This window comes from Enhydra lutris, unplaced genomic scaffold (genome assembly GCF_002288905.1).
Source record: "Enhydra lutris kenyoni isolate GAN:26980312 unplaced genomic scaffold, ASM228890v2 scaffoldscaffold5, whole genome shotgun sequence".
NCBI lineage: Eukaryota > Metazoa > Chordata > Mammalia > Carnivora > Mustelidae > Enhydra > Enhydra lutris.
The window spans coordinates 14,401,333-14,471,395 of NW_019154089.1; the positions used below are offsets into that span (position 1 = coordinate 14,401,333).

The following is a 70,063-nucleotide window of genomic DNA, read 5'->3' on the forward strand; positions in this document are numbered from 1 at the left end:
TGGCTCCAGAGCTCATGGAAATCACCTACTCATGTCCCCACACTTTCCCCGTTAGTGTCTGTCTTCTCTACTAGATGCTGGAAGAGCGGAGACAGAGACAGTTTTGTTCCCAATAGTTTGCCCAGCACCTCCATGGTGCCCGGCACCTGGTGGGTACTCACCGAGTATTTAAGTGTTGGCCTGAGTGAAGCCGGGTGGCGGGGGAACTCCATGGGCAAAGGCACAGAGGTTTGGTGATGGAGGGTTGAGAGGTGGGGCAGGGGGGCAAAGAGACTGGAGGCTGGAAAGTTATATGGGGGCTGGGACTCTGGAAGGCCTTGAATGCCATGCCAAGGAGTTTGGTTTTATCTAGTCAGAAACGGGACATTGTTGGAAGGTAAAGGGCATGCAAATAATACAAGTGAGAAAGTGATATGCTAGATTCTTCTAGTTGAAAGGTATAAATTCTGGAGTTCTTATGATGGCCTGCAAGGCCCCCATCATCTGCTCTCTCAACTGTACCCCTTTCCTTTGTCACCTTCCTCTCACCCCAGCCACACTGGCCTTACTGTTTCTTTCTTTTTTTTTTTTTTAAAGATTTTATTTATTTTTTTGACAGAGAGAAATCACAAGTAGGCAGAGAGGCAAGCAGAGAGAGAGAGAGGAGGAAGCAGGCTCCCTGCAGAGCAGAGAGCCCGACGCGGGGCTCGATCCCAGGACCCTGGGATCATGACCTGAGCTGAAGGCAGAGGCTTAACCCACTGAGCCACCCAGGTGCCCCGGCCTTACTGTTTCTTGAACACCAAAGGACTGCTCCAGCCCCAGGGCCACTGCACTTGCTATTTCCTTTGTCTGGAAAGTTTCCCCTCGGAATCATGATTTACCTCCTTACTTTGTTTAAATCTCAGCCTCCAATGCCTCCTTACCAGAGAGACCTTCCATGATACCGTAGGCAAAAGAGCCTCATTCCCCAGTGTCCTTATCCTGCTTTATTTTCTTCTGTAATGCTTGTTTCTGCTTGCCTACTGTCTATTTCCTCCACGGTGACGTCAGCTGCAGAAAGGCAGGGTATTACCTCTTCCGTTCACTGCTGTGTCTTTTAAGCCTGGAACTTGTATCTTTAGGCTTTAGGAATGTTGAGTGAATGAATGAATGAATGACTATTTAATGTTAAGCCAAGCCATGCATGTCCCAGAATGCCCACATGCGCCCACACTTTCCTGTTCCCAAAGCCCTCACACAGCCATTAGTTCCTTTGATCTGCACATCAGCCATGTGGGAGGCACAGGACAGGCATTAATATCTGCCTTAAAAGTGATCACCTGCGGCAGTAGAACATCATGATCACATGGACAGAAATCAGTTAAATGCCTGCAGGCTCAAGACTTTAATAAATTAATTTTTAAATTCGATGTGCAGGAGTTGTAGCAGAGAGGAAAGCGTCTGCATTCTGAGGCAGGTCTTCCTTGCCTTCAATTCCCAGCCTGGTTGTTTACTTCCTCTGTGACCTGGGACAAAGCCAGCCCCTTCTCTGAGGCTTGGCCGCCCCTTCCGCAAACTGGAGATAAGAATCCGTCAAGGAGGTATGGTGCAGAGGCATTTTGACACAGGCATACCCTGGGCCATGTGTGCATCCTTTTCGGAGGCTGTGTGGTATCCCGCAGGCTTGACCAGCTGACTGTTGCTGGACGTGGTGATAGTATCTACCATTATTGAGGGTTTGGTCCTGCTGGGTGCCAGGCCAAGCAGCCCATCTTCATTAGCTCATTCAGTCCTTACTGCTACTCAGGTAGAAGTGTGTTCACTCTCAGGACCCCTGGATGGCTCAGTTGTTAAGCGTCTGCCTTTGGCTCAGGTCATGATCCCCAGGTCCTGGGATCGGGTCCCGCATTGGGCCTCTTGCTCAGTGGGGAGCCTGCTTCTCCCTCTGCCTTCCAGTTCCCCTGCTTGTGCTCTCTCTCTGTCAAGAGCTCTGTACCAATTAATCAGCAGACATCCAAGGCTCCAGCTGGGACCAAGTGGGTTGGACTCATTAGTGCAGAATGACATTAATATCCAAAAAGTTTTGAGGCAAATGCAATGATTCAGGGCAGGCGCCTGTGTAGGGATGGCTCAGAAGTTACTGTGGGCAAGGGAACCGTGCTAAGAGGAAGAGAGGGAACAGTGCCGATGTGGGGGGAGGAGAGCTAGGCCAGGTCCCCAAGATCCCTTGTGGGAAGGAAGGAGCAAAGCAACTCTAACTTGGGCAGGGTCTGTCCTCTTGTGCTGTCTGACTCCTCTTGCCCTGGACTGTCCAACAAAGAATTCAGTGGGACTATAATGCCTCTTCCCCGATGGGCCATTGTAACCTTAACAGGCCAGTTGGAGAGGCAGTGCTGTGTGGTGGCTGGGCCCCAGCTGTGTCTCTCACCTCTCATGGTGTGGCCTTCTGTAAATCGCTCCATCTCTTTGGGCCTGTCTCCTCTTCTGAACCAGGAGGTAGTAAGAGCAATCCTTCAGGGCTGGTGAGAGGCTCGTGGATGTGCTTTGTGGACTGTGAACCAGAGGGAAGGGATGCCATATTCATCATCTCCTTTTGCTTCTCTTTAAAGATTGTTCGTTAGCGATGCTAAACAGCAATGCCCTGTGCCTTTGGGGACTATGAGAGTCAAACCAGCCTCCACTGGGAGCCTTAGAAATAGAACTGTTTTCTAAGTTGTTCATTTCTTCACTCAAATATTCACTCCATTCATTCATTCACTCATACATTTACCCAGCGTTTCTCCTGGTCTGCTGTTGACTCGGTGCTGGGAATAAAATGGTGAATGGGACATGATTCCCACCTTGGCGGGACCCCCAGTTGAATGGGGGTGCCAGTAAAGGGAGAGACCTTGGCCATGAACTTGGGTAAGGAGGGCTGTTGATTTCAGGGATCCTGCAGCCTGGATTTTGTCCAGACATTCTGATTTCAAACCTCCTGTCTTATAGTCCTCCTTAACACATTGCTAATCTCCATCACTGTGTTATTGTTGTTTTTAAGATTTTATTTATTTATATGACAGACAGAGATCACAGGTAGGCAGAGCAGCAGGCAGAGAGAGAGGAGGAAGCAGGCTTCACACTGAGCAGAGGGCCCGATGCAGGGCTCGATCTCAGGACCCTGAGTCCACCACCTGAGCCGAAGGCAGAGGCTTTAACCCACTGAGCCACCCAGGCGCCCTTGTTGTTTTTGTATTAAAAACGTTCTTTTTTTCTTTTTATTTAGGAAATGTGGCCACACACCTACAGTTCTCTGGTGCTGTGGGGGTGGTATCAGCCGGGACAGGCTAGGTTATACTGTGGCCACGGGCAGCCCAACCCCTGGGAGTCTGGTGAGGGACGACATCCTCTGCCTGGGGGCACATGTGTGTCATCAAGGAGAGCCTTTCAGAGGAGGGGATGTGGAGCTGTCCCTGTAGTTAGAGATGTTGCCACGTAGCCTGGGGGTGGGACAGCGGGGACATCATTAATGAAAAACATTTTATTGACAGCTACTACATGCCAGGCAGTGTTCTAAGTGTGGGGATACAGTTGTGAACAAAGAGATACACCTCTGCCTTCAAGGGAATGACTTTCTGGTGGAGGGTGACAGTGCTGGGGGTAAAGGCAAAGCAGAGCAGGGACAGTTCTTGCTGTTTGGTATCCAGTGCTCAGGCTAGGGATTGGTGACGGGTGTCACTTGAGTAGAAGCCTGGAGGAGGCAAGGGAGTGAGCAGATGGAGGTTTGGGGGAAACTGTAGGCAGAGGGAACACGGCGCACAGTCCCCGAGGTGGAAGAACCTTGCCGGGCCCTGCGAGAAGCCAGGAGACCAGAACTGCAGGGAGGGGGGTGGGCGTGCAGGTGGGGGGGAGGAGGGGCGGGCCTGTGCATTTGGCTGCTGGACAAATACAGAACGCCCAGTTAAATTTGAATTTCACATCAACAAATAATTTTTTTAGTAGAAATATGAACCATGCAAAACTGCATTTCTCTGAAATTCATGTTTAACTGGGTGTCCTGTATTTTCATTTGCTAAATTTAGCCACCCCAATGTTGGTCTCTCTCTGTAAGACTTTGGCTTGACTTTGAGATAGAAGGCGCTGGAGGATTTGGAGCAGAGCAGGGACAGGATGTGACCAGTTTTAAAGGGATCCTTTGGGTGCTGTGCTGTGATGCAGTAGGCAGGGTCAGAAGCTGGGGGGCTCATGGGAGGTGAGAGATGGGAGCCAGTATGGAAGGCTGAGGGGGCACCAGACATGTTTGGAAGATGGAGGGGACCCCATTTGCTAGTAAGTTGACTGCAGGGTAGCAGAGAAAGAGAGGAGTCAAAGAAGACTCATTGGCTTTTGACCTGAACAACTGGAAATACTGAGACTGTGGCAGGAGATGTGTACATGTGCGTGAGTGTGCACGTTTATGTCTGGACATGTTAAGATACCAACTCTGCAACCAGGAGGAGTCATCCAGTATGTGGTTGGACACATGGTCCTGGGCTTCTGGGAGAAGACCCTTGTTTGTCACCAATATTGATGTCATGGAAAGGGGTATGCCTGGCTGAGAGTGCCAAGGTGAAGTGTAGTGGGAGCAGCCCTAATCTAGCCACCTGCAAAGGCCCGAGGCTTGAGATTTTGGGGTGTGCTCAGGATGCCAGGACGGTTGAGTGCCAATGGCAAGGCCAAATTGGTGTGGAAAATGAGGTTGGCCCAGCCTTGAGAACCAGAGGCCAAGGAGGGTTCTAAGCAGGGGAGTTCTGTGCCAGGTCTGTGAGTTAAATCTGGAGCAGGGCAGAGCTGGGAGGGCAGTGAGGACACTGGGGTGCCAGTCTTGCCAAGAAGTAGTCCTGATGGCAGTCGGGGGCTGGAGCCGGGGCCCCAGAAGAGAGGGGGACTGATGGGACTGGGTGCCAGGCCGGATATGGGGAGTCAGAAGATGCTTGTCCAGAGCCTTCGGGCTCCCACGGGGCTGTGGGGGCAGGGAAAGGAGAGCAGAGCTTGCGCCCCCCACCCCCCAGCACCCCACCGCCGCTGCGCTTGTTAGCAAGGAACACTCCTTAGAGGGAACATATGTGCTGTTATTTTTAGGTGATTAGCCACATGTCGTGGAGCGTTTGTTTGCCAGTCGTGGATAAACAAAAGCCATTTGTCAAAATGAGATGTTCCAGCCTCATCCTCCCCTCACAGGCCAGTTGCCGGCTGTGAATTCCTGTTGCATCAGCAGCGAGGCTAATTAGCTCCGCCGCTCCTGAATACTAATGTCCGTGTTCCCGCAGAGGTGTCTGCGCACCAGGAGCCTTGCAGAGGTGCACGCTGTGAAGCTACGCGGCAGGTAGACAGACCCCTGTCATCTAGCACTGGTGTACTGGCACAGGTGCATCCTTATTGGTCCCATTTCAGAGCTGGGGAAACTGAGGCTAAATATCCCCATCCCAGGAGTGGGGACCGGGCAATGCTACCAGTCCCTCTGGAACACCTTAGGTAATAGGACCAGAGCAGGGAATTCCATCAGGAGGCTTGCTCTGTGTCTCCCCTTCTGGGGCTGACTTTCGGGACCTCTCGGTAAAGGGGCCAATGAAGCTGTAGAGGAAGGAGCATGGCTGGCCTTTGGATGAGGACAGCAGTGGGTTCTCAGCTTGTCTTTGCCACTCAAGGGCAATGTATGGTCTGGGGCTGGTCTCTGCGACACAATATTTAGGGGGTTACTAGGAAAAGATCTTGAGATGAATATCTTTGATACTGGGGACAGATACAGGATTGGGCAGAGGAGATAGCTGACCTCTGATGCTGTCTTCACAGAAGCTCGGCTGGCCCTGCACGGAGTTCTGAGGATAGGATGGCCCTTTGGGGCTGTTTTGAGTTGAGGCAAAATGGATGGACCTCTGCACCCCCTGTTGATCTGTCATTGTATGTAGGCCACTCGGGAATGGAGCATGAGGGGCTGGTGACCATCTGCCAGCAGCACACCCAGCAGCAGGGGGAGTAAGTCCTTTGTGCCTGCAGAGGCACCTGGGTGGAGCCTCAAGGAGCCCACCACAGGCTACTCCTTGGTCTTCTCCTGGGAGAGGCTGCTCTTGGAGGGAACTTGAGAAGGAAGGCTAGTGAATGAACTACAGCACCCCTTCCCCTTCCCACTGCAGCTTTTGCAGTATCAGGGTGGTGACCAACGTCCTTTAGCTTCCTCCTCCATTAGCCATGAGAGATCCCTGTCACTCTCAGATGACATCTCTGTGGGGACTGAGTCCCTGGTCACCTTGCCCATTTCAGGCCCAGTGGCTGCATTTGTCAATTTATCATCAAAATGAGCAAGGGAGCACCAAGAGGCACCCAAGGGGATCACCTACGTGTCACCATATTCTTCCCTGTCCGACCCAAGTGTTACTTCCTCCTGATGATCATCAGGTTCAATTGCTCTGACCAAGATGGCGACTCTCCTTGTTTGCCAGTTCCCTGACACAAGGAGCCCGAAGTGCCAAGGAGGCACCTGTACCCTAGAGTTTAAGGGACTTTTCCTGTGTCCACTGGCAAAAGTACCCTCCCTTTGGGAACAAGGCACCCACAGAACTCAGAGTTGAGGGATGGAGAGACTACATGGGTAACTGGGAATGACAGTAAGGTAGGCTCCTTCGGCTTCCTCCCCTTGTTTCTTAGGCCTGTGTTTACCACCCACTGGGGACACAGTGACATAGAATGTATTTGATTTAAAGTGATACTACATCTTGGAGGATGATACCCAAACCTCATGATGTATTGTTTCTGAGGTGGCTTTTCAGCTTGTCTCAGCAGGCTGTTACACTGCTCCATCCAGCCAGCAGCTTCTAGGTAATGGGGTGCGCGATGGCAGCCCACTCTCCTACCTCCTGGGTTATTCCCATAAGATGGGTGGTTTGGTCTGACGTGATGTTATACAGAATCAAGTGACTGTGGATCCAACTGTTCATATGCCCTCGAGTTGGAAGCTGTGGGCACGGAAGGGCAAGCTCCGTCTGGAACATGTCTCTATTCCTGGTATTTCCAGGGTGGAAAGCTCCAGCGTAGTCCTCTGCCACATAATGGCCCAAACCAATTTAGGGTTTTGTCCCCCTCTGCAGCTAATGGCCCAGGCTCCCTGGTGGGGCCATTTATGTGAGCTGGGGAGGCCAGGTCAGCAATGGTGGATGACACAGGTCTTTCTCCCTGCTTTACAGCTTGTTGGTGAACCCAAGTCCTGCTCGTGTTCAACTCAGGACGTACCCACTTTCTGACTTCGTGGGTCTGCCAGACCCCACTCATGATATGGGCAGTTCTGGCACATGATCCCCCGGTGTCTCCTGACTGGGCACTCTGTCTCAGCCAGAGCCAGGAGCATGCTACAACCTGTTTTCAACAGGTTGGCTGCCCATCTGTGTTGCTCCTAGGGATGCCATGTTCTAGTAACTCCATGACCCTCCACAGGTCAGACTCTCCTGACTGTCCCTCCACCTGACTGCTCATCATGAAGTTAGATCTTCCTGCCTTCAGGTGGCTCCCATGTTTTCAAGGCCCTATCCTCCCCACTGCTACGAGTGAGCGGGTGTGTGATGGCATCTTCTACTGCCAGCCCCAGGCTAGAGAGAAGAGCCATCCTTGAACCCCCAAGTGATGTTGGGACCATTCACCAGTTGCCCCCCTGACAGCCTGGTAAGCGGTATGTCCTCTGGGCCCCTATGTGCAACACAGGCCTCTGGAGGGAGCTCTGGCCTTACATAGTATAGGGCATCTCCTCTGTAGGGAGAGGCCTGTGCAGTCCCAGGTGAGGAGGGAGTGCCGGCTCCCTTGGCAGGGCAGACCTGTCTTGCCTGGAGTTGAGCCTAGGATGAGTTTTCACGTTTTCTGCCCTTCCGTGACAGGAGATGACAACCTCTCTAAACTCCAGCAGAAGGGCCTTCCCATTAAACTTTTTTTTTTTTTTTAAGATTTATTTATTTATTTGACAGAGATCACAAGTAGGCAGAGAGGCAGGCACAGAGAGAGGGGGAAGCAGGCTCCCTGCTGAGCAGAGAGCCCGATGTGGGGCTTGATCCCAGGACCCTGGGATCATGACCCGAGCCGAAGGCAGAGGCTTTAACCCACTGAGCCACCAGGCGCCCCTCCCATTAAACTTGAAATTGCTGATTAATCACACTCGGCTTTTGGTTATATTTTTCTGGTTCAATGAGGTTTAGCGTTAGCTCCGCAGTTCGATTGTCCTCATAGTTACCGATTCCTCCATGTTTCTTAAATATATCACACCAGTTAATGGATCCCCGGTCACCAGTCTTCCCTCCTAGTTCATCACTCAGCCAGCTGGGCGGCAGGTGATTCAGCTCCACACGCCCATCCTGGTGTCTGCTTTCCTGAGCTACTTTTGGTACCAACTGTATATAACAGGTTGGGTTCTCAGAAAGCAGACACTGTGACAGAACTCAGCACGTGGGGGGTATTTATTAAGAATTATTCTTAGAATCAACACTTGTGGAGGGGAAGAGACAGAAACAGGATTGAGCAGAGAGAGAGAAGTCAGGTTGCCACATCCGCTGTTTGAGGCCTCAGCTTCCGCCCTACAGCGAGTCCTGAAGGTGAGTATGATCTTTTAGAGTTGTTCTGGGTTGGGGCAGAAGGCCCTGGAAGCCCTGGAGACAGGGGGTCACCTTGGGTGAGGTGGTGGTCTGCTGCTGAGGCAGTCGCTGAAGGTACTGATGGCTGAGGGCTGGCTGGCTAATGCTGTGCTTTCTGCCATGGGGGTGATAGGGCCTTTATTCCTATCACAGTGTCTATCCCAAAACCTGTGAGTCCACTTGTCTGGAAGACAGGGATAAAAAAAAGTCCTAGCTACTGCCTGGTTGATTAATAAGGACTCCATAAATGGTAGCTCTTGCATACTTTACAGGTAGTTATTTGAGGATACTTATAAGTGATAAAACTTCGACTTAAGATAATTCAAGTAATGACAGGAATTTACATGTTCACATAATCGGCAACATGCACTTGACTTCAGGAGTGGCTGGATGCAGGGATTCAAAGAATTTCATCAGGATGGGTCTCAGTCTCTTTACACACACACACACACACACACACACACACACACACACACACACCTGTCTTTCCATCTCTAAGTCCTGAATTTCTCTGTGTTGCCTTCATTCTCAGGCAGTCTGTCCTTGTGGAGGTAAGATCATCCCCAACAGCTCCGGGCCCACATCCTGCTAGCTCAGGAACACAGGCAGAAAGAGGGGGCCACCCTCACCGCTCCCCCCTCCTCCACAGTGATGACTAGTTAGAGTAAATCCCAGGGCTGACACTTACTGACCAGGCCTGGATTGTGTGGCCATCTCGAGAACTGGGAGGATGAGGTCTGCTCCTCTTGATGGGAAGTTGGGGATAGGAGGTGTCTCAAAGGAAAACTGAGATGCTGTGAGCAAAAGACAAAGTAGTAGATACTGGCCAAAAAAAAAAAAAAAAAAAAAAAGAGAGAGAGAGAGAGATATCCACACCCTGTCTACCTTGGAAGACCTCTTTTATTCCATCTAGAGGATGGAAGGGCATCATCCCCCACAGGTGTGGGGGCAGGTGCTAAGCTCAAGAATATGTCTCACATGTCTACATGTGGCTGCATGGAAACGCTGTATGGCCCACTAGCCATGATTTTCAGGTGCATCTGCTGGGTCCAGGGACTGAGACTGAGTCCAGGTGGATTGAGAGGCAAATTCTAACTCCTAGATCATTCTAGATTATTCCATGTGCATCCATTGCATCCATCTTGCATCCATTCAATACCCTGTTATTAGCATCTACTTTGCTGTCCCCAGCACTGGGGTAATGTCTGACAGCCTCTCCTGAGTGAGGTCCCAGGGTGGCTGAGGACCTGGCCACATTGTGTGCTATGGGACACGGCAGCAGGAAGCTAGATGGCCAAGGGGGGCCAGGCCCAGCAGCCCCGAAACCTATCAGGTTCTCAACTATGTTCTTTTTGGCTGAAAAATGTTTAAAAACATTTATTTATGTTACCATTACTGTATTATCTCATCATCTCTGAGACTTATTGCAGAGTATGCCTCCATTTTAGGTACCATTAAGGGGAAAACATTGACAAACTCTGATATGCCAGCGATTGTAAGATGAACCCCCAAAACTTTAATGATGTTAACATACGAAAAAATGTGCTGCTGAGTAATGATGAAATACGGTAATTGCCAACATTTAAAAATGGGACTGTTTCACATTAGACTTCTGTAGTCTGGTTTCTTCTGAATAATTACAAATTCCTGCAACCCAGGGCCTGCACATTTGCATGGTGACAGTCAGCTGGAGATGAGTGGGACTTACCCTTTTTGTGATTTAATTTTTTATCTGTTTTAAATAGACTATAATACATTCTTAGGGTTCAAAATAAAACAATACGAGACAGTATAGAATGAAAAGTCTGACTCCCACACCTGTTGTCATCCACTCTGTTCTCAGCCCCTCACCACAGATAAAGCCCTGCATTAGATTCTCCTGTATCCTTGCATTAAAAAAAAAAATACAGATACAAACAAATATGAAAGGTATACCCTCAACTCTCTTTCATTTATAATAGGTTCTGCCTTTGTTTAGATCACTTAATGATGTGTCTAGCAGATATTTCCACATCTGCAGAGAGATGCTGGTGCTCCAGAGGGGACAGGTTCCCCATCAACTGAAGTCTCCCTATACCTGCTTTCTTCCTTGCATGCGCAGTGGGCCCCTGGAGGCATTAGACTTCAGTCTTCCTTGTCTATCCTGCAGACACTCAGCAAATGTCAAGGCCTAAGACGGGGGGCAAGCAGATTGGGGGTAAGAGGGGGCAAGATGAATAGGAGGTAGTACTTGTGGGCTCGGTTTCCAGCATGTGCATGGATGCTTTGGTCTGTCTTAAAAGCTCTCAGGTGAATAGATAGGGATGCGGGGATGAACAAGGTCCAAGACTTCAGAGTCTTGTTGGTGGCAGCAAGAGAGCAAAATGAAGCAAATGGATAATTCTAAGACCAGAGTGGAGGGTATGATCTTTGTTTTTGGGCAGATTAATTAATCTCTTCGGGTTTCTGATATCTCATATGCAAGAACAGGGCTATTTTAGTTTCTGTCTTTTAGGACTATTGTGCAGGTTAAATGCAACAGCACGATGCCTGGCATATAGTAAACACCCAATATGTGTTATCTCTGTGGAGGCACAGTGGAAGGAATAAGGTTGCTTGGAGGCGACTGTGAGAGGGGCTTTGAAGACTAAGTAGGAGTTCCCAGGATAGAAAGTGGGAGTAGCACATTTTAACACAGGAAATAGTGTGGGGTCTCCCAGCTTGCCTTCAGGTGTGCACTCCATTTCAAAGAGAATGTAACCGAATCTCATACAGAAGATGTGGCCTGCCCAAAACCAAGCATGCAGGAATACAGAGCTCCATAACCAGTTCTGTCTGACTTTGAGCCCAGTGGTTAACGCTCACCTCAGAATATGAGTGCTAGAACACTCCAGACCCATTTGTGTTGCAGCTTAGGGCTGATGAGCTGGGTTGCTGTGGCGTGTGGGGCAGCACTGGCATCTGAAGGAAGAAAAACTGCCTGGTGTTCAGGGGCACAAACCAGGGTACCATCACTCAGCTCTATTTTCCTCTGTGAGCTCCCCTCCCAGGTGGGTTTTCCCCATGACGTGGCAAGATAACTCCTAGCAGTTCCATGTCCTCGCTGGGCCAGGAGAGCCATTGCAAAGGAGAGAGAGAGTATCTCTTTCCCAGTGGTTCCAGCTAAAGTCCTAGGGAGGGTTCTCACTGGTCAGGCTTGGGTCACGAGGCCATCACCAGGCCAGACAGTGGTTAGGAGAATGTGGTCTTCTCAATCATCACACCTAGGTTATGTGACCATCCCTGAACCAGTCAAGTAGCTAAGCAGATGTGACCCTCTTTTTGGTCACACCTGGGTCATGTGACTATCCCTGAACCAATCCAGTGTCTAGGAGGATGTGGCTCTCTCCTTGGTCACACCTGGGACCATCCACTAACAATCCCGTGGCTGGGGGAATGTGGTCCTCTCACTGATCAGGCGTCTCACATGACCACACCTGCAGCCAGGGGAGCTGAGCTACAGGGGCCTAGAGTGGAGGAAGGGTGGTCCCTCAAAGTGATATTGGGTCCTGTACCCAGAGAAAGGGGAGATGGCTGGCCGGCGGACTCCGTGGGTGTTCCTCACAGAGCCTGAGAGGATCCCCACAACCTGGGGTGTGGAGACAGACCCGCCCCTTGTTCTCTTATGAATTGGGGTTGAGGGAAGCCTGGGGCACCTAAGCTGAGGGTCAGGAAAGCCTTTCTGGAGGCGTCAGGGAAAGGCATCTGGCCCCAGGCAGCAGCACACATGGCAGTACTATAGTCTCTGACAGTGGAGGAGCTATGCCAGTGAACTGGTTTGGTCACGGTCAACTCCTTGGGTGGGGTGGGCAGCGTCCTGTGCCCTCCTCACACTGTGCTGATTGCTCTTTGGAGTAAGGAGTTGTGATGGAAGCATCTGAGCCTCCATGCTTCATGGGGTAGCCATCAACTCCACCTCACGGGGCCCTCCAGGGATTCTCAGGGTTAAGCAAGAGGAGGAAACGAGTTTTACAAATTAGTACCAACCAACACCTGGAGGGATAGAACCAGTCCAGAGAAACCTAGAGAGGGGAATCCAGTTCCCACAATGGCCACTAACCCTTTGTACAGAGAAACCTCAGCTTCCTGGGGCAAACACCACATCCTGATTGGACACCTCACCTTGCCAAGGAGGGCAACTTGAAACATTCTGGCATATAATTTATTGCAAGCATTCTGTGGCCCAGGCCCTGTGTCAAGGGCTTTACGTATATGATTTCATTTCTTCTTCCCTGTGAGAGGCAGTATCATTGTTCCCATTTTACAGACAAAGGAACCAAGGCGCCAGGAAGTTAGGAAACATGTCCCAAGGTCACATACTAGGAGGGAATGATGCCCATTTGGCGTCCAAGTCCTGGTTCTTCTGAGCCGGGCTCCTTTGATGCTGGGGGCCAGAGACCCAGTTGCAGCCTGACACCCCCAGAAACATGGCAGGTGGGCTGAGCTGCTTGTCTCCCACAGCCATGCAGCAGATGTTCAGAGGATACTCAAAAATTAGGCACAGAAAGGGGCTTCTCTTTCTGGCCCCAGGGTCTCCTGCCCTAGATAGTTCCCTTGCAGCCTCTCCCAGAGCCCAGAGCTCCCTTTCTCGTCTAAAGCCTGGCCATTTGGGGCCCAGATGGAGACCCTTAGGTCTGAGCGCTTCAGTGGGGAGGATGGGAGGCTTCAGAGAAGGACACGAGGGGTGGGAGTAGGTGGGGAGGGGTGGGGCTCAGAGCCAAGGCCTCAGAGGAGGCGGGAGGCAGGGAGGCAGCTTCATTAGTCTGTCCCCAGGGGACTTGGCAGCCAGTTATTAGGGGCTCCCTAGGATGGTGAGCTTGGTGAGCAAGGGAAGAAAACAACCGTGGGAGTCGTGGGGGGTGGGCTGGGGTTGGTTCTGCCTCTTCTGGACCAGAGGGCCCCTTCCTTTCATCATATGAGAGGAGGGCTGAGGTTGGGGGTTCTCCAGGGCCTAAACCTGTCACCGGGGTGTAAGCTCCTCTTTGGCAGCAGGGATAGTGTCATGGGCACCTTTGGGTATAGACCAGGAGCTGGATTGACTCTAGGGCCCCTCCAAGCCCCCAACCTTCTTCAAGTAGCTTCTTGGCTACTATGGTGGCTGGGCTGGGACTGTGGTGTCTATTGGACCCTCACCTCTGTCCTGTTTCTGAGAAGGCCACCAGTTCATCCTCAGACTTGTAGTCTTGAGGACGCATACTGTTGTTCCCACACTATAGACCCATCTCCCATATCATTTTCCCTTTTCTCATGCAGAGAGTAATGTGTTAAGTTCCCCTGAGACTTCTCTTCTCCTTTCCCACCAGCCCCTTGGGCCATCAGCTTGTAGAGCCTTGAAGGTCAGCAGGGAGGACCCAAGCCCTCCCTCCGTCTCAGACTCCCTGCTGTGCAGCTGCCTCCTGGACATCTCCCGGAGCAGGGCAGTTTGGGGGGGACTCCCAGGCTCCACAGACTCCACCTTTTCTCATCTCCCTACCCTGCTCTGCCACTGTGGCACCCCAGAGAAGGGCTCTGCTACCTGCCTGCTGGTGCAGACCAGAGCACAGAGTCATTCCCAACCCCATTCCTCCCTGACTTGGCACAGGCAAGCCAAACCTTCCCTAGACTTCCATGGTTTCCTTCCACTCCCTTCTCATGTCTGTGCTCTGGCTCACACAGCTTTCCTTTTTTCCTGGAGTCTCCTCTTTTCCTCTGAGCCCTTGGTTGATCCTCCATGCTGCCTGTCCATATCTCTTTCAGCTTAAAATTCTCAGCACCCCCCGGCACCCATGCATGAAATCTGTATTCCTTGTCTTGGCATTCTGGGCTCCACGTGGCCTGGCCCCTACTGCAGCCTCTGCTTCCACACCCCCCTCCAACCCTTTGCATGCTCCAGTTCCCACAATGTGTCATGTTCCCTCCCACTCTGAGCCTTTGCTCATGCTGTTCCCTCTCCCAGGAATGCCTCGCCCCACTTTTGGTTGTTAGCTCAGCTTTTGACTCCTTCAGGAGATGCTCCCTGAACACCGGCCCACCTTCAGCAGGTCTATGTATCTCTACTGTGGGCTCTCATAGCATCCCACACACTTAGCACTCTTCATCAGAGTTGACTGCAGATCTGTTTCCTGGCCTCAGCTAACTGTGGGAGCTTGGAGGGCCAGGGATGGGTGTCTTATTGGTCTTGCTCTTTCTAACATCCAGCCCAGAGTCGGGCATATGGTAAATGCTTAAGCAGGGCTTCAGAAGAAATGAAATGTCAACCATACTCTCAAGCCAACATCAGGGTCTTTTGATGTGTCACATCTTTTGATGTGTGTATTAGTTTCCTATCAGTGCTGTAACAAATCGCTACAAACTCAGTAACAATGGAAATTTAGTTTCCTACAATTCTAAAGATCAGAAATCTGATGGGGCTCAATGTCACTGTGCCATTATCAAACTGTGGGTGGGTCTGCATTCCTTCTGAAGGCTCTAGGGGAGAATCTATTTCGTTGCCTTTTCCAGTTCCTGGGGCCTTTTCTATTTTCTTTGGTTTCTGGGCTCTTTCTCCATCTTTGAAGCCAGCAGTGTTGGGCTGAGTCCTTCTCATGCTACCATCTCTGGGGTTCTCTCTTCTGCCTCCCTCTTGCACTTTTAAGGACCCTGGTGATTACATTGAGCCCACCTGGAAAATCCAGAATAATCTCCCTATTTTAAGGTCAGCTAAATTAGCAACCTTAATTTTATTTGCAGTCTTAATTCCTCTCTGCTCTGTTAGGTAACAACACATTCATGAGTTCCAGGGTAGGGCATGGACATCTTTGGGTGTCTACCGTCCTGCCCATCACATTAAGGAAGGAGCTGGAGAAGCCAGTGCCACATGAGGAGAGGTACCCATTTGTAAGAGTCTAAGAATGGAGGAGGACCAAGGGCAAAAGTACAGTCAGGGTCAGAGGATGATTTGATGCAGGTACGAGAGTTTTAGGGAGAGCCAGAAAGGGATTCCTGTCTGTAAGGGTCAGTCCTGCAAGTGACAGAAACCCAACAAAACTGGCTTTGAGGGGCGCCTGGGTGGCTCAGTGGGTTAAAGCCTCTGCCTTCGGCTCAGGTCATGATCCCAGAGTCCTGGGATCGAGCCCCGCATCGGGCTCTCTGCTCAGCAGGGAGCCTGCCTCCCCCCAACCCCACCTGCCTCTCTGCCTACTTGTGATCTCTGTCTGTCAAATAAATAAATAAAATCTTTAAAAATATATATATATATTTATTAAAAAAAAAAAACTGGCTTTGAGCACATGATTTACTGACCCATGAGACTAAAATGTCACAGGTGAGAATTCCTCCAGGTATGTCTGGGTTGAGGGTCAGAGGATGTGCCACACCTCCATTATCCTCTACCTCTCAAGGCTCCCCTCCATCCTGGCATCTTCAGCCCACAGGAGATGGCAACATGACAGCAGTCATGGCCACTCCTGGTCCTCCAGGTGTAAGTTAACCAGAGCTGCTGTCACATCTCAGCAGGCCTCCCTGCCCCTCCTTGCTTTGCCTGGGTCTTGTGTCTAGCCTCCAACCAATCGTGGGGCCAGGGGATCGGATTTCACCCAAATCCTGGGTAAAGAACAGAGGAAGAGTGGGTTCCTAGAGGAAATTCTGGGGGCTGTTTTCCCAGCTGGGTGATGCTCCCTATGTTCTCTGAGGGAGGAGGGATGGGGTAGCAGAAAGAGCACTGAATTAAGAAGAGACCTGGGTCCCAATTCTAGTTCCACTGCTAACTTGCTGCTGTGTGACTTAGAGGCGAGTTACTTATTAACCTCTCTGGGCCTGGCTGTAGAATGAGGGGGTGAAGTGGGATGCCCTTCAAGGGTCCTTAGCACTCAGAGGCCTTTCCCATCTGTTTAGCCCATCTGTTTTCTTGGGCGTCTCGATTCTAGTAGTAAAGATCCTTAGAAAACCGGTGGTTTTTCTGTAGGGGAAATTGCGCAGAGTAAAGTCAAGTTTGGGATCTGAGGCAGGGCCAGGGAGGTGGGTGAGAGCACATGAAGTGCTGTCTTCATGGGAGAATTGGGGGCCTGAGCAAATGGCCAAGGACTATTGAGATTTAAGGCTTGTCTGTCACTGGGGTCAAACCTCACTCTGCTTGCGTTGGGCTTAGCGTGTGTCCATGGTTGGGGTGATTGTGTGAGCTGGCTGTGGTCCAGGCTGGGGATCAGAAGCTGGTCAGCAATAGACGGGGCAGATGCCATCAGCTGGTGAACGGGGGACTGGCCACACGTGACTTCTCAATTATTCTCGTCTAACATATTATGTAGTAAACTTATTCTTTTGTTTCTTGTCTGCTTCCTTGGACTAGGATGTCAATTCCATGAGGACAGCCACTTTCTCTTTGTTACCTTGAGCTCCTAGAATAGTGCTCGGCACATCGTAGGTGCTCAATAAACAATCATCTGATTGATGCAGAGATAGGTGCATGCAGGTGAGGCCAGTGCTATGTGCATTGCATTACCAGTTCACCCATCTTGATGCCCATTCAATCCCCCTGGAGAGCTTGTAAGAACCCCAATCCCCAGGGTACAGCCCTTACCGATTGAGTCAGAATGTCTGGGGGCCCAAGCCAGGCATTGGCATTCCTAAAAAATCCCCAGAATGTCCCACTTGCTGCAAAGTTTGAGAGGCACTCACTGTATTAGACCGCGTGAAGCATGGGGCGCGGGGGGCATGCTGCCACGTGAGAACACACACAGCGGTTCTGGGTGGTAGGATGGAGACTTTTTGTCCTAGATCTCTATCACATTCTCCGGACACCCGCCACGGAGGTGATTACTTTGCTCTCAAAATGGATTTTGGCTGCGAGTCAAGAAGAGCTTTCGCTTCCCAGCTAAACGATGGCAGATCAATTTGAGGTCTCGGCTGGAGCTGCTGATTAGGGCTGGCAGCCAGGGAGCCCTCTGGCTGTCAGAGCCACAGCAGGACTCAGCCAGGGCTTTGAGAGGACGTGGAAGGCAGGAGCTGGGGGCCAGCCTTGGGGTCCAAGAGCCCAGCCTTCTCTTGGGGGGTCTGGGAAAACTGGTTGGGGCTGCTGTCCAGTTTAGAAGTGCAATCTCCATTTATTAGGGCAGCAATATTAATGTAATAGTGTTAGTCATCGTTTACTGAGAATTTGCTATGTGCTGGGTGCTTTAGTGCATTTGTGGCAAAGCTGGGCAGTGCAAGTATTATAATCCCTTTGTATGGAGGCCCTGAGGGGTAAAATAATGTGCCCAAGATCAAATGGCTTCAACATAACCAGTCAGACTTGTAGCCAGGTCTGTTTGGAAAAAACCCAGTGTTTTCTCATGATGCTCTGTTGTATGTCAGTGTGTGTCTGGACTCTGAGCTCCCATGACCATATCAGGTTCAGGTTTACAAGGCAGCACCTAGCCCAGTGTTTGGCCATGGGGATGTCCCCTGGGAGGAGTTTGCTGAAGGCAGAAAGGAATGAGGACAGGTTTGCTGAGTGGATGGATGAATCAAGGAGTATTTGCTGACTAGGGGCTGAAGGTGGGCTGAGGTATGCACTGCAAGTCAGGCAGCCTCCTGGATGGCCCCCAGCCTCCAGCGACCTTCCCTCCTGCTGTCCATGCCCTGTGAGGTATACCCCTGCATGGAATCAGAGCTGGTCTGTGTAACCAACAGAATACTGCAAAAGTGGTGGTGTGACTTTTGAGGCTAGGTCATAAAAGACAGTGCATCTTCCACTTCGCTCTCTTGGACTACTCACTCTGGGAGAAGACCAGCTGCCTTTTTGTGAGGACACTTAAGAAGCCCTTTGGAGAGGGAGCCTTCTGCCACACAGCTGGCACCAGTTTGCCAACAGTGTGACTGGGCCATCTTGGAGGTGGATCTTCCAGCCCCAGTTACGCCTTCAGATGAGACCACAGCACCAGCTGACATCTTAATTGCAACTTCGTGGGAGGCCCCAATCTGGAACTACCCAGTGAAGCCACTCAGAATTTTTGACCCTCAGAAACTGTGAGAGAAACATAAATGTTTATTGTTCCAAGCCATTAAGTTTTGGGGTAATTTGTTATGCAGCAACCGATAACTAATACACATTGCTAAGTCTCTTTTGAGCTGATGCGGGCTTCCTGGAAGAGGCAGTTGTTCCCTCCTGTCCCAGCTTCTCACTTGTGACCCCTGTCTCTCAGCTTCTTTTCTATGTATTATGTGAAATGACATGAGAGTTTGTTTTAAATCCAGGTTATCAGTTTACTATTTGAATGACTTGATTTTTTTTAATTTAAACTTTATTTTATTTTTTCAGTATTCAAGATTCATTGTTTATGTACCACACCCAGTGCTCCATGCAATATGTGCCCTCCTTAATACCCACCACCAGGCTCACCCAACCCCCCACCCTCCTCCCCTCCAAAACCCTCAGTTTGCATCTCTTAAAAGGCTTATTTGAGAGAGAGAGAGAGAGAGCAGGGATGGGGCAGAAGAAGAGGGAGAGAGAGAATCTCAAGTGAACTCCTTACTGAGCATGGAGCTCAACAGGGGTCTTGATCTCATGACCTGAGCTGAAATCAGGAGTTGGATGCTCAACTGACTGAGCCACCCTGCCGCCCCTGGATGATTGTCAATTTTTATTGAAATTAACTCTTCTCCTTATCCTTTTTGGTCCTTCTCTCTCCTTTCCTATTGTCCTCTTCTTGTTTGTCTTCTTCAGTCTTGCCATAGTAATAGTAGCATTTTGTTGCAATGGCTGTCATTGTTTAAGTAACTGTTATGTGCCAGGCACTGTGCTTGGAGACCTACAGACTTATTTTATTTAGTTCCCTTAATGCCCCCAGGGATGGTGATGGGGGCGGATTAGGTATTATTATAGTCTTTTATTTTATTTTTATTTTTATTCCAGTATATATAACATACAGTATATACTCATTTGTTTTAAATAGTTGAGGAAACCAAGATCCAGAGACTCATACGTTCAAGACCAGACAGAAGAATCAAGATTCCAAGCCAGGGTTGTCTGAAAACTAAAGCCTATACTCATGCCCATCATATGCCTCTACTTCTGAGCCCCAGTGTTGTCTTCTGTAAAATGGGCATAATCCTGACCTCACAGATTCTGGTCAGGATGAGCAGAGGTGGTGCCTTTAGAGCACCAACCCTGTTAGGGCATGGCACGGGGGCTTAGTGAATGGAGGCTTCCTCGCTCTTCTTCTCTTTTCTTCCCTCCCCCCTTACGTATATTAAGATGGGTTACCTTAACCCTCATATAGACAGGGTCATGGTCATTGTGAGAGAAGCAGGGAGTTGAGGAGATCAGTGGGCCTGCCCCAGGATGGGGTGGATGCTAGAACTTGGAGTCCAAGGAAATGGTAGCACCAGCAGGTCTGGGCTTACCCACTGAGGCTCCCTTGTGCTAGCCCTGTGCCTGGGGCAGAGAAGTGATCGCCCAGCTCACACAGACATGAAGGAGGGGCTGGAACCTGCATTCAAACCCGGGTCAGAGCCTGTGAAGAGGCTGTTGTGTAGAGATGGCTCCAGCTGGAGGATCCCAGCTGAGAAAACATTGTCTGGGGGTAGTGAGGGGTATTGGAATATCTCTTAGATCAGGCAAGAAGCCCCAATTAATTACGAGTGCTAAGTGAGTGACCTGGAAACAGAGTTTTGCAGTCAATTAAAGGGATGCTGGAGGAAGCTTCATTAAACCTTGGCTCCTGGTAACTTTTGGTTTAGGAGAAAGAAGGCCCATGTCTGACTGTAATGAGCTCTCCCACACTGTGAGGAATGCAAACAGAGAGTGTCCTCTACCAAAGATGGCACTAGAGGGACTCTTGGGTTGCATAGCAGGATGGATTCTTGACTTCCTCTGCTTTGGAGCTTGTGGTAAAGAAAGAAAATGGTCAAGACATTGCTCCATGGGGGGCATGCAAAGTACAGTTTGTGGTTTTCCTCTTTCTCTGGCATAGACATAGACTGGCCGCTAGACTTCGCCTCATCCCCAGGTGCCTCAAATCCAGAAGCCCCAAAGCAAACTCATTATCTTCCCCCAAACTGGTCTCCACCAGCTTTCTAGATCCTGGAGAATGGAGCCTCCCAATGTAGAGACAGACTTTGGCCTCAACCCCTTCCTCTTCCATGCCTCACATATCCAATCCTCAAGTCCTGCCAATTTGGCCTCCTGTGTAGCTCCCCCACCCCACCCCGCCCCACCCATTTGTCTGCTTCTTCCAGACCCTTTGCCATTGCTTAAATCCAGGCCTCACCATCTCCAACCTTGACATCGTACTAGCTCCTTCCTGGAGACTAGTTCCTCCTCCTCACAGCCCTAATGATCTTCCTCAATCAACACATCTGATCATATCACACCTCTGCTTAGGATCCTCCCATGGCTCCCTATGGCATGCAGGGAGAGCCCAAGCTCCATCTTCTGGCACCCTGGTTGATGCTTCAGGCTTTCAGCTTTTTACCAAGAATGTAATAAGCTCCTGCAGACGTCCCCTGCTTCTCCCTCCCTGACACCCACCACCGCGTTGGACTACTTTTGTCTCCTTTATCCTTTGCTTATGCCAGGCCCTCTACTCAGAGTGCCCTCCTTTCCCACCAGGTTGACTTCTCATTTAAGACTCATTTCAGATGTTGCCTTCTCCAGGGAGCCTTCCCCAAGCACCCCAATTTACCTGCATCACTGCACATGTTATAGTGGCTGATTGGCCTGTTTCTTCCGTTAGCAGGTAGGTTCCTGGCGGAAGGGGCTGTGTGATTGGTGTTCTTGGTGCCTAGTACAGTGCCTAGCAAGTTGTGGGAGCTCAGTAAGTGCTATTTAAGAGGGGATTAGGACTGTGAGGAGAAGACCTTCACGACTGAAAGTGAGAAGATGCTAGCATTTCCCAACTAGGCAACAGGGCACTGTGGGGTGCCACTGAGTGGAAAGGAGGGGCAAGGCAGACAGAGGAGAAGCATCGGAGTGTCTGGGGCTGGATTATTTACCAGGGACCTGGGTCTTGGGAAGACAGTGCCTGGCGTGCTGAAAGAACACACATGGACTTCCAGGGAAGCCCCAATCCCTCATGTTCCATTTCTCTCCAATCTCCAGCCATGGAAGGCCCTCAGAGCCCAGCCCCTGGTTCTGGGAATGGTCTCAGTCTCACAGAAGCCTGGGGGGAGCCCACTGTTGGCCCTTACCCTGCTCCAACACTCTTCCTCCATCACTTGGGACCCTACGGTAGATGAGATTTGGTTCTGGCTCTTTGGAGGCCCTGCTCAACTCCTGCTTCTTTGTAGGGAAGGGGGGAGTTGCTTTAGCCTCTGAGAGGGCAGACCCTATGATGTCCCCCAGTGATCCCTGCCCTGCTATTCACATCCTTGTGTAACCCTCTTCCTATAGGCATGGCAGGGCCTATGACTTCTAACCAGTGGAATATGGCAGAGGTGGTAGAACGAGTCAGGTTACATAACACTGAGGTTTCCGTCTTACCAGCTCTCTGCCTACTTGGCTTGCATGCTTTGATGAAGAAAGCTCCCCTGTTGCGGGCTGCCCTAACGGAGGGCCCCACATAGTGACAAACAAAGGGCAGCCCCTGGCCAATAGCCAGCCAGGGATTGAGGCCCTCAATTCAACAGGAGTTAAATCTTGGCAACAATCACATAACCTTGGAAGTGGTCCTTACCGTCCGTTGAGACCCAACCCTGGCCTGCACCTTGACTGCAGCTTGGTGAGAGGCTCTGAAGCAGAGGGGCCAGCTCAGTCGTGCCTGGCCTCCCGTGAGAAACTGAGATAATAAACATGTGTTGCTTTAAGGCACCAAATTGGTGTAATTTGTTAAGCAGTGGTGGATAACTAATGCAGCGTCCTGTTGTGCACGGAGCCCCCCTGACTCTAAGAGTCTAGGAGACTACTCTGGGGGTGCTAGCCCAGAGTGATGGGCAGATCTGGGAGAAAGGCAGGATGCGTGATGTTAGGGCCTAGCAGAGAGAGGAGCCAGGTGCTGCCTCCCCTCCCCCTACCGTCCAGTGGGTGCAGAGAGCAAAAGGAGAAGTGACTGCGGCCACCAAGAAGAGATGGAGATTGGTCACTTGGACCCTGAGTCAGCATTGGGGCTCCTGAGGACCCACTGCAGGCTAGACTCTGCAGTGCGTGCTGGGAGGCATCGGGACACCAGTCAGGACAGCACCTATAGAGCTCCCAAGTTGGAGGGAGACACTGCAGCGACATAAATTACAGCAGAATTTGCAAGGTGCCATTCATTGAATGCTTGGCACACAGTGCTGAGAGTGTGAGTGTGTGACCCCGTTTACTCCTCACAACTGTGGAGGTCAGAACAATTATTATCCCATTTTACTTGTGAGCAAACACTCAGAGGGGTTAAGTGGCTTATTCCAGATCACTCTGCTGGATGACAGAACCTACCAGCAAACCCAGTGCTGTCTGGGCACAGAGCTGTGATGCTCTGTGTTGTGAACACAGCAACCAACTGCTGGGGGAAAGGGCCTGGGGGCTGTGTCAGGGTGGGCTTCACCCAGGAGATGACATCTTAGCTGGATCTTGAGAAGTTCAAGTATACTGGGTGGGGAGGAGGGTACTGTTCATTTCAGGCAGAGGGGGCAGAATCTATAAACACGGAATGGCAGGGTATGTGTGAGGGTAGGGGGGCTTGGCTCCGAGTTGTTTGGGTCTGACCTAGCAGGTTGGGGTCATGTCATACAGGGCCATTTTGACGATTTTGTTGTTATCCTATAGGCGGGTGCTTTCCTACAGACCACTGAAGGGTGTTGTCTAAGGGCATGACATGGTTAAGTTTGTGTTTTGATGAGTCTTCCAGGTGGAGTTGGGTGGTGGGGAGAAGATGGACAGAGGGAAGATGTGGAAGCTGGGAGACCAGTGTGTGAGGAATGGGAGGTGCCTAGCCAAGTAGAGAAAAAATGAGGTCTACCTTAAGGCAAGACAATGGTGGAGGCAGCCAAGGCTGAAAAGGGGTTCTGGTCTTGTGCTGACTCAACAAGGCTTGGGATGTGTCTGTGTCCAGGAGCAATACTATATGTCCTCAGCTCCCACACATGGCGTGGCAGACATGAGGAACTCCCTCAGTGTTGGTGGGATGAACAGTGACAGACCTTTGCCCATCTGTGGGACTTGGCTTCATGTTGGTATGCCAGTTCCCGAGGAGCATTCGGAGAAGGATGGCCAGAGATAGGCTGTGGGGTGCTGTGACCAGGCTGGGACACCAGCTCCAGGGCGTTGTTGAATAGCTGACTTTGAAAGGCAGGAGGTGAGTGGCCCTGAATCTCTGGGGCCAGCCTTGACTCCAGCCTCAGTTGAATTCTGGGGTCATTTCCAGTGTCCCGGCTAGCAGTGTGGGTAAAATGGAAGGGTTTCTGGGGCCTCTTGAGCACTGTGGCTCAGCTCCCTCTCACCTCAGCTGGTGTCCTGTGTCACCCTGGTGATGCCAACAGACAGAAGAAGACAGACAGACCAAGAGTTGCTGTACAGGTCTTTTCTTTGTTGTCGTGGTTGGTTTGGTACATCTTAGCATCTGCGTCATACAAAGGGGGGAGCAACAGCCATGGCTTTTGGTCAGATTCAGGGGGCATGAGGGGGTGCCCCTCCCCTCCCCCCAGGCACTGACACATTTAAAGAAAGCAGAGCAACAAGGACACAGCACAGATGTGGGAAAGGGATTCCCCCGCGAGAGAAGGATGGTCGTCCTCACCTGAGTCTCGCTAGAACCCCCACCCCAGGACCAGCACAAACACCTCCAATCTCTCCCCAAGGAAGAAGTGGGGCAGCCAGAGCAGGGAGGGGAGTAGGGGACATGTGGGGAAGGTATGTCCTCAGGCCTGGGAGACATACATCACCTGAGCCATCTGATCCCCAGCTGCCTGTCCCATCAAGGGCATGCAGGACCCTAGGTTGGAACAGCTGGGTGGTGGGGCGGGCAACTCTGCCAGCTAGGTGCTGGGGGCTCTCAGGGCTGGGGTTCTGCCCATATCCTCTAGCCAGAGCCTGTAAGACAGCTTCTTTGCCCACCAGCTGTCCCACCTGAGAGCGACCTGGGTTGCTGAAATACTTCTATTCCCTGTCTCTCTCTCCCTCTTCCCCTGCTGCTTCCTTCCCTCTCTGTCTCTCTCTCTCACACACACATACCCCTACTTAAGAGGGTCTGTTGACTTCCTGCTTGCCTTTGCGGGGACCCTACATGGTTTTGCTGGTAAAGATACCTTCCAGGAGCTGAGGCTGCCCATGTGTGCAAGTCCTGGCTCACTGCCTGCACCCAGCTTGGGTGATCCAGAGAAGTCTTCTCCCTCATCTCTGCTGGTGAGCTCCCAGGCACGCAAGTCTGGCCGTGGTCTTCCCTGGCAACCACGCATGCCCACAGCAGGTGCTGCCCACTCCCTTGAATCTCATTGTTTTCACCATATACAAATGATTGCTCCTTCTTACTTCCCTAGCTGAAGAGTGTCTCCCTGATATGTTGTAAGTGTGCACTGAATTCTGGGACTGCTCCCTCCCAGCCTCCTAAGTGTATCACAGACACACTGTCCCACTTATGTGTGGCACACCCATCCTCCTCCCATCCAGTGGATCACACACACCTCCCACCCCAGGTACCTCATGTGAACATCCCTTCCCTGCCAGAGCACACTCCACACATATCTTGTTCCCCCTCTCCCTCCACATGTGTGTGTTGCACACAACATCTTAACTGGGTCACACGTTAGCTTCTTCCCACAGTGAGGTCTGTATGAGGAATGATAGTCATCATGTCCCCCTGGATCTGACAGTGATCCCCTGGCAGTGGTTGGAGGCAGGTGTGCCCCATGCTGAACTCCTCCCTTGCTATCACCTCCAGGAAGTCCTCTAGTCCTGCTTCTCAGGAGTAGGCCTGAGGAGTCTGGAGGAGTCTAGGCCATACCTCAGACTAATCCACCCACCCTGGAGGGTACTCTTATATGGAGAAAACCCTGAGCCAGCTCTGGAGGTACAGAGGGGCTGTGGAGACCACCAGGGACATCCTCTGAGGGTCCCAGGATATCTGACATGGCTGGGTTCCTTTGCTTACCTGAAGCTTCCTGAGCCTTGGTCTCTGCTGCCCATCTGGCACTCTCTGTGTCCTGGCACTATCTTTGAGATCTGTGGGCCCCTGTCAAGGAGGGGATGTTTTTGAACACTTGGGATCCACATCTGTGTCTAGGTGGGGCTCATAGACAGGGTCTGGGGAGGCCTGGGGCCCCTGGACTGGGCCCTGCCTATCTCTGTCCCAGGACCCCGAGGGCTCTAGAGAATGACCATCCTGCCCAGGAAAAGAGACACAGACAAGCAGACAATAGGGGTGCGAGGTGGCTCCCCATCACAGACACAGGCACAGACACAGGCCCCCTGGATGGGGGGCAGGACACAGGGGTACAGGGGAGGGGCCGGGGGCGGGGGAGAAGGGCAAATCCAGGGAGCTGGAGCTGCTGGAGCCCTGCTCCCTAGAGAAGGGACAGACCAGGGGATTTTTCTGGTTCCCTAAACATATGGATTGTTTTGTCTCATCTTTAAAGTATTGCAGTCTAACTGATATGGCTTTAACTATTGGAAACAGACAGAGAAGACACGTGTCTCTCTCTGAAATAAAAGCATAAATCCACTAACATGGAAAACCTGCAGAATGCAAACTGGGGTCAATGGGGCAGGAGCTTCAGGGGCAGGCAAGTCGCCCCCTCCCTGGGCCCTGCTTTTGGGGTTGGCCCTGGTGGGGGCCCAGCATGGCTTCTTGGGGCTCTGCCAGGGTCAGTCCAGTGGGCTTCTGAGGACCTCAGGCAGGAGCCCCCCCAAGGGTGGGAGGACTCTAGGCCAAGGACAAGGTCTCCTGTTGGATGTGGCCACCTGTGACCAATGGTTTTGGGGCCAAGACGGGGGCATCTTACCTATGTTTTTTCTCCCCAGCATGCATTCTGCACCCAACTGCCTATTCAGAGCCACACACGTGCGCACGACAGTATCAGCATATCTGACATTCTCTCAAACACATACTTCCACCACATCTAACACATACCCTTCTCCCCAGACACACGTGCCAAGCTGAAATGTGCAAACCCTACCACACATACAAGATGGCTAGAAAACAGACACAACACAGTCTTCATTCATACACACCCCCTCAAACAAGCCCACGTACACAAGGCTGCCTCCCACACACGATCCTTATCTAACACAGGGATGTGATTAACATACACACAATCTCAAGACATACGTACACTGTATTGACACGCTTATAGGTACAATCTTAGGACACACAGTTGCTGATGCAGTCTCTGCCACACACACTCATGTGTGCATAGACACACACTTTCCTCTCTCATTTGCTCCTTGGCCCCCCAGTTCTTACACAACTGACTGAGCAGGAGGCCTTGACAATTTGGGGTGGGGGGGAACAAATGTCATTTTCACACATCCCAGAGGAGAGTTTGTTCTTGGCCAATGAGATGAATGGACAGATGCCTTCTGTCAAGTGGGAACTGGCTTCTCCCCAAAGCCTTGGGGCTTTGGCCAGCAAAGGTCCTCCTGGGGACCATGGGGCCCTGGAAGCACATGGACAGGATAGGGTTGGGAAGAGGGGTGAATAGGAATGGGGGCAGCTTGGCTGTACCAATGGTGGGGTCCCATGGCATGGGCCACCGCTGCCCAATGGCTCCAAGTATTTTCTAGGGGGGCCTGGGTAGCCCCTTGGCTGGGCAAACTGGACCCAGCCTGGCAGTGGGGCCCCAGGACCCAAGTGGAAGAGGGGGAAACAAGGGGCTGCTCTACCCTGGGTCCTCTCCACAGATGAGTTAAAGTCCAAAGAGGATCCATTTGGAGGGACTGGCTTGGCAGGGGCTATGCCTCTTCGGGTGGGGTTTGGAGAGGAGTGATCCTGGGTTGGGTGTCATCTCAGGGGAAGGAGAGAAGGAGAGCCCCAGCCTTCTGCCAAGACCTAGGCCTGGCCAGAATACAGCAGGGCCTCTCAGGCTGGGCCCTCACAGGGCAGGCTTACCCTGACTCCCTTCCTCAGAGCCAGGCCATTCAACACCCCTGCCCTGACCTGGAGGCCCACTGTGGGTCAGAGGCCAAAGGTCGGCATTCTGGGCAGGGTTGGAATGTGTCATTACTTTGGCTGGCTTGGGACAATGGTCCTCCTGGCAGTGGGGTGCATGAAGGAATGTATGGGGGTTACCACACTAGCATAGACCTTAGGCTTCCTTCCAGAGGGGGCCCTCAGTACCTCTGACACTGGGTTCAATGCCCCCTACTGGGGGGGGGAGGAAGCTGTGTTCCCTTTTTCAAGCAACTTGAAGTGAGGTGGGGGCTGGATACCCCAGGATGAAGGGGGTGTGAGGGAGTGCTGAGAGGGAGGAGTCCCTGGCCGGGGAAGGGGGGCAGAGGTCAACTGAAGTTTTCCCCTTCAAAACTAAGACTTAACTGAATAAAAAGAAAAGAAAGAACCCAAAAAAAAAAAAAAAAAAAAAAAAAGGAACAAGTGGAGTGGGAACAGGGCAGGAGGGCCGGTTACTTCTTGAACATGTCCTGCAGTGGCCCCGGGAGATATTTGAGCACCGTGTCCAGGATGCTCTCTTCCTCTTCCTCCTCTTCATCCCCGCAGCCTGCAGGGATAGCCTTCTTGGGCCGGGTCAGGCTCCCCTCGCAGGGCTGCTCCAGGGCGGCCTTCTCCTCTGCCTCCTTCTCTTCCTTCTTCTTCAGCCCATACTGGGGAGGAGGAGGGCAGACATGAGCATGAATGGGGCAAGGAGAGAGCTGGGTGGGTCTCAAGGTCATGCAGGCTCAGCTGGGCCACTCCTGGAAACTCCCCAAACCTCAGTCCTCTCATCTATAAAATAGGGATAAGGATGCCTCCCTTATGGGGTTGTGCCTGTCCTTAACAGGTGCCCCATTAGCGTCCGTGCATGGGGTTTCCTTTAAAATTAATACCTGCCCCTAGTAACTTCTCTGCTCTTCTGAAATCCCCCAAGATTTGACATCTGAACGTCCTTCCTTATGTTTGGATGACAAAACTTGATCTGAGCTCATGGGAGGCTACTTACAGCCTTGATTTTTTGCAGTGGTGAGACTAGACTCATATACTGAACTGTTTGGCCGATGGTGACAGCTGCAAACCCATTGAGAGTGAGGTGCAAAGGTAACAGGTCCTCAGGCACTATGGTGTTTTCCTAAAATTCCCAAATTCTGGATTGCAAACATTTGGTCTCCAATGTCTCAGGTATAAGATTGTGGACCACAGCCGCAAACATTAGGGAGCACGTCTCATGGGCATTATCTTATTCAATCCCCATAACACTCCTTCCAGGGAGCTGTGCCTGTGACACTCACTTTACCCTCTTAGGAGAGCAGCTCTCAGAGCTAGGTCTAAAGTTGGAGCTGCGGTTTGCGGGGAGTGGGGGGGAGGGTGGAGGAGGTGCAGGGGTGCGGCTTAACCTCCATGCCTTCTACTCTCCAGGCAGTTGGGAGGTGCTGACCTTGTCTCGGATCTGCTGCCGGACCTTCTCCCGCTCAGCCTCCATGCGCGCATGCTTGGCTTTACGCTCCTCTTCCTGCTGTCGCAGAGCCTCCTGTCGCTCTTCTTCCTTCTTCTGTGCGTCTGGGTCCTTCTCCTCCTCTCCCCCCAGCATCTTCCCCATATCCTTGGTGGCCCCTAGAGTGGATGGGTTGGGGAGGGAGAAAGTAGGGTTGGGGGGTCAGGGCTGGGGATGGAGGGGCCTAGTGCTCTGCGGGTCCCTCCCAGCTGGGTTGGGACTCAGGTCGGGGAGTGAGGGGTGCTGGGCTCGGGGCCTCACCTCCAAGGGCCTGCTTCATGACGAAGTCCATGACGCCAGTTCCAGTTAGCGTGCCCTAGTGTGCAGTCAAGTTTGCATGCAGTGCTTCTGGCAAGGCCTGGCTCAGGAAGATGTGTCAACCTGTAGAGTAGAGTCGGGGATCAGACAGGAGAGGCCTCAGCTCACACAAATGGCAGCCTCACCCTGGTTCAGGCCCCAGGCTCCATCAGCTGAGGCCAGGACTCGATGCCCTGGCACCCATGGGAAGGAGATGGAAAGGGGCTATTTCCTGAGTACTTGCTGCAGGCCAAGCACTTATGTGTGGTCACATGTCTTCGGATTCTAAAACCTTCATCTTGACCATATTGCTTTAATTTGGTTGAAGCCAAGAGTGCTAGAAGGAACCCAGGAGTGCTAGAAAGAACCTGGAATTTGGAGTCAGGCAGACAGAGCTTGGTTCTTATACCTCCCTCATTTCTTGTTTGCCATGTGACATTCAGCCAGTTACTGAACCCCCTTGAGTCCCAGTTTCCTCGACTATATGAAAGAATGGCGGTGCCATTCTTTCCCAGTGCTACTGTGGAGACTGGAGAAAATTTCTGCCTGGCCCACGGGATCAACGCCTAGATGGAATGAGCACACTTAGGGCCCCAGCAAATCTTTTAAAAAAAGAACAGTCAGCTTGGATGAGCATATCCAGACTTCTGAAATTAGACAAATGGAGAAATAAGTTACTTTTATTGCAACAAACATGTAAGTTTTTGTGTTTTATAGCTTAATACTGATTTTTATTTTGAATTACACATGGGAGGTTGGAGACATGATAATCTTGGGGCTTAGGACCTTTAAAGTACCAAGCACAGACCTTGTAAGCACTCAGCTTATGTTAGTCCTCCCCTTCTCTCTCAATTACCAACTTTCAGTTTTTATTATATTTTTAATTGTCCTTTTTTTTGGGGGGGGGCCTGAGAAGGTTTTCTCCAAATAAAAACTTTTTTTTTTTTTTAAGATTTTATGTATTTATTTGACAGAGAGAGAGAGAGATCACAAGTAGGCAGAGAGGCAGGCAGAGAGAGAGGGGGAAACAGGCTCCCAGCCGAGCAGAGAGCCCGATATGGGGCTCAATCCCAGGACCCTGAGATCATGACCTGAGCCGAAGGCAGAGGCTTAACCCACTGAGCCACCCAGGCGCCCCTCTCCAAATAAAATCATAGTGGGAATCCCAATATGCAAAATACATAGAAGTGGAACTACTCTTAGTGGGGAGGGGTGGAGCTTCCCTCCTCCATTGACCTCCTTCTACTTTGTTTCCTTCAAATCCCTGAAAATTTCAACCCTGATGTAACTCTTAGATTTCCTTTTTAGTTCCACCATTCAGTTTCATGGTTTTTTTCCATAGACAAAGCCACCACAAATCCCTTTTTGGGTGTGGAGGGGAACATCCATGAGCTATCCAAAGTGTGATGTAGTCACCTGGGGCCAGGCCTCCTCCCCCGGGCCTGGGAGCCTGCACAGCCTTGGGGTCTTTATGATTTGCTAGGAGGAAAAAGGGAAACAGTGGCAGAGAAGCAGCCTGGATATCACAACCAGGTTGAGTTCAAGGTCACTGGCTTTTTGTTGATGATGGATTTTCCTCATTTCTTTCAAAATGAGAAAACATATCAGCAGACTGAGGTCTTTCCATCAAATGGGGCCCAAGAGTTTATTTGAGGACTTCTACGCGATCATACCACCTGACAGGTTGTTTGGAGGAGGGCAAGTCATGATGGAGTAGAAAAACGTTGCCAGGGGCCTTAGCATCAGACACACCTGGTTAGAAGTCCAGGCTCTGATCACTCCCGGGCTGTGGCCTCCTGGGAAAGCAGTGTGCTCCCTGCCAGTGACAGGAGTATTAAGCCTACCCTTGTACTGATATTTGAAGAAGAGGAGATCCTGGTCAAGTGCCTGGTGTGTAGCAGCTGCTACTTAGTGTGGGCCGTTGCTGACTGCATGTTTATAAGGACATGCAAAAAAGGAGCAGGATTTCTAGGAAATGCAAAGAACCCACCCTGACCCAGAATTCTGAGTTTGAAAGGCAGCTCAGCTCAGTCAATTAAGATGTTTTCACTTGATTCAAAAACATTTCGAAGAGACTACATTTCTAACAACAGGAAATGAACAATTTAATAATCAAATGATTTCAGGAACTACTGGGTTCCTCCTCTCTGTTTCTGTGCAGCTTAAGGAATTGGCAGGTGGTGCTGGAGGACACAGGACTCTAATTTGAGATGCCTCAAATTGGTCCACAGGGCACCTGGCCTTTAGGTCCAGCCTCATCCCTAACTTGAGGCTCTGGCAAGTCTCTCTCCTGGACCAGATGATCTTCTGGGCCTTCTTCCCAGTGGTTCTGTTGGAGCAATTCTGCAACATTTGAACTGCCAACCACCCAACTGTGTCCTCAAATCCTTCTTCTGTCTTGGTTCTGTGACTTAGTTCTTTCCTCTCCTCCATCTCCTACCATACTCTCTCCTCTCCTACTGCTCCCTCTTCCCTCCCCACCCCAGTTTTGCTGCCTCCTGTTGTTCCTTTCCTTTTTTCAGTAAGTGTTTTCCCTAGTGACTTTAGCCCGTGCCTCGTTTTCCTCTCTAAAGTTTCCCTAGGAGAACTCATCCTTTAATGATACCTAGACATCTATGGGCTCTCAGACCCCTATATTCATTTATCCAACAAGTTTCAGTTAAGCATCTACTATGTACTAGGCAGTGTGTTAGGTACTGGGGTTTTAAGAGTGAATAAGACAAAGTCCTGCCCCCATGCAGATTACATTTCGGAGTGTGTGAACTGAGTGAGCGAGTGTGTGTGTGTGTGTGTGTGTATGTGTGTGTGTAGGGAAATAGGCAATAAATGAATCAAGAAGTACACTTGCCTTCCTCTTGAACACCTCCCTCTGGATATCCCATGGCACCATTCAAAGTCAACATGCCATCTCTCTATCACCACACCATCTCCTTCTTTGGACTCTTCTGCTTCTAAGCATCCATTCAAGGAACCTTGATTACCACCCCTCCCCACCCCGCAATATGCAAAGTACATCTACTCAGTGAGGGCTGAGTCTTCTGGATACTTACATCCCTGTCGCTCGAGGTGCCCCCCTTGTAGCCTGCTGGGATTTAGTAGCTTCTTGGGTCCACCCCAGAGTCCTGCTGCCCACTCCCAGCATGGCTCTCTCAGCTCTCAAGTAATTTCTTGTTCATCTTGTTGAGGCTTCCTTAACCAATTTCTCAATGCCCAATGTCCTCCTCCCCTATCCCCTTTTACAGATGACTTTCCTCCCACTTCATGCGGCGTATTGGAAGGCTTGTGGGCTCTGGGTCAGGCATACCTGACTCTGATCCTGAATCTGCTACTTTTTAGCTCTGTGATGGTGAGTAATTGTCTTAACCTCCCTCCCTCATGCAATGAGGATTACAATACCCCCTTGAAAGGTTAGAAATAGTGTATACAATGCCTTTGGCACATGTGGGGGGGCTTGGTAAATGGTGACTATTATCAAAATGATTGATGCCAGGTGGTATGAGCTCCTGCAACCTTCCTTCCTAGTTTCTGAAGATGAGGTCCCCCTCCTTCCTCTTGAAGTTAATCTATCTGCCTGAGCCGCAGATCTTCTCTCCTTAGGCTTTCATGTTCCCTCTTCCTCACATCCTCAGTCTCTTCTCTGTGGGTCTCTTTATCCCCTTCCTTCTCCAGCTCCTGCTCTGAACCACTTTTCCCTTCCTCTCTGCCCTCTACCTTTGTGATGAAGGGGTCTCCACTTGGTTTCTCCACTCCTTCACCTCCGGGTCAGCCCTGCGGCTCTGTGAGATCAGAGATCCACTGCCTCTACACTGCCACCAAAATTGCCCCCGTCAGAGCCACCAGAGGCCTCCCAGATGCCAGATCCTGGAGCGTTTTCCCATCCCTCTGTAGCGTCAGATGTTGATGATGACCTCTATTCTTTCCCCATCCCTCTATTTTTCAGCCCTCTTCTTGGATCTCCTGAATTCTATGACAGAGCACTCCTGTGGTCTTCAGCCTCCTTCTCAGACAAGTCTTCTCTCTCTTTCCTTTAAAATGTAGATGTTCCCCAAGTTATCTCTCTCCCTCTTCCTTCTCCTGCTGTGCCTCCTTCCCCCACTGTTTCCCTTGGGAATATCACCTAACCCTATTGATTTATGCCCTTCTTTATTCACAGACACACTCTCTCCACCACTTGCACATTTAAATCTCTGCTGGATATTGTCACAAGGATAATCTCAGATTCAATCTGTCCAAAGATCAATCTCACCCTTGTTTCCCTCACCCAATCATTTTTTCTTCTAGTGTGCCTTGTTCCAGTTGCCTCAGCTGAAAACTCTGGAGTCAGTGATTTCTTTATTCACTCACTCACTCACTCATCTGAATGAGTCTCTGAGCATCTACTCTGCCAGGTGCTGTTCTGGAGGCTGGGCTGTGGTAGGGAAAATGGGAGTCATGTTTGCTCTCACAGCATTCAGTGAGCTGGGGAGGTAGACACTCACAAAAAACTACACAAGGAACTGGTGAATTAAAACTGGGTTGGGGTGCTGAGAAAAAAGTCTGGAGGCCTTCTGCATCTGCACCCTCTTCTACTACGGCTACTAATGTCTTGGTTCAGGGCCTCGACGTTCTGGATCGGTGCATAATCTCTACGTCTGTCCCTCCCTCAGCTCTCATCCGTCCTCCACATGACTGTCCAATTAGTCTTCCTGACGGGCAGATCTGCTCATCAAACACACCCTGCAGTGGCTCGCCACGGCCTTGTTAAACTGACCACAGTCCTTGTGCTGACCTTCAAGTCCTGCACAGTCTAGCACCTGCCTGCCTTGCCGTTCCTTTCCCATCCCTTGCATGTGACTCTGCTTCAGCTATACCTGAACACATATTATATTTGAAAACCACTGGGCATTTGTTCCTGCTGTTTTTACAGCCTGCGAGCCTCTTAACCTCCTCTCTGCCAGTTCAAATCCTAGCTTCACTACTTACTAAGCGACCTTGAGCAAGTGGTTTAATCTTTTCTCATCTGTACGATGGAGACGATAATACCCAAGGCATGTTGTGAGCATTAGACGAGATAAACAAATGAAGTGCTCTGCTGAGTGCTTGACACACAGTAGCTGTGCAGTACATATTGGCTGTCATCATCATCATGATCATCATGATCATCACTGTTAAAGCAGCAGCAACAGCAATATTAATTTTCAAAGCTCCCTCTCAAACATGACTCTCTCTGTAAAATATCCCAGATCTCCTGGGTGAGATGTGATGGTGTCTTCCTCTTCTGAGACCCACGGTACTTTCTAGAGCAGCCTTGCCTGCCTGCAGCTCACGCACTCTGTCCAGCTATGTGTCTTTCCCTTCCTGATCACTCTGAGTTCCTTTCGGGGCAGGGCCTATATCTTGTTCATTTCCCTTATCCCAGAGTCCATAACATCTCCTGGTTCATGGTAGAGCCTCATGACATATTTGCTGTGTTGAATTTAATGTGTGCCAGCGAGTATGTGAGTATATGCATTCAGAGTGTGATCCTGCGTGTCTAGCTCTGAACTTCGGCATCGTGTGAGTCTGCGTGAGCGTGTGTGCAGGCGTGTGTGTAGATATTTTGCCATATGCCTGTAGGAGTGCTGAGGTCGGGCAGGTTGCATGCTGTTGAGGATGTGGGCCAGACCGCCAGGAGGCGCTCCTCAGCGGTTCTGCGGGAAACCTTGGTCTATTCCTGCGCGGGAAGGGTGGTGGTGGTGGTGGTAATGGTTGTGGGGTGGGGGTGGTTGTGATGCTGGGCTGGGGGAGGGGAGACAAAAAGGGGGAGAGAGAGGGGTGCTGCTGCAGCACGTTTCTCTGCCATTAGCGCATCCAGAACCTAGGATACATCTTCAGCTTTCCCTCCCCGACTTCCTCCAGCCTGTCCCAACCTGAAGGCAGCGGAGGTACCTCCTTCAGGCTTGGCCTTCTGAGCCCCAAGCGGTTTCGGGACGACTGGGCCCCGCCATCCGACAAGCAGATTCGGGCACCTGCAGTGTTTGTCCTTGTAGCTGTTTTTCTGTTCTTATGGCTCAAGTCCAGGCTATATTCACCGCAACTCAGCCCAACACTCATTTCCTTTTCACAGGGGACCCTAACGCTAATGGCGGTGGCAGAGACAGGGGATGTCCCTTTATTCCCCCACCCCACCCCCACTCTACGCCCCTGGAAAGGAGAAGCCCTGGGGGAGGGGAAGGAGCAGTGGGGGATGGGAGGGGGTAGGGAACGGGCTCCCTCAGAAAAGCAGAAGTGGCGGGGGCTTCTTGGTTACCCCGCAGTAAAGGATAGGAGTCCAGGCGCCCCTCTCCCGGTCTCCTGCGGAGACCAGCACAGCCAGCAGCTCTGCGCTGGAGCTCGCGGTTGGCCACTGAGAGCGCCCCTCCCCCAACGCACAAAGCTCCAACCCCAAGACCCAGCCTGGTATCAAACTTTGATGGGGTAGGGGGCAAAGTGGGGCCCGCGAGGGCCTCAGATGGGACGGTAACTAATGACCCCGGGCAGAGAACGTGCGCTGGCCAGACCTCGGCTCCTCCTCCTCCGAGGACAAATGGTCCCCTTGGTCCCTCACCTCCAATCGACGTTTGAGGCTTTCCTCCCCTCCACCTTCGGCCTGCCCTCCCCCTTCCCGGCGCCCTCTGACTCACTCGGGGAGCCAGAACCCCTTCGGGGGTGGCTCCCTCCTCCCGGGCGAAGAGGGCTCTGGAGGGTTCCAGGTTAAGCACAGCCTGAAGTAGCTTAGATCGACGTCCCCCCATCCTCAACCCCGTGAGCTCGAAGTTGTTCTCTAGGTTCAGACTTGAGTCTCCCGCCGCCCTCGAGGCGGTCCTGGCTCCCCGCGAGCCAGGCTGTTTCGGGCTTCTGCCGGGAGGTCTCCGGGTCGGGGCCCACTCCTCCTTCCCAGTTTGCTCCGGCTTCACTCCCATTCCTCCGCCTGCTCGCTTTCACCCTGGCGGGGAGCTGTCCTTTCAGCACCACGGCGAGCGTGCCCAGGAGGGTCCCAGATGCTGCCGCGCAGCCGCCCTTTCCGGCTCCCGGCCAGTCTTGGGGAGATGTCCCCTCGAAAGCCGTACTCCCCAGCCTCCCAGGCTGCCCTGCAGCCTCACAGCGAGAGCCGGGACCCTGTTGCCCACAGCCCGGCTCCGCCCTCCCGGCCCGTGGTCAGCACAGACCTGGCGGTCCACGAAACCGTCTGAGCCACTGCAGGGCTCCGGGCGTACTCAGCGAGGCAATTCTTCTGCTATTCCAGCTCCCGCCGCCGCCTCGTGCAACTCCACCAGGCGAGCTGGGGCCGCGGCTCCTGCCGCGGGCGGCTGCCGGAGGCGCCCTCCAATCACGCCCCTCAGCCAGGCCCTGACGTGCTACCGCTCCCCTTCCAGATGGGAAATTCAAATCTCTCTCTCTCTCTCTCTCTCTCTCTCTCTCTCCCCCTCTCGCTCTCCCTCTTTCCTCTGCCTCTCCCTCTCCTTCCTTCTTTTCTTCTCCCCCCTATGTCCTCCCTCTCTCTTCTCTCTTCCTCCTCCCCCTTCCCCTCTCCCTTTTCCATTCTTCCTCCTTAGCCCATCTCTTTTCTCTCTCCAGTCCCCTTCCCCCTCCACCTTTCCCTGTCCCCACCCCGCCAAGACATCCCTCTGCCACTACCCGCCCCACACCCCCTGCAGCCACCTGTCCTGGCCAGAGCTCTTAAGACCACAAGCTTCTTGCTTCAATGCACTGAGGGGAGGATGGAGGGTTCTTTAAAGCAAAGCTCAAAGATCACCTGCTCAGTAAAGCCCTCCTGATTTCCTCCAGGAAGAATTGGTCACTCTCTTCTCGGGACTTCTGCCACCCCTAAACACACACCAGTTTCAGAGGCTTTTCTTCCTCTATTTGCTTGTCTCTTGCCTGTGAGCTCCTGTAGGACAGGTCCACCATCAGAACATCTTTACAGCCCCTTAGCACCATGTCCTGGTACAGGAGTACTCAAGAAACACTGATGGATCATGTGGGTAAGGCCCCAGCAGGGGATAAGGAATCCTTCATATGGATCCAGAGGAAGAAGGCTGCTGCAGAATTCAGTGTAAAATTCAATTCCCAATGCCTTGTAGATCTGATATCCTGTGAAGAATCAGGAATCCTTTGGCCAACTTTATTCTAGAAGGCTATGTCTTTCTCTTGTATGGCCAGGTAAGAAAACGGTCCTCCAAGAGGCAGGGCAACATCTGTCCCCATCCCCCAGGACCTTCCTCCTCCTTTCACATTCATTTCTCATTTTATTACTGTCTCCTAATGAGCCTCTCTATTCTGCCTGCCATCTTTTGGCTCTAAAACGCTTCCTTTAATCCAGACCAATGTGTAAGAAAATGGCTTAGGAAAGGAGGGGCCTTGCATCAGGCCTTTGAAAGATTTGCAGGAGTTTATGCATCAGTCAAGGTTATGTCAGAGTGAAGATGACTTCTGCTTCTGTAAAGGGATGGCTTCCTTCCAAGGAGGGAGCTGCAAGAGCTGCAGAGGGACAGGATTGGGAGAGGAAGGAGGTATGATTTTGTTCCAAAAGAAGGGGACTGTTCCTTTGCAGAAGTTCACAGCAGAGACCTCAAAGTGAAGGACCTCCACAGGTCAGAGGCCATTGGTAGAACCACCCTCCTTGCCTGTCCTCTTCTATGGCTCATCTCTGTTCTCCCCTTACAGGCTATGGGGCTTGGTATAGGGAAGACCCTTTATTTATGGCTGAGTTCTGTTTAACACTGTGTTGGGCCATGAACATGCTTATTTTTAATTTTTCTTCCCTTTCCTGAGGCAGACACTCATGGAGGAGGGGCAGAAGGGAGGCTGTTTGATTAGAGTGACTTAGACTTGCCACTAATGCCTGAGGGGAGATCTGGGCAGGGAGATCTGACATCATGCCATTTCAAGACTCACAGTCCTCCTCCTCTCTCTCCTTCTCCCTCCTTTCTCCCTGTTCTTCTAGAACAGAAGCTCAGTGAATGGGACCTGGCTGGCAGCACTCTAGTTACAATTGGGGTTTTTCCATAATGGGCATTATCTTTAACATGAACATCAACCAAGCTGGGCTAAAAATCCAGCCATCTTTCAGAAAAATACTGAACTCAGTTCTGGATACCGTACTTTAAGATGGATTTGATAAGCTTGTGTATGTTTAGAAGAAAAGGGTGGTTTGATGGTGGGTGTTTGAAAATCAGGCCAAATGAGGGAGAGTTGAAGGATTTGAAGATGTTTCATCTGGAGGGGAAGATGCTGAAGGGGCAGGTCTTGCTCAGTTTGTAATTCCAGCACTTAGCATGATGCCTGACAGAGCTGGTGCTAAGGAAATGCTTGTTGGATGAATGAATGACCGCTGCAAGGAAAGAGGAGTACTCTTGTTTTTACCAGCCCCGAAGACAGAATTGGAGCAACAGGGGAAAGGTAAAGCGAGGCAGACAGAAACTCTATGAGAAAGAATCTTCTCTCAATTGGAGTTGTCCAGCCATAGAATGGACTGCCTCGTATTAGGTAGTGAGTTCCCCATCCCCTGGAAAAATGTCAGCTGGGTGGCAGGTGACAGCTAATGCCCCCTTTGAACTCAAGCTTCTGTGAGTCTATAAAAAATTGTATGAGCTGACATGAATCATGTCTAGCTGCAGAAAATCTTACTGGTGAATAAAAGGACAACTCTGTCAAGCCTTGTTGGCTTCATCCTGTTGAATGATTAGGGGTAAATCAGTGCACTGCAGCCACTGATGCTTTCCTTTGAAGAAAGATAGTGAAAACCTGAGTACTTGCTCCCTGTTCACTCTTGCCAGCCTAGACATGGCTCCTAAATAATGTCCATGTAGAAAAGTCACTAGATATTTTAGCCATTTCCTAATGATTGTAATACTACTAATCATAGCAACCATTAGGCCCCCATTATGTCTCAGGTGCTTAGTTTGTTGCTTTGCATAAATTACATTCTCTCCTTTAGTTCACACAAACCTCTGTTTCCAAGATGGGGAAGTCGATCCCCTGGGAGATACAGTGAGTCTTTGGCATAGCCAGAATTCCAGCCCAGGCCTGCCTGGTGCTGAGCTCTGGGGTCCTTTCACCCCCCTGGGCTGCTTCTCTTCTGACACATCCCACAGCCTATGGAAATGTAACTTTTGCTCTGCAGATTTTTTTTTTCGTTGACATTTATCATCTTCCCTGTTCTCCAGATTCTAAAAAAAAAAACAAAAAACAAAACAAAAAACAAAACACAAAAACCCAAAACCAAAAACCTGCCTTGAATTCACACCCAGATTGGGGTCCTCATGTCATGTGGGTTGTCAGCATCTCCTTCATCTCCTGAATCTCTAATCCAGTGGCTGTGAGTCCCCCCTCCCCTAGCCAGCCTGCTCTGTAGACAGCTTGTAAGAGTCACCTGGTAAAATATAGATGTGGCTCTGCTAAAGATGTCTTACCCTGGCTCGGGCTGAATCTCCACTTTTATTTATAAGCCCTGTGGTCTGGGACGGGGGGCCAGATTTGAACAGATTTTTAAAATTATATGTACATGCCTTGAATGTTCACTAGGAAACCAATCAAGAGAGCTAATGTCAGTGCTTTGTGTGAGGATCGAGGAACAGTGTGTGAAGAATGACAACTGTCAGAGCCCATAAATGCGGTGATCAGTGAGAATGGCGTTTGTCCAAAGGTCAGACCATTTCTGCGCTGCAGTTGCCTTGGTCCAGAGGGTACTCTGGATGCAATGCGGGATGTGAAGAAGAGCCTGCTGGCTGGGCTGACCTCAGCTGGGAGTGAAGCTGGGGGATGCAGGGAGGCCTCAGAATGCTCCTGACACCGACTCTACAACCTGCCATTCTACCTTGAGCCTGGAGGGGCAGAGTTGGTCTTGGTTTGAGGGGGTGGCCTGTGTGCCAGAGGCAGAAACAGAACTGTGGGGGTGGTGCGCAGGGAAGGGCTTCTGGCTACCTTGCTCATCTGATGAGTGCCTCCCTTCTTGTCACTGATAATGGCTATAGTGCCACGGTCAGGATGTGAGTCTGTCTCCTTCACCATGAGTGGCAGTGTGAAGGTAAACCCATCGGTGTGCAGTGGGGCCTGGGCGTGTGTGCCCACCGGGGCAGAGCCATGTAGGGGGCGGTAAGGTCCACGTGGAGGGACGCAGGTGCTCATTGGGCAGGTGTAGGTCTGTTGCTGTGTGATTCTCAGCGTGCGGGGATGTCTCCCTCCCGATGCAGAGCATCCCCGACATGGGTGTATCACCAGGTGTAAAGCCAATCGGGCTGTCGGTACAGTGGAATGTGTTACTGACCTGGTATGGTGGGTCGGGTGCCGGCGTAGTTATCGCCTGCAGCTGGGCAGCTTGTGCAGGGTACAAGCACGCAGAGTGGCATTTACTAGGGCAGCTGCCAAGGCTCGAGTCATGTCACCATTTCTGTGTGATGGTGTATGTCTAAGTGTCACTGTCAGTGAGAGATGACACAGGGGATAGGGAATTACCGTCAGTATGACATGGGGCCATCATCGGCGCCAAGGGTTTAGGTGTGTGTCACAGTGGACTGGCACACGTGTCCCTGTCATTGTTGGGACAGAAAGGATGTGCGCGCGTGCAGCCAGGAGTGTCATCACCACTGCACAGGCATAAATGTGTCACTGAGTGTGACCGATTCCTCCTTTTCCATTTTTTCCCTCCTACCAGAAAGGCCCTTGGCAACCTAACCTGCTAGCTCCTGCCCCACCTGGGAAGCTGTATAAACCTTTGGATTCTCTGTTATCCACTTTTGTTTCCCAGAAAGAGAGTTCCCAGCTCCCCATCTGAACCCTGACTCACTGGTGTGGCACAGAGTGTGTGTGTGGGAATCCCTTGAGGAGCCCCTCTCTATCCCAGAGCCCTGCCCCCAACTTGGAGCCCCTTGCCAGCCCAGCATCCTCCTACCAGCTCCGCAGAGGTCCTCTGCCACCCTTCATCCCATCCCCACCCTCCCAGATCCAGGCACTCATTAGCATGTCAAAGCAGTCCTCTTGCAGCCCACGCGGTGTACCCTGGGATATCCCCGCACAGTTAGCTCCCTCTCATCTTGAGCTTTCCTGAAACCTTACATTTTCATGTCTGCCACACCAGTCTGTGGTTCCCCTACCATCCGGCACAGGGAGGATGCTTTGGGGATAAATCATTCCTCCTTTGCCTGGTTCTTTTTCTAACTCTCTGCTGGGACTTCTGCCTCCCCTCCTCTAATCTAAGCCCTTCCGTCGCTCTACGGTGTGGTTGGATCACCCTTTCCATCAGGAATTCTTCCTGATGATCCTAGATGCTCCTGTCAACCCAGATCCAGACAGTGCCTCCCATCAAGCCTCCTCATCTGAGTCCTAGCCCTGGACTTGCTCAGGGACAATAGGGGGGGGGCATCAGAGTTTGCCCCATGTCCTCAGGAAGTCCCCCTTCCAGAATGTCCTTCCATCCTTGTGACACTCGGTCCCTTTTCCCCTTCCCCATGTGAAGCCCATGCTCAGAAAGATAGTTTTTATATCTTAGAATCCTTTTCTTAGGCACATGAAAACAGAATAACAGAGTGCCAGAATACTAGAATCATAAGCAAAGACCTTTCTAGGATAACATTTAGAATCACAGACTCTAGAATGACAAGCTCTCTAAACACCATATAGCCAAGAGTGGCCCACTCTTCCTCAGAGCCTCTGGGGTGGGAGACTTGTTAAAAAAGATTTTGGGGGCCTCTTCCCATGTGAACTGAACCAAAATCTCCGAGATGGGATCCCAGGGCTTTGCATCAGTAAAGCCCCCAGGTGATTTGGATACACTTGCTAGTTGAAAAACCCTTGCTTTGGGCCACTGAAATCTGAGACTCGCGATTCTGGGCCGTGGTCTTACAGAAAAAAAATACTGAATCATGAAATCATAGAATATTTTAGGATTCACAGAAACTTAGATTCAAATAATTACACACATTCACTCACAACTCTAGGATTTTAAATTCCATGAATCTTAACACCTAGAAATCAGGGAGTTGGAAGTGACCCTGGAGTGCGATTTTGTTCTGTTCTAGGAGGAACTTTTCCTTTTCAGCCTCATCACTCCTTTTGGAATGCAAGGCTTTTTCCCCTGTCCCTTGCAGGACTGCCTCCACGGTGTCGCCTACATTTGTGAAGATAAATGTTCTTTCCATCTTGGTGCAAAGGCAGCTGGCAGAACCCCTGCATTTATGGAGCAAGTGAGTTGGAAATGACTTCTGCTTTCCATTTAGGACCAGCACACCCTGGCCCACAAAACAGACCTTGCTCTTTGATAAAATGAATCGGAGGGGACATTATTACTGTTTCATATTTGAGGAACGTGGACAAGACAACAGAGGTTAATAAGCTCATGGAGCTTCTCAAGGAAATGAAAGAGAGAGAGAACGCCGACAGATAGCAGAAAGCTATCTGGAGATTGATGGGCATGTGTGTGTGTGTGTGTGGAGGGGAGTGGAGTGAAGGGAGGAAATGAAACATGCATAAGCAATCAGCAATGGAAGGTACCTTTCCAGTCATCTACCCCAGCATTCCTAATTTATAAGTGGGAAACAGAGACCTAGAAAAAGGAGAGACCTTTTTTTAATGCCACACAGCTGGTTAAGGAAACTCCTAACTCTGAGGCAAGTATTCCTTCTTCGTCACAACTCAGAATACAGCTCCACACTGCTTACAACATGTGCGGGTGCCAAGCATTGTTGTAGGGGTGTTAGGGACGTCAGCCCTCCCAGCTGCACCACGGCCCCGCACAGCAGGTATTTTTTGCTCATTCATTCATTCATCAAACATTTGTGGAGAGCCCACGCCACGCCACGCCACGCCACGCCACGCCACGCCACGCCACGCCACGCACTCTCCCAGGCGGACAAAGATGTATATAGGACGTTTCAGAGTTTCTCTTCCCCTCATCAGTCCACAGCGCGGGATGCATCTACTCCATAGAGGGATATCGTGCAGACCGTTCACGCACTCAAGAGCCTTTCAGATTGGAGCCTCCGATGGGAAGCGCTCAGAAGCAGATGCAGGAGAGACATGGCTGTAAACAGTTGACGACAATACAACACGCTAAGTGCTGTCTTAGGGAACAGGCAGCTCTGGGGAGCAGAATGAAATACACAGCTTGCAAGGCAGATGGGATTGGAAGCCCAAAGCAGGGAAAGGACAAGGTAGCTGCCTCCTGGGCAGGGGTGGGGGGCAAGTCATCTCAGGCTCCAGCCACATACAGATGGGGTTCAAGCTCAGCAGCTCTCTGCCCTGCCCCACCCCCTAAACCAGATGGTGTGACTTTTCTTTGAGACTCAGTTTTCTCTTCTGTGAAAGTGGGAGGATGATCCCGCCCTCCCAGGGCGATTGCGAGGTTCACATAAAGACACGGATTATGAAATAGCAGCTGAGCCTCAGCAAGCATTGATTCTCTTCCCCTCCGGCACCTTAGTAAGGTGGGGGTTTACCTCTGGCGTTTAGGGCAGTGGGACCATTAGACAAAACCTCCCTTTTCTAATCTTGGTCAGAGAACTCTGCCTCACGATTTCCTTGAGTTTAAGTTGCAATGAGAAAGAACAGAATTTGAAGCTTAGAGGAAAATCGGGGAGATGTTTCTTCTACCTCTTCACCCCTTCTCTGGGCTTCTTCCCCTCTTGTGCGGCACACCAGGGACTGGGATAAGGTGCTCCCGAATAGGAACCACCTGAAGGAAGTCCAGAGGGGGCTTTGACTTCAGGCCTAAGAACAGGAGGAATTTTCCACCCACAAATCTGAAAACGGCAGCTCTGTGCCACTCAACCTCCAGTTGTTTTTTTTCTGTCAGGAAAACAAAATAAAACCAAACCACCTTTTATTTGGCAAACAAACAAAGAGTTGGAGAGGTCTTGGGCAAATGCAGCCAGGGAAAAGAGGAAAGGTATGAAAAGGAAGAAATTTTCATTCACTGAGCCTCTCACCGCGGTAGGTGATTTCATAACCTTTATCTGATTTAATCCCCACATCTGTGCCTCCATTACCTGAAATGTCATCATCTCCACTTCATATTCATATAGGGATATTCAGACTCAGAGAGGTTAAGCACCTTGTTTGGGGTAACACAGCGGAGAAGTAGGGGCATCAGCGTTTGAACTTGGTGTGTCTCCGCAGCTGGCCGAGTTTCCAGAGGGTGATTAAATGGGTTTCTGGAAGCTGAGCCTGGGTCTGCAGTTTCCAGGCTACTGATCCCAGAGTTTGGATGACCCTGCTAGCACACCTATATGGGGACCTTGCCACAGGCTGGTCCTTAATGGGACTGAGTGTTCCAGGTCTGAAGGTGATCAAAAGTGATGGGGATCTAGCTCAGGACCCCTAAATTACGCTGTGTGGATTTATATAAGAAATCTCCTTCTGTGCCAGCCCTTTGCTCACTTCTCAGTTTGGTGCCATGTAGCCGGTAACACGGGCCGTGTAACCACTGCTCCTGCCTCTGCTCCTGCCTTCCGATGGAATTTCTAATTGGCTTGCAGATCTGGAGGAGAATCATAGCTGTCAAAACAGGGGTCTGACTGTATCATTCCCATGCTTCAAACAGACGATGGTCACAGCTTATCTTGCTACCTAACACCCAACCCTCCCTCATGCGGCATCAGCTTTGGAAGAACCAAGGTGTGTATTTCATTTGAACCCGTGGGTGGATCACATGACCTGGACCAAGACAATCAGCACAGATGCCCCCCCCACCCCCCAGATCAGTTCAGTGATAGGTGCAGGACCAAAGTCAGATCAGTCAGAGCCAGAGAGACTCAATTCTGGGACTTTGCTTGAGCTAAGGGAAATGGACTCTCCTTGAGAGACCTGAAGTTCTCAGGAGCCACCAGGTGGGGCCTCAGTATGGGGACCAGCCTAGAGCCAGCAGAGTCCAGAAAAGGAGGGCGGGGAACCTTAGCCAGGTGACATGGTTTACACCTTGGATCAAGCCGTCCCTGCCACTCTCCTAGGTCTAGTCATTTTTATGAGCCGATAACTACCTCTTCCCCTTTGTTCTTTTTAAAGCTACCTTGCTTTTTTCTTTACATGCAACCAGAAGGATCTTAACTATTTTTTTTTAAAGATTTTTATTTATTTATTTGACAGAGAGAGAGATCACAAGTAGGCAGAGAGGCAGTCAGAGAGAGAGGAGGAAGCAGGCTCCCTGCTGAGCAGAGAGCCCGATGCGGGCCTCGATCCCAGGACCCTGGGACCATGACCTGAGCTGAGGGCAGAGGCTTTAACCAACTGAGCCACCCAGGCGCCCATCTTAACTATTTTTGATGAAAAAATTCTTTGATGTCTTCCTGTTGCCTTCAGGAGCAAGTTCAGGTCCTTTAAATTGGCTTTTAAGGTCATCCATGATCTGACCCTGACCTATGTCTCTAGCCACCTGTGTTCCACATCGCTCCTGGACATGCTGCCACCTGGTGTTTCTGAGCTTTTACCCACGCTGTTTGCTCCTGGAGGAATGGCCTTGTCTGCTCTCCTTTTACCAAATGTGGTTAGCCTCTACGTTCACCATCATGGCTCAGCTAAAGCATAGAGAAATCCCTCCTGGGACACAGGATTGGAACAGAAGTTTCCCGTGTGTTCCCACGTAGCCCTTTACCTTGTAGCACCAACAAAACTCAGCGTGACACTTAAGGTTGGTTTCCTTGTCTGCCTTCTTCCCTAGGTTATGGACTCTTTGAAGATGGAGACTCCTTGAGGATGAGGGGTACATTCATTCAGATAATACGTAGTGAGCATCTACTACATGCCAGAGACCTCTCTAGGTGCTGGGGATACAGCAGTGAAAAAAATACACAAATTTCCATCTCTTGTCTGGCAGGGGGAGCAGATGCTGACTGAAGAAATCACATGGGATCTGGGTCATTTCAGAGGGTGGTATGCCTGTGACATAATGAGACAAGGGGATGCTTGCTTCCTGTCTGTGGTCCTGGAGCCTCAAGGAGGGTCAGACTCAAAAAAGGCCCTCAGGAACTGACCATTTAACGAATGAATAAGAAACATCCCCAGACACCGCTGGTGGCCCTCCGCTTTCCTTTATGACTCTACCAGTAACTCCAGACTCTATCAGAACCTCTTTGATAGTCATTTATTCCCTGTTTGCTGCCTGCACCCCCTCTTGGGGTATAGTTATATAAATGACATTTTTTTAAAATGTGTGCAACACTCACCTTTCCTGAGGAGTTGAATAAGAGCCACGTTCTCTTTGACTTCATGGTGCGGCTCCATCCTTGCCTTGGTCCAGCCTCGGGAAGCTCTATGCTCCTCGGCCTCACTTTGATCAAGGCTCCCACTGGCCTTCATCTTTCCAGTCCTCACTTGTCTGTCTCCTCCATAGGCCTGTTGCCAGCCCTTTGATCATCTCTGTGACTCTCTTCTGAGCTTTATCTAGCTCCATTAAGATGATGAAGCTTCCTTCTGCTTGTGTCACTCCCATGCTCAAAAGCTTTCGATGACTCACTATTGCCTACAGCATCAAGTCCAGACCTGCGAGGGCTTCCCTTGATCTGACTTCCACCTCCCTGGCAGGCTGTTTACCATGACTGCTCTCCTACATGGTGCTCATTGCTACAGAGCACTCAGCACCTCTGATGTTCATTTTATTCCTCTATTAATTTACACATCCTTGGTTTTTTCCTCGCACTGGATCATAAGCTGTTTGAGGGCAAAGATCATGTCCTGCTCATTCCCAAGTCTCCAATATCAAACTCAAAGCCTTGCTTGCCCACTGTGAATATGCTCCATGAACCTTGCCAGAGGTGAAATCTGTGTGTCTGGCATGGCTCCACCTCCTGGAGGTTGAAATGGCTTGTCCTGGGGCGCCTGGGTGGCTCACTGGGTTAAAGCCTCTGCCTTCGGCTCAGGTCATGATCCCATGGTCCTGGGATAGAGCCCCACATCAGGCTCTCTGCTCTGCGGGGAGCCTGCTTCCTCCTGTCTCTCTCTCTGCCTGCCTCTCTGCCTACCTGTGATCTCTGTCTGTTAAATAAATAAATAAATAAAATCTTAAAAAAAAAAAAAAAGAAATGACTTGTCCTGCTCCATCAGTCTTGCGGTCCCCCTTCTCAGGGGCAGACTTAGTCCCCTGTTGGGCTATAGGCCACAGTAGTATTTCAGGCATCCTTGTTTAAATCTTGTACTTGTCCCCCCCAACCCTCGCATCCTTAGTCCATACACATAGTGCCATGATTTCCTTCTGTGTTTTGGCCTCATCACTGTGGCATTTTGTCATTGGGACGTTTTTGGTGTCCGTTGCTGTGTTGACATACATTTTTGGCCTGTTTGCTTTCTCTTTGGAGCCCCTGTCCTTCCCTACTCTTAAGGCTTTGTGGTCTGGGTGGACCTCACTTCACACCCCGCTTCCACAGGTGAGCATTAGATCTATGGCAGCCAATTAGAAGAGTATTAGCTGTGGCCACAGGGCTTGACTCAGGGATGGTAAGCGACACAGCCAAGCCAATGAGAGCCAGCCCTGGGATTTTAGCTAGAACCAGTGGGAAAGAGGCTTTCTATTTCTATAAGGATTTGCAGAGCTGGCAGAATGTGGGCCTGAGCAGCTGGGCTGTGTTGCCATCACCCAGGGACCGCCTGCCAGAGGGTGATGCCAACACAGAGAAGAACAGAGCCAAGGGGAGGAGAAGAGACAAATTTCTGATGACAGCGTGTGTGAGTGCCCAGTTTCTAATGCGCCTTTAAGCGACATCTTCTCCTGTACTTTTCCGTTGTGTGATCAATAAAGGTTGCCTTTCTACTTAAGTTGTTTTGAATGAGGTTTCTGTCTCTGCCACTTCAGAGAAACCTGCTGGAATCTCTGTGTCCCTTCCTGCAGGAAACTTCTCATCAAGCAGGACCTGACTCCAGAAGGACCCTTCATGGAACATTCTCACATTCCAAGAAGAAGCTGATCCCCCTGGTCCCGGTTCTCTGTCTCAAAGCTGCCTCCTCATTGCACAGCACAGTCCCACGGTGGTGCTGATTTAAGGGGGACAGAGGGCTCACACTGTGGGTCCCTACTTAAAGCTTTGCCCAAGTTCAAATTTCATATCCACAGATCCCAGTTCATGTATCCATAGCCCCATAAAAATGCATGCTTTTTTTTTTTTTTTCCAGCAGCTCTGCAGTTTCACCCTTGAGTGGCATCAGCATTCTTGGGCGGGTGCCATACATTCCTGGCAATTTGTCTGCATCTTGTTTGTCAATTGGAGTTGGAACATTTGCCCGCCAGAGCAGTGCCTTTGGCGCCCCTACTTCCAAAAGTCAGTTTGGGAGCAGTAATTGCCCTGAGGTCCTCCTCAGTCATGGTGGAGGCTAAGGCCGAGGCTCTCAGATGTTTTGGATATCTTTTTTTTTTTTTTCCATCTTGGAGCTCTCTCCCAGAGCTGCAATCATCAAGCATCTCGACGGTCCTTTATCTGACCGGCTTTCCATGTGATGGATTTGAAGGATCTCTAATCCTGGGCCCTAGAGTCCATCTCAAGGTGACTTTTCAGGGTGTCTTGGGACTGCATCCTTTCAAGGCCTCACGGCTCCAGGTAGGCTTTCTGATTCTGTCATCACTTTTTAAACATGTCCCAAAAGATTCCTCTCTCTTTGCAATGGCCTCTCCTTAGCTTGTTGTTTTGTTTTGTTTCTCACTCTTCTGGTTAGACTCTGTTGGGCTGAGGTTGGAGAGAGGAGGTTCTGTGCTATTGTGGGATGCCACCATCTCAACATGGAGATTCTAGGGTCACTGTGGTAGGAAGGGATTGTTGGAGTGTCACAGAGGTCCCCACAGCCCTAGCTGGGAGGTGATCATGCTGGCTTGCCTCTGTTTGCTCCTCCAGATCCACTCCCCCTACCATATCTGTGCCCTGGAGGCTGGCCTGCGTGGACCACTCATCAGGTTCCCTTTGTCCTCTGGTTGGCTTCTGGTTGGGTTCTATCAATGGGAGGTCCTGGCAGCGTTTGGAGGCAGGAGGACAACAGGATCAGAATGTCCCTCGGCTGAAGGCCACTGCTCCTGGCAGTGGTCTATCCTGCATAGGTCCCCTCTGCCGTCTGGCAACAACTCCCTCCTTGTCCTTCAGGCTTATAGGTAGAGATGGTTCCGCACTAAGGCTGGCCCCGGAGAACTGTACCATCGCTTGTGAAATCTGCCTGTTCTGCCCACCCCTTCATGAAGTTCTGCCCAAATGGCCCACATGGAATATTCCATGTTTCCTGCCAGGAGTCACACTGATTTTGACACTTCTGCCCACCATTCACTGGCCAGATCTAGTGCCTCGGGCCAGCTGATGACAAGGGGTTGGGGAGTGCGGAGCTGCTTGTGCTCAGGGAGAGAGTTAGGGCAGGTGCCCTGGCCATCTCCATCACAGGCAGACAGCTCCCAGTCATGAGCATGGAGCTCTCTGGGGACCTACCAAGTTCTTCCCCATGGCATACTGCTCTTCAGAACTCTGCCGGGGCATGGCAGAAGGCAAGGAGCTCCTGCACCGACTTGGCTGGGTTTTCACTGTGTGACTTTGGGCAAGCCAACCTCCCTCTCTGAGCCTGTTTCCTCCTTTGCAAAAGGATATTGCACTTCTGTGGCAGGCACCTTGCAGGGCTTAGATGGTGCTGGCAGGCCCTGGCACACAGGAGGCTTACAGGAAAAGGCAGTTAGAAAGAACCATTACAGCCATGCCTTTGACAGATCAGCATCCATACACTCCTTTAACACGGTTCCCTGAGCACCAGCTCTGGGCCAGGCATGTCTCGGTGCTGGAAGACAGAGTGGACAAGACAGGAGGTCCCTGCCTTGTGCCGTGTTTCTGGTGGGAATGGATAGGCAACAAACAAATTGAGAGATCATTTAGTGGTGAGTGCTGTGAAGAAATAAAACTGGGGGATGTGAGAAAGAAAGATGGGGCATGGTATCTGGGAAAGCCACGTGGAGATGACATTTGAGCTTGACCTGAAAGAGTGGAAGAGGCCTATGGGAAGAGCTGGGGCAGAAGGTTTGGCCTCAAGGACTCTCCCCAAAGCTGGATGAGAACTTGGCCCATTCCTGGGACAGAATGGAACCCAGGATGGGGGAGTGTGAGAAGTGATGAGGGAGTGGTAATGGTAGTACCTGAGAACAGAGAGGTGGCTGTCTTGGTCCTGTCTGACAAGGGGAGGGGGCTGGATGTTATTGAACTGGAATGGGGGTCATCCATCAGGAGGTTTTAAGGAGCAGGTGCACCCTGCCACAAGTGAGTCTCTGGTTGAATTTTCCTGTCTGCAGTCCCAAGTCCTCTTCCTCTGACCTCATTTGCCTAAACAACTTCTTTTCTTTTTTCTTTTCTTTTCTTCTCCTGTCTTTTCTCTCTCTCTCTCTTTTTCCCCCCTTGCTTTTCTTCTTGTTCTTCTTCTTTTTTTTTTTTCCTTTTAAGTAGGCTCCACACTGGACCCCAACATGGAGCCTGAACTCACCACCCTGAGATCATAACCTGAGCTGAGATCAAGAGTGGGACGCTTAACTGAGCCACCCAGGCACCCCAACAATATCTTTTAAAAATTACCATTTTTGGAGAACTAAGGGCCTCTTTCAAAGATCCAGGCATGTTCCTCCGTCATTTCTAGGGAAACCGGGGCCCACTGCCCCAGGGGTCCCACCCTGATCCACCCGAGGGAGACCACAGCTACCCCCTCCCACCCTGACAACCTGTTGTGCTCCTGGCGCCTTGGGCTCTGCGCATGCGCTGTCTTCTTTCCCGGGCTCCATCTCCCCGAGGCTGCTGTTAGCATCTCGGTTCTGTAGATGAGGAAACTGAGGACCCAGCATCTCCCACTCCCTGCTCACCTCAGGACGTGGCTCCCTCCTCCCGCAGCAGCCCACACGGCACCCTGTAAATAACTGCATGTTCCCAACACCTCTCCTCCTTCTCCTTGGAAACCTGCTTTCTCTTTGGACTCCGGCTGCAGGGCTGTGAGATTCCCCGCTTGGCTCAGTGCGGAGCCTGGCGGCAACGTTCCTCTGAAGGCCTGGGCAGGCGCCTTCATTCACTAGCTGGGTGACCTTTGGTAGGTCACTTCACCAATCTGAGCCTCAGTTTCCTCCCCGGAAGTGCAGGGGGATAGTAGCTCACTTCCGTGATGGAGATTCGATGAGGACTTGTACACAGGTGCCTGGCTGAGTGTGGAACGCTCTCGGTGCCTAGTGAAAATGATTCCTCTTTTCTTCCTTCTCTCGTTCTCCTTTCCCTCTTTTCCTTCCCTAATCTATTCTGCTTCCTAGATGTTTTGAGGGGAGGTTGGGGTCTACACACTGGGTTGCCTGCAGGGTCAGGCAGGTGACAGAGAGGTGTCGCTGCTGGATCTTTGGTAAGGGCATGGGAAGAAGCCAGGTTTCAGAGAAGACGTTCACAGAGTCTGTAAACTGGGGGAGGTCGGTCCCAGGGAGGATGTGGCCTGGGTTGTCCAGGGGTCTCTGATGCCTCCCCAGATTGCAGGACCCACTTACTTAGATATCCTGTTGAACCTGACTTTCATATTTACATTTCATTTCACAAAAGGAAGGGAGAAGTCAAATGCCTTTCCCTGGCTTTTGGTAGATCTTCTGGAAGGAATGGGAAAGGGCTTTACCTGTGGGGAGAGGTAAATCAATGTGACCCCTGATGTCCAGAGCCTATGGAATGATGATAGTAACAGGAGCTCATTTCACCGAGCTACTTTGTGCCATGTGCTTTCTATATATCAGCTTGTTGTTTTTTTTTTTTTTAAAGATTTTATTTATTTGTCAGAGAGAGAGGGAGAGAGAGCGAGCACAGGCAGACAGAATGGCAGGCAGAGGCAGAGGGAGAAGCAGGCTCCCTGCCAAGCAAGGATCCCGATGTGGGACTCGATCCCAGGACACTGGGATCATGACCTGAGCCGAAGGCAGCTGCTTAACCAACTGAGCCACCCAGGCGTCCCTATATCAGCTTGTTTAAGCTACCCAACAACCTTATGAGATGAGGAATTAGTATTATGCCCATTTCACAGATGAGGAAAGAGGTAGAGAGAGGACAAGGAATCAAGGTCACTCAGCTAGAAGGTGCCATTGAGGATTTGTCTGGCCTGGGGTCTGCACTTGCCTCTCTGATCTTCTGGGACTAGGAGGTCAGAATGGGAGATGGGGCTCACTCCTCGGCTGGGTGTAGGCTAAGGAGACCCTAAGTGATCATTCAGCACTCTCAGTGTGTCACCAACTGATGTGGCATGGTCACCCTGTGTCCCTATGTACTTGCTATGGCGGACATGCATTATCTTAGCTTGCCCTATAGCCTCTCTTCTGTACAGCAGCTTCATATTCTTTTGGCAATCTACCCTTCCCTTATTCTCTGGCCATGTGGTTTGGATGGAGTTTCCAATCCTCTTTTGTTCAGACTCTAGGAATTGGTGCATAACCCAGACCCAAGATGAAGGTATGGACATGTGACTTGAGATGGTCCAGTAAGACTCAGCATGGAAATTGTTCTGGAAATTTTAGAAAAATTCTTCTTCTGTTGGAGTTACTGAGCTAAGAAAGTGTGAGCCTGAAGTTGCAAGGTCACAGTGTGAAAGGAGTCTGTATAAGGGGGAAGCCAAGCCAGACAGAAACAGAACTGATAGACACTGATTCCTGAGGATATTGCATGACTCCTGGATCAAGCTCTTCCTGAAATCCACAATCTGCCCTTGAACTTTTTAGTTATACTAATTAATACAACCCTTTTTTGCCCTTAAGGCATTTTGATTGCTTTTCCTATCATCTGCTTCTAAAATAGGGTTGGCTGGCATCGGGCTAACTACTCCATGTATGTTATTACATTTAATCCAATGAGGTAGCAGATATGGTGCCCATTAGGCAGATGAGGGAACTGCGAGAGACTTCTCTTGGGTAAGGTGTGACAGCTAGAGAGACTTCTCTTGGGTAAGGTGTGACAGCTAGTACCTGACAGAGCGAGGATTAGACCCTAGGCACTTTGACTCTACACTGCAGCTGGATCACTCTGCTGTATGGTAGGAGGGTGGTTTTATTCCCTTCCCCCTCCCCAGTACCTCTTGTGATATCTCTTCTCCAGGTCATATCCAACTCCACCCCCTGCTTCCGCTCTCATCCCTTTTAATCCCCCTTCCTCGGAAACCTTCCTTGGCTATACCCTCAGGCTAAGCTCTGTTTCCTGGTAAACATTTTTATGGCACAAGGTACTTTTCTTCTTAGCTCGACTGAACTTCAATAATGATTTGTTCCAGGTTTATCCCTTCCGCCAGGTGGGAGTCCCACAGGGGCAAAGATGACGTCTGTTTGCCCATTGTTGCAGCATTGGAGCCTGGCACAGTGCCTGGACCATGGTGGGCACCTGGTAAATGTTTGCTGAATAAATGAAGTGTGCAGATTTTTCGCTCCCACCGCGGCCGTGCATCTTTGTACACCTGTGTGACTGCAGTGTTGTGTCATTCTGACACTGCAGAATTCACTTGTGTTCTGCTGTATTGTGATTTTGGATGCTTCTCATCTTTGTGGAAATATGGACAGATGGTTTTCCCGACTAGGCAGTGAGTTCTTTGAAGACTGGGCCAGGGTCTCTGACCATCGTCCCTTGAGAGTAGTAATAATACCAACAACAATGATACAACTACTACTAATAATACTAATTAGGAGAACTTACCATCTTCCAGGCACAGCCCTGAGGGCTTTACATCTATTACCTTAGTGAATCTTGATCTCAACTGTATGGAAATGGACTCTTATGACCCCATTATACTTACAGGCAAACTAAGGCTCAGAGAGGTTCTGTGGTTTCTTTTGCTTCAAAGGGGGTCTGCCTTCATGCAATCAAAAGAGAACTTGTTTTTCCATTGACTTTAATGGAGGACTGCCAGGCCAGGTTGGAATGCAGCAAGAATAGCATAAAGGCTGAAGGGGAGCCAAAAGGTTGACCCAACCGGTGGAGGCCTGGCTGTGCCCTGCTGAAAGGAAGAGTCTTCGTGGTGAGGGTCAAAGGAGGGACAAGTAGTCAGGACCGAGGGGGACCCTCAGAATGAGGGAGCGAGGGGGGAGAGAGGGGAGAGCCCAGGGCTATTGGAGAAAGGGCCCCAGGCATGAAGCTGGAGAGTCTGAGCTCCTACCCTGGCTTTAGTACTTCCTGGCTGTGTGACCTGTGGCAAGGCACTGTGCCTCTCTGAGCCCACGGCAGCACTGAGGTGAGGCTTGACATAACACCTGGCAACTGTCTCACCAGTGCCTGACAGAGTAACAGGAACTGTGTACGTGGTGGAGGCTACAGGCAAGGCTGCTGTCGTGCCTCAGCTGCATGATCTTGGCTCGTCCTCTTGGCCGCCCGAGGAAGAGGGCCCCGGGATGCTTCCAGTCTTCGGAGGAGGAGCCTGGGTAAGCCAGGGTAGCCATTTGCTCAGGGTCATTCAGCACGTGCAAGGCAGCTGGGTCTGAGTTCTGGCCCTGAAGTTCCAGAACTTCCGCCTTGTCATTCTGGTCTTCTCAAGGTTTGAACTTAAATCTCAGTGAGAAGGGGCTGGGGGAGGCAGATGCTCACTTTGTACTCCTGCCTCTTTTGGCAAGTCTCTGTACCCATGGTTTTACCTTCGAGGGACAATTCCCCTTTGCCCTAACCTATCTCAGAGGGCACTGGACAGACCTGTGTCAGCAAGCCTGTGGTGGCCCGGGCTGGCCGTGGGGTGCAGCCTGGCCGGCAGGAGACCCCAGGTTTCATTGTGGTGGCGCAGTGCAGGGGGCTGGTGCCAGGCCTGGCCTGGGGGAGAGGGAGGCCCGCAGGGGCCCGCCGCACGGACTGAAGTCGCTCCTCCGCCGTTTTTGCCACATCTACACACCACCTCTGCTATTTACTTAACATTGCCCTCTAATTTCACTCACTTGCAATAATAAAACCCTTCATTGCGTTTATTTAAAAAGGAAGCCTCATCTTGCCACTTCACACTGGAAAACCAGTGTCATTTGCTAGAATGGAGGGTGACAATGCACGTAAACGTGGTGAAAAGGAAACTCGTGCTGATGTGCAGCTCAGCGCTCTGGGGCCTGGCTCCCGCCCTGTGTCCGAGGCTAACCCTCTGGTCATGGAAAGGGAGGGGGCTAATATTTGAGAGGGGGGAAGGGCCTCCTGGCAGCAGCCCGAGACTTCCTTACGGGTGCCCTGGGGCTCTGTAGAAGGACTGGGAAAGAGGGCTATGTGGGTCAGTGTTGAACTTGGGATTGAAAGCAGCACTTGCCAAACCACCTCCCGTCAGTCGCTGAGGTACCGAGGCTTCCGTGCTCTGGAAAATGCCGGTACACACCTGTCCTGCCCAGGGCCAGAGAGAGAAGGCCTGAGCTCTCCTGGGCCTCACTTACCCTCCTGCCTGAGCTCTCCTGGGCCTCAGCTCCACCAGCACCAGGGAAGCAAAAAGCCTTCGTCTCTCTGATCCTCAGTTTTCCCACCTAGAAAACAGGGATTATGAGTCCTCTTGCCAGGGCTGTTTGGAAGATTAGAATGAGACGCTATGTGTCAAAGGGACTTTGCATGATGTCTGGCTCAGGGAGCGGGCTCTTGGCCACAAGCCTTCCTGCCCTTTGATACTGATCTGCTCAAATTTAGAAATTCCTCTCATGGCCGCATTCTTGCAGGCTCTTTTTTTTTTCACCTAGAGAGTCTGACAGCCTTGGCTTCCAATCTTCTCTCCTCCATCCCCTCCAGGGTCAGATCACATCTCTGAGCCTCAGTTTGCTCATCTTTAAAATGGAAACAATAGCAGCCACCTCCACAAGTTCCCGTCCGGACAAGGAGATACTTTGTCATTACTGAAGTTTTGTACACATGTATGGACTTATTTTTTTGATTTGTAATCCTCTGGGATGGGAGGGTGATGGGAGTGTTCCTTGGTTGGACCGCCTATGCCCTCAGGAGAAATTATCTGAGTTTGAGTCCACAGAAAAGGCTTCCCGAGTTCACGACAGGCTGCATGCTGGTGTCTCTGTCGTTGAGGGGGATGTCGTGGGCTCCAGCTGAGGCAGCTTCTGTTTTTAGCTGGAATCATTGCAGCTCAGCCCCCCATGTGGAAAAAAGGAATGTGGTGCAGAAATAGCCCGTCCCAGGGGCTGCCCAAGAGAAGGGCTTATTTTGACTCAGGAAGCTGCAGAAGCCGTGGCAGCCTTGTCAAAATACATCTGCCTCTTCTTGAGCGGCCCACAGATCCTCCGACTCTCGCCAGGACCAGAGGCTGGCTGCCAGACGTGCACATCTGGAGCCTGGCCCCTGGGAGCTGAGGACCGCGCTGGCTTGGATTCTAACAATAACCACCTTCCAAGCACTAGAGGGCGAAAAATAGATGTCCTGTGTTGGTGGCACAAAGGAGCCACCTTCTCTGTGGTCCCCCAGGGCTGGCCCAGGGCCTGGCAGGGTCTAACAAGTGGAAGGGGGAGTGTCCACAGCCCTTCATCTGGGGAACTTGCAGAGGAGGCTCCAGTGGGGGTTGTGATACCCATTTCACAGGTGGGAAAGCGGAGGCCCAGTCCGTGAAGTGATCTCTGCTGATGAGATCTCATCCCAGCGACATGTTTCTCTTCTCCAAGCCCTCCTCTGCATCTTTGAGCTCCTGTGGCCTCTGCCTGGGATATTCTTTGTTCCTTTTCTAATTATTCCCAACCCAGGACACATGTCTCTTCCTCTGGGCAGAGTCGGTCCCGGCCTCATTGGGACTTTGTGCGGACTTCATGATGGCCCTTATTTGCCTGCCCAGTAACCTGGCACAGCTGCTGGTCAGAGAGGGCAGAGTCATCTCTTGGTGCAAGGCCAAGTGTGGGCCCACCCGGTGAGGACCTGACAAATGTTTACTGAAGGGGTGAGTGGCACTGGAGTGTTTCATGGAGGGGCTCCCCAGCTCAAACCGCAGGGATTGTTTCAGCACCCAGTCAGGGAAGAGAGGATGTAAGTCCTCTTTCAGGCTCCCTAACTGGAAGGCAGCCCCAGGGAGGCCAGAAAACAGGCTCGTGGCTCTCAAGTGGTACAACCATCTGCTCCCAGGCCTCTTTTTTACAAGATGCCCTGAAGTTGATTCATTCATCTCCCACCAGAGCTGTCACAGGTGGGCTCTGCTGTCTCCCTGGTTGCTCAAGTCCAAAGCCCTGGTCAATGTGGATGTCCAGGTCCAAGTTCAGACTACTTGCCCCAACCATCTCCTGCCTCCCTCCCTGCTGCCTGTGGGTTCCTCAGGCCTTACCAGCTCATCCCTGTACGGAGGCCCGGCCTCCTCATTGTGTCTCCCCACCTCCACCTGCGCCCTGGGCCCCGTCTCTATTCGCATGCTTCGTATGGGGCTGACTCATAGATCCTTTGTGAGCTCAGCTCTGACCACCAGCTCTGACCTGCTCAAAACAAGAAACAATGGGCAGCTCGCCCCTTTCTCTGCTGGCATTGTTCAAAGTGGATTGTGTAGCTATAACGGTGCACTGTGAATAGGGGGCCCTTGGTCAGGTAGTGGGGATTGCTAGGCTAAATGAAGTCAAATGGATTTTTCTCTATAGGAATTTTTGGGGCCTCTAATGTGCTATTGTGGATGATGATTCTCAGAGAGGTGACACAGCATGTGGCTTTTCTAGAACTTATCTGATCAGGGAACCTTTCAATGTAGAGCATCAAGGGAAGGGGTGTTCTGAAGAGCGCACTTTGGGAAATGCTGGCATGTTGGCCAGAGCCTAAACTCCTTACCTTGGTTGGTGACAAGGTCCTTTACAGCATGGCCGAGCTACCTTTCCAACGGCTGGTCTGGCCAGTCTGCTAACATCCAGAAAGGTCCGACAAAAGGAACCTCTGGTTGCTCCCTGTGGCTGCTGTGGCTTTCCTGCCTCTGTCTGCCGCCCACTCATCCTCCTGCCAGACCCACTCTTTCCCTCCATCCAAAGCCGCCTTTCCTTCCAGGTCCCACTCCAGTATCACCCTTCCTCAAGCCTCCCCAAGTGATAGCATGGGAGACCTCTTGCCTTCCTTTTGCCCCTTGGGTCCCAGTCTGGCCAATGTTAGGTCATTCTGAATGTGATATTATTATACAGAAATCTTTGGATACACTCTAATTCACAAATAAATAAATAAATAAAGTCATTTGCTGAGTACCCACTAGGTGCAGGACACTGTATTTGATCCTTTTTGCACATTTCATGTCACCTGACAGCCCGAAAGATGGGAGCTCCAGGGAGGAGTTGTAGTCTTGGAGGGCTCGAGGCACCTGCTCAAACTCACACAGCTAGAAAGTGGTAACACCAAGACAGGAACTCAGCTGAGTGTTGTGCCAAAGTCCACCACTCCTATTGGACCCCAGTCAGGACCCAGGTCAGAGGACTTCTCCTCTGGGAGTCCTTTTCACCTCGGCACAGGCCTTACCTGTGAAGCCTTGCCCCCATCCAGTGTGGCACTCCCAAGCAAATCACACTCTGCTTGTGAGTTATCATCCCCATCAGGCTCGGGGCCCCTCAAGGTCAAATCTTATTTGTCTTTGCACCTCCAGTATCTAGCATGGAGTTTGTCTGCATGCCTCAGGCTGTGGGTATGAGGTGAGGCATAAATGTTTCTTAGCATGAGGAAGATTCTAGGTCCTTGTGGGAGCAGCCCTAGGAAGATACGGACTGTGATCCAGGGCTTTGAAACCCACTGTCATGCATTCCTATGGAATCAGTAAATCCTCTCCTTCTCTTCTTGTTCAAGGGTGAATGGTCTGTTAGATGACTAAGCATTATTTTGAGCCACAAACACCCAACAGGAGGTGGCTGGTGACAATGGACTGGTCAGCACTACCCAAACAAGAAACTCACTAACTGTTGCAATGTGTACGTCATTATAGCTGCAGAGCAATACTAGTTGGCATTAAACACACACCAACACAGTTTCCCTGTGGTATGCAGAGGAATCCTGAAAAAATGCAAAGTAGATCATGTCACACCTCTGTTCAAAGCCCTCTATTAGTTTAGAATAAAACCACCACACTTAGAATGAAATCCAGTCATTTCCTCGGTCTCCAAGTCCACATGAGCTGAGCCCTCTTTTCCCTTGGCCCTCCTTCCTCCCCGTCCTTGCTCTCCTCCAGCCACAAGGACTCTTTGTCTTTCTCAAGCTGCCAACCTTCTTCCTGCCTCAGGACATTTGCACTGGCTATTGCCTCCATCTAGAACACTTTCCCCCCACATCCTTACTTGCCTGGTTCCTTCTTGGTGTTTACTTGTGGGCTTGAATGTCCCCTCCTCGAAGAGACTGTCCCTCTTTTATCTAAATTCTCTTTAAGTGAGGATGTCCCATCTTATGTCATTACTCTGTTTAATGGGCTTTATAACACTGGCAGTGTCTGAAATTATTTTATTCGTTTAAATATATTTGCTTGTATGTTTATGGCTTGTCTCTCGAGTAGAAGAAAATCTCCGTGAAGAGGAGAACCTCATCTGCCCTGTTTACTGGCGTGCTGCTGCCTCTGACACCCACTGTGACCCAAAGAGGACAATCAGGGGACTTGCTCTCGAGTAGAAAAACAAGGAGGCGCTTTAAAATGCACACTCAGGCTGATGGCCAGGGTTTAGATCCCAGCCCTTCTGCTTATTGGTGAATGACATCCCACTTTACAGATGAGGGAACTGAGGCACCAGGAGGTGGAGTAAACCTGCCCAAGGTCACCCAATGGGACACAAAGTACTCACAAACCCTACCTCCTCAACACAATGGACAAGGATCTCTGTTACCACCTCTAAGCCACCTTCCAGCCCTCTCCTTTAGACATACTGAACTACCTGCAATTGCCTGGAGGTAGCCTGTTACTTCTTGCCTCTGTGCCTGTGCACCGGCACCCTCCCACCCCCTTGGCCTAGAGCACCTTGACTTCCTCTTGTCACCTGGCTAACTCCTACATCCCCAGCAAGACTCAGCTCAGCACCACTTGGTTCATGCCGTATCCTGACCCTAGCAGCTATGTTGGCCCATTGATAGCAATCTGTCCATCTTTTTTTTTTTTTTTTAAAGATTTTATTTATTTTCTTGACAGAGAGAAATCACAAGTAGGCAGAGAGGTAAGCAGAGAGAGAGAGAGGAGGAAGCAGGCTCCGTGCAGAGCAGAGAGCCCGATGCGGGGCTCGATCCCAGGACCCTGATATCATGACCTGAGCTGAAGGCAGAGGCTTAACCCACTGAGCCACCCAGGAGCCCCTGTCCATCTGTTATTGTCTCGTCCTTGCTTATCCCAACTGGGCACCCCTGACCCCTCTGTCTCCTGCATCTGGCTAGGTTTGCCTGCGTTGCATGCAGGATTTACTGCCCTACAAGGTCCTGGCCTCCACCACCAGGCTTGTGGGCTGTTTGAGGGCACGGCCATGTCTGAAGGTCCAGGGCCTGGCAAAAAGCAAGCATGGAAGAGAATTTGTGGAAGGAAGGGGAAGTGATGATCAACCCTGCAAGGCAGCTGTCAGGTGGGGACTAGAGTGATGTTGCTAGTAGCGGTGGCCAGAAAGCTCTCTGCCAGTGAGACGCCTTGAGCCTCACAGGCAGGGACTTGGTGGGAACCAGAGACCACATGGGGCTAGTAGCATCCTCTGCCCAAGAGGTGGTTGCCTATGGCCTTCTCTTCCCTCTGCTGTCTCATGAGGCCTGGTGAAGCTGGGGTTGACTCCTTTGTGACTGGTACCAAGTACTGGGCCCTATCTGTGTCTGGAAAGTTCTGTACCTCCTTCTCAGGCCCCTCCTGGGGTAGAGGGCTCAGGCTGAGCAAGGCTGAGCCTCTCTCTGATCCTGCCCTCGACCGAGATGGGGCAGAGGGTGCCCCCTGAGGCTCGAACAGCATTCCTGGTGACAGCCTGTTTCCTCCCAGTGTATCTGTGCCTCCAAGTGGAGGGGCACTGGACTTGGTGTCCCTGCAGACCTGGTTGAAGTCCCAGCTTCCTGTTCTCACTGCCGCTCTGAGCTGGATGGGTGTGGCAAAATGGGACATGGAAGAAGGCACTTCCTGACGGCAAAGGGGCTATGCAGCTCAGGGGGAGGAAGTAAGCTTTCGTGGCCCTGGAGCCTGCTGATGGCCCTGGGGTGGTGGATGCAATGTGTGTAGGGTGAGACAGACCTCCAGACGCAGCTCCCGCTTCTCAGATTGCCTCAGATGCTGGAGGGCTGGGAGAGGGGGCCTCATTTGCAAGTGTTTTCCAGGCATAAATGCTGCCCACACTCCTCCACACAGCTCCTCCCAGCCAACCTGTACTGCACTGCCAGAAGAATCTTCCTAAAATACTCCTCACATCATACCACTCCCCTGCTCAGAAACTTCCTGCAGTGACCTCACATTGCCTGGGATGAGCCTGGCTCCTTTGCTGGTCCCCAAGCCCTCCCACGCCCCACATCTGTCTGTTTACGTGCTCAGGGTCCAGTCCAGAGCGTCCCTTTTGTCTTGTTGGCTCTGGCACCTCACTGAGTCATCTCAGTGTCACCCAAAGATAAGAAGTAGGCTTCGTGTGTTACGTGTGATGAAGACAGGGTTCTGAAAGGTTGACCGACTTGCCCAAGGTCACTCAGGTGGAGTCTAACTGCGCCCAGAGACCCCTGAACTTTGGGGGCTCCTGAGCTCAGCTAGGCCTACAGGGTGGAATTGGCTTGCCGCTTGGAGGACCCCCAGCAGCCCTGAAGGGATTCAGCATAGAAGTGAACCTTTCAGAGGGAGAAGGCAGAAGGCCCAGTTTACAGGCATCCAGGGGGGCCTGAGGCTGAGGAGGCTCTTAGAGTGGCTGGTGAAGGTGAAGCCAGGCCTCTGGCTCCCCCACACCCCCGAGTGTGGTCATCAGTTTGTGTGAGAATAAAACATGATGGTGGTATACAGCAGGTGTTTAATAAATGTCTAGCATCTACAAAGGCTTCTTCTTTCTCTTCAGAGCTGGAAGAGTCCTCAGAGATCATTAAATCCACCCTGCTTTCTGTTTGCAGATGAGGAACTGAGCTTTAGAGGGGGACGGCTGGGCCCAAGGTCATACCGCTTGAGGCAGGTGGAGAGGCCTGGGGCCTGTGTCTCCGACTTCCTCATCCTGCCCTTGGGGTCTTCACTCCGCTGCCGGCCCACTGACCACGCGTGCCCTTGAGCTCCTAGGAACCAATGGGCATGGCCAGCTGGTGTGTTGTACTTGTCCTGAGGAGTCATGGGCTGGGATTCTGGTGGCCCTGTGCTTACGCCCAAGGAGGATAGGCCAGGCACCCATCCGGACGTGGGTGTGTGTGTGTGTGTGGTCAGTGGTGAATGGCTGCAAGCCGAGCATCAGAATGAGGGAAGGAAAGAGCCCTGAGGGCCATGTGGCAGGAGTGATTGTCTCAGTCTGGCCCCTTGATTTCAAGAAGGGGACGGGTGGGTGAGGAGACAGGCCATCCTACCAGTCAGGCTGCTGAGGATGAACTCACAAGTGACTCCCTTCTCCTGGTACCAAGACCACCACCCTGGGTTCTCTTGCACGACGGGAGTCCCACGGTCTCCGGCTCTAGAAGGCTTAAGGCCTGGGTGGAAATTGGGCCTCTGTTATCTAACAGTAACATGACCTTGGGCACGTCACCTGTCCATTCATTCCACAAATATCCTCTGGGCTCTCCCTCTGTGCCAGGCAGTGTGCTGGGCCCTAGGGACCCTGCCCTTAGGAGGCTTTCAGTCTAGAATGGGCTACAGACAATACTTAAGCAAGCAAAAGACAAAATAATTTCAGATGTCAGTAAATATGCCGAAGAAAATAACACAGGGTGAGGTGTTTGGAGGAGGAGACATGGGGAGGGGTTACTCTAGAGGGAGCAGCCCCACAGGTAGGTGGAGTTGGCATGATGGTACAATCTGCCAAGGAGAGGGAGAGGCAGGTGCAAAGGCCCTGGGGCAGGAATGAGCTTGGTGGTTTGGAGCAGTAGTGAGAAGGCCTATGTGGCTGGAGCTGGGGGAGCAGGGGGAGAGTTGGGGAAATGAGCTGGGAGAGGCTAGTTGGGGCCAAGTTACCCAGGGCCTTGAGGTTCCCAGAGCAGACTCTGGATCTCAGTGTGAGAATAGTAGATCTCTATAAGCAGCCAAGGAGCAAGTTCAGCCGTCTTTTAAGGAGACTCCTCCAGCTGCTGTATGGAGGACAGATTAGGGGAGAGGGCTGAAAGCAGGGCATGGGCTGGAAGGCTGTAGCTTCTCCCCAACGAGAGGTGCCGGTGTGGACCAGACAGTAGAGACATCAAGAAGTGTTCGGCCTCTTAACATCTTGGAGCTTGGAGAAGGCTGTTGGCTGTGGAACTGCAGACGTACCCTGCCAGGGGCATTGGGTATGCAGACATACCTTGGAGTTGCCATTTGGCTCTGCCCGGGGCATCCCTAAGAGCTGATCCTCGTCAGGGGATGCTCTCGGCAGAGAAGGGGCTGGAAGCCCACCGACACAAGTCTCCAGGGTTCTGTTTCTTCCCTCTCTCCTAGGGGCTCCTGATTGAAATATGCTTTCCTAAAGTACAGAAGAAGCTCATCTTCCCAGCCCCTGCAGGGGCAAACAACCATTCAGTCCTCTTTAAATGTCCTACCTAATCTGCTCACTTCTTCCCTCTGCAAAGGCACTTTTCTACTTTCTCCCTCCTTTTCCATTCTTTCCTGTTCTTTCAGCTCTGCGGGGGTGGGGGGGGGTTTGTTCTCTTGCTCTGGGGATGGCAAGTTCATTCCGCCTCAGGGCCTTTGCATTTGCTATGCCTGAGCTGTTCTTTTTCTTTCCCTGGCTGGTGGCTTCGTGAGAAACCTGCAAACTGCTCCGTAGACAGCTTTATAGCCCCACACCTCCTTTTAACAAGACTCCTTAACCTTGTCCCGTAGATGAGGAAACCAAGGTCTAGAGACATGCTGAGTGCGCCTGAGGTCAGGAGGCTGGTGAGAGTCGTTTCAAGGCGGAGAGCACACAGGTCCACCGCCCTCAAATCTGTGCCACACAGGGACAGCCTCAGAGTAAAACCAACGCAGTAGAACAGGGACTCCTGTGCAGGAAATGGTGAGTCTGAGTATGTGCATGTGTTCGACATTAGGTAGTAAGCACACACGTGTGTGTGTGTGTGTGTGTGTGTGTGTGTGAGAGAGAGAGAGAGAGAGAGAGAGAGAGACAAAGTGAGAGAGAGGGAGAACAAGGTGTCTGCTCCGAGGGGCTTCTGTTTCACTGTCTACATCTCAGGGCTTTCTGGCCGCTTCTTTGAGCGCCCATGTGTGTTGCAGAAGGGCAGGCCCTCACAGTGATGCCTCTGAGCTGGGTGTGTTCCCCCGAGGCTCCCAGGGAGGCAGAGGTGGGCAGCGGTGGTGTGGGGGAGAGCCCTGGAGGAGGGTGTGAGCTGGGGCCAGCTCGTTGTAGTCCGACCAACTGACCCTGCCTTGCTGACTCAGGCTGCCCGCTGGACACTGGGTAGCTAATGATGTCTGCCCGGCTGGCTGACCCTCCCCATCCTTGGCTGGCTGACCCCTTGAGGCTGGGTGACTCATCTCTCTCCCTGTTCTCTGGAGAGCCTGCCTAAATGCTCGCTCAGCCTGGGGGCTATTAGTTGGAGAGAACCAAGACTCCTGATTTCCTATATGCAGTGAGAAGGATCTCTGGGCTTCAGACTCCCTGCCTCCTCAGAGCCTCTGACCCTCCTCTTGGGGGGCCTCTGCTCCTAGTTTCTCTGTCCCTCCATGAAATGGTTGTCCCAGGGCCAATGAGCAGTGTGATTTTAAGGAGGACAGGGCTTATTAAGGAGGGCATTGCATGGAGCACTGGGTGTGGCGCATAAACAATGAATCTTGGAACACTGAAGATAAGATAGATGAGATGAGATGAGATGAGATGAGATGAGATAGAAGGATGGGGCTAGCGGGTGCTTAGACTCTGGAAAGGCAGCTTCAGCACCCGGAGATGCAAGCCTGGGGCCGGCACAGAGCCGTCTTGCAGTTGCAGGAGAGAAGCAGGGCCCCTGAGGCCAGGCAGGGCCAGAGGGTGAGGGCTGGGAGGGAGGGGAACACTGACCACCGCCATCCTTCCCCAGGCATTGAGAGTCTGAAGAGATGTCTGTTGGGGGGTATACAGGGTGGTTCTCAGTGAACTGGGGCAGGAAGCAGTCAGGTCCTAGGGGGCTGTTTGTTGCCGTGGCCGAGAGCGGGGAACATGGGGGAAGGACATGGAGTTTGGAGTTGGACTCGACTCTGATCTCTGTACCTTGAGCAGGTCATGCCCCTTCACTGAGCTTCCTTTCCTGTAGGTGAGATAGTACGCACTTCTGGGCTGTGTTGTTGGGAGCAGTGATTCATCCCACAGCAACGTCTACACGAAGTGTCTGGCACATAGTGGGTGTTCAGAAAGCGTCAACATTGGGCATGGTTGAGGAAGTGATGATGAAGGCTGCTAAGAGACTACACTTCTGGAAGGAAATGTGGCCTCATGGCCCCATCCAGCAAGGCCAGCTCCAGCCCAACCCCCCGCTTGGGCAGCCCGCTCTGCCACTTTTGCTCCGGGCTCTCACAGTGTCCCTGTGCCCTTTTTTACAGAGCTGTCTGCTAGACAATCATCTATCCCTACCTCTGTCTGCTCCATAATTCTCAAGAGTTCATGGAGGAGAGGGATCCAGGGAGGAATGATCTGGGCTGATTGAATGCTATCAGTCAGTCTGTCTGCCGCACAGAGCAGTGGGCAGTGGAAGGGCAAGGTCAAGGGGAACTAATATTTAACTCTTACTAGATGTTCTACATACTCTATCTCAGGTCTCACTAAATAAAACCTGGCAAGGTAGGCATCATAGCCCCGTTTTGCTGATGAGAAAACTGAGGCTCAGAGAGAAGAGGGACTGGTTCGCGCTCGCTCACAGCTGGGCAGAAGTCCCACCTAGGCTGTATTTCTAGTCACTGTCCCATTCTGGTCTGAAGCAAAGAAGGGAGACTACCGCCCCGGCCCCTAGACCTGAACCCCAAGGAACTCCCACATATCTGAGAGCTACTTCAGAGGACACCTTTGCATAGAAGTACCCTTGAGTCCCTATGGGGTGGGACCTTGATTCTCTGGAGCCTGCAGTGTGGAGGTGGCTTGGGGAGCCCTAGAATCTAAGGATCAGAAATGGGATTTCGGTCAGCAGCAGGAGCCCGGGCCTGCAGAGCCTGGAGCACGGAGCAGGACCACCGCAGCTCTCCATTGAGGTCCTCCCCTCCAGCAGGGTCAACTTGTGTTTTCCCGCTGCGTCAGGAGTGTGCAGGTGCCACGTGTGTAATTGCTCCGGGTGGGGGGGGGGGCTCTGTGCGTTACCGTGTGTGTACCCACTGAGGCATGTGTGTAAGCCTACGTGTGCACCTGCTGGGGCTTTCACATAGTGCGCACCTGTGCCGCTGTGAGTCCTGGCTACACATCTCAATGTTTGTATCCGTGCACAAGTTTGCAGCTGGGGGTGGTGGTGGTGTGCAGCTGTGCTGGGGTGGGGGGTTGGGGTGTAAGGTGAGAAGCTGCCAGAGGGGACATATGGGGACAGGGGGCTCCAGCAGCCACTGAGCCTCACTGTCCCCCTCGAGATCTCTGCTTCCAGAATCATTCATGTAAGGAAATTCAATGCTTTCCTCATCTCTACCTTAAAAACATTTCTGGCACAGACTTCGTCGTTAGAGAGTTCTCAGCTCGGATCCTAGCTTTGCCATCTGCTGTGCAGGAGGCTGGTGAGTTACCCACTTTCCCAGGGTTCCTCTGTCAGACTATTGTAATGACCGGAGATGACACCTGTGCCCCCTGCGCATGGGAGGTCCTCTGAGCTGAACGTGCTACAGAATGATGACTTGTCAAGCCATGGCTGCAGGCAGGGAATAGCTCCTTGATATCATTGCAAGACTGTCTCGTTCCTTCCTGGCCATGTGTATCCTCTTCTCTGGCACCAGCTAATGCCGAAGAGGCGAGATCCTCTCAGACCTGCTGCGTGACTCAGAGTAACTGCCCACCTTGGCATCGGGACAGCGTGGCTTGTGTGGGCTTTCTAGACTTTGCCTTGAGATGAATTGTGCTGATTTTTCACCCTCTGCAGAAGGATAGACATTAAGCTCTTAAACTAAAAAGGGAGGCATCTCCTATTTTAAAATGAATGGAAGGCACAGAATTTCTTGAAGGGGTGGGCTTTCTAAAGGAAGGTATGAGTTTGTTTTGCACATTTTACGGTCTTCCTGGGCAGGGTCCACCTGGTGGTGAAGTTGGACATTGCAACCCAGCTCTATTTTGTTGAACACCCAGGAGAAGATTCAGATTTTTAAAAATGCCCTAGTGCTTCCTGCCACTCAAGAGTGGCACTGGGTTTGTCCCCGTGTGGACTCACTTCATCTGGTTGGACGGCAGCCCCATGTTACAGACTAGGCGTCCAGCCCGCTCAGGGCCTCTCGCAACGGAGACGGATTTGAGTCTTGGCCTTCTAACCTCAGGTCACCTCCACCAAGACCGCTCTTTTCCCACCCTTTAAAGAAATTGTATCTAAGAAGGTTGGAAGGTAGCTGTGCTGGCTGGCGTAGGGGTGCTGGGTCTGGAGACTCCTGATTGCGGTCCCTCTCACCCCTGAGGGGGAACCTCGGGGCTTCACAGCACACGGCTGGAAAACCACACGGCCCCAGCCTCTGACTCCACAGGAGAGGCCCAGCTCTGTGGCCTGAGGGTGGGGGTGGGTGGACGGCCCTGGAAGCCCTGGGGAAGCTGAAAGGACTGAGAAGAGGGGGATAAGAAAGGGGTGAGAAGTAGCTCACTCCTGCATGGGAGAGGGAGGGTGCCCCCTCCCCAACAAAATTCCGGGACCTGGGATTCTGTGGGCTGCAGCCATTCTCTCCACTTTGGGAATATATCTCTGATTTCTAGATGAGCACTGCAAGAAAGTTAAGAGTCACTCTATTACCCAGAAGTATTTTTGAAGGGTATTGTGGTTTAAAAAATATGTTTAGGGTGCTTAGGTGACTCAGTTGGTTGAACGACAGCCTTCGGCTCAGGTCATATCCTGGAATCCCAGGATGGAGTCCCAGCATCAGGCTCCCTGCTCAGTGGGGAGTCTGCTTCTCCCTCTGCCTGCCTCTCCCCTTGCTTGTACTCTCTCGCTCTCTCTTTCTCAAATAAACAAATAAAATCTAAAAAAAGAAACTATGCTTACAAATTGTTTGCCAACAACCTCATGATCACCAGCTGCAATTGTCTTGTCTGACCCGTCGTCTTCCCAACTTAGACTGTGGGCCCTGAGGGAGCAGGAACCTTGACTGTCATATTCAGTGCGGGGTTCCCCAGGCCTGGCTCAGAGGCAGACACAAGGTGGGTACACAGTATACACTGGCAATTGACTGACCAGAACAAAAGGGGACATCATTCCCATTTTACAGATCAGGAAACCAAGGCTCACAGACTTGAGGCTGAGCACTATTAAGCAGCTGGTAGATAGCCAAGCCACAATTCAGATCTAGCTTCTGGCTTTGTTATTAGCTGTGGAGCAGCAATGAATTGGATGCATTTATTCACCCACTCCAATCCTGCCGAATAGAGATGGAGATGGTCCAGACTCTTGCCCAATAAGCCCCAAATCCACTCTCCAGCCCATCCAGGCCCCATCAGTCTGTCTGCAGAATGGGGACACAAAGACAGGATCTCTCTGGGGCCTGGGGAGGATTAATCAGCAATTAGTGTGCAAAACACTTTCCAGACAAATGTTAAGTATTATTAGTATTTAAATTTAGTTTCATCTTCCCCTGCATCCCAACAAAAGGGAACAGATGGCCCTGGCTCCAGGTGGAGAAGGGGAGGGCGGGGCACTCAGCGCCAGCAGGAAGTTCTCAGCACTCTGGCTTCCAATTAGCCCCTGCCTGATGTGGGAGCCCAGGGCCAGGCGCTGTGGGACTGTGGAGGGAGGTCTTTCTCCTAAAAGCCGAGTGAAGGTCAGGGGAAAGCACAGCTTGGGGGCTGAATACCCTTTCCTAGCTGTGTGACCTTGAGCAGGGCATGGCTCCTCTCAAAGTCTCAGCTCAAGGAGATCTGCCCTGCAGGGCTGGAGTGGGGAGGACACGAGACCCAGTGGACAAAGCACTGGGCCCGGTGCCTCGGCCATGGTCAGTGCTCAGTGAACATGACTCCTTCCCCCTGAGTCCTTTAAGACACCCAATATTGGGTCTGGTTTCCTCTGGAGAGGCCGTCTGAGAACTGAAAACAAGCTGGGAGGTGGAATCTGGCGGATCTGAACACAAGCCATGGCTCCACCACTTGCATGATCTCCTTCACTTCTCATGTTTCTTATCTGTAAAATGGGCAGGACAGTGGTGGCATCCACTCTGCGCGCCTTGTGGGGTGGAGATCGGCTGAGATGCTGGCTTTGGAAACTGTAGAGGGCGGTACACACAGGAATCACTGCTTCTGTTTCCTTCCTTTGGCTGCCCCACAGTGTCTTTTGGGCTGTGGATGGGGTGGGGCGTGGGGTAGTATGGAGATGGTAGGAGTCTGGGACAAAATCCACGTGTAACCCAGTCTGGCCTTATCCCCATTCTGGGCTCCATCCATGACTCTCCTCCTGCCCCGATTCAGTTAGGGGACCAGAACCCAGAACACAAACATTCACAAGTGGGCTCTGGATTCTAAGGAACAGAGGAGTTAGCCTGGGCTGGCAAGAGGAGTGGAACCAATAAGGCTGTACCACTCAAACTTACCGTGGGGCTGGGAAAAGGCCTCACATGCCAGAAAGACGGGGGGGGGGGGGGGGGGGGGGGGGGGGGGGGGGGGGGGG

The 70,063-nt window shown here is 51.5% G+C and overlaps 1 protein-coding gene across 1 annotated transcript; it reads right to left on the reverse strand.

The window, feature by feature from the left end:
• Positions 1-28,068: 28,068 nt before the first annotated feature.
• Positions 28,069-36,656, reverse strand: LOC111141284 (complexin 2). The gene is made up of 4 exons (XM_022493735.1): positions 36,554-36,656; positions 29,352-29,471; positions 29,034-29,209; positions 28,069-28,266 (listed from the first exon to the last, which is right to left on the reverse strand). Exons 2-4 carry the CDS (start codon positions 29,380-29,382, stop codon positions 28,069-28,071), a joined length of 405 nt encoding a protein of 134 aa, XP_022349443.1. The 5' UTR covers positions 29,383-29,471; positions 36,554-36,656.
• Positions 36,657-70,063: the final 33,407 nt, after the last annotated feature.

Excerpts from the sequence above, each read along its gene's own strand:
- LOC111141284 (XM_022493735.1), bottom strand. The coding sequence starts at position 29,382 with ATGGACTTCGTCATGAAGCAGGCCCTTGGAG. Across the intron at positions 29,210-29,351 it reads CATGAAGCAGGCCCTTGGAG|GGGCCACCAAGGATATGGGG; the intron begins GTGAGGCCCCGA and ends CATCCACTCTAG. Across the intron at positions 28,267-29,033 it reads GGCAGCAGATCCGAGACAAG|TATGGGCTGAAGAAGAAGGA; the intron begins GTCAGCACCTCC and ends CCTCCTCCCCAG.